Source organism: Opisthocomus hoazin, chromosome 8, assembly GCF_030867145.1.
Source record: "Opisthocomus hoazin isolate bOpiHoa1 chromosome 8, bOpiHoa1.hap1, whole genome shotgun sequence".
Classification (NCBI taxonomy): domain Eukaryota; kingdom Metazoa; phylum Chordata; class Aves; order Opisthocomiformes; family Opisthocomidae; genus Opisthocomus; species Opisthocomus hoazin.
The window spans coordinates 3,198,117-3,252,979 of NC_134421.1; the positions used below are offsets into that span (position 1 = coordinate 3,198,117).

General features: G+C 53.2%; 1 protein-coding gene across 4 annotated transcripts; it reads left to right on the forward strand.

Moving 5' to 3' along the window:
- Window positions 1–2,681: 2,681 nt before the first annotated feature.
- LOC104330263 (sodium- and chloride-dependent GABA transporter 1) lies at window positions 2,682–54,588 on the forward strand. Of its 4 annotated transcripts, none has more exons than XM_075429599.1 (17): window positions 2,682–2,955; window positions 6,751–6,900; window positions 9,582–9,679; window positions 22,960–23,309; window positions 29,271–29,402; window positions 30,081–30,181; window positions 33,492–33,601; window positions 34,169–34,301; window positions 35,508–35,642; window positions 37,195–37,298; window positions 38,149–38,273; window positions 39,103–39,215; window positions 45,399–45,530; window positions 46,270–46,372; window positions 46,786–46,886; window positions 47,667–47,834; window positions 50,619–54,588. In XM_075429599.1, exons 4-17 carry the CDS (start codon window positions 23,066–23,068, stop codon window positions 50,721–50,723), a joined length of 1,806 nt encoding a protein of 601 aa, XP_075285714.1. In that variant the 5' UTR covers window positions 2,682–2,955; window positions 6,751–6,900; window positions 9,582–9,679; window positions 22,960–23,065; the 3' UTR covers window positions 50,724–54,588. The 4 variants fall into 4 exon arrangements, with proteins under 4 accessions (XP_075285714.1, XP_075285715.1, XP_075285716.1 ...); XM_075429600.1 differs by having other exon boundaries at window positions 6,798–6,900; XM_075429601.1 differs by having other exon boundaries at window positions 6,803–6,900.
- The last annotated feature ends 275 nt before the right edge of the window (window positions 54,589–54,863 follow it).

A 54,863-nucleotide genomic window follows, 5' to 3' on the forward strand; every position in this document is an offset into this window, starting at 1 on the left:
ATAAAGATAAATGGCAAACAAGCCAAATAAGTTGTTAAGAGTTATTTGCTTGCCACGCTCCCCTCACCACTCATCCACCCTCCCAGCCAGAGAGGTTGTGTCCGTCCCTGCGTGCACTAAACAAGCCCCTTCCCGTGCCCTTCTGGCCAGTTTCTTTTTCCCAAAGAGAAATGCGTTGTTCTTGAGTCTCTTCCCATCGATCCTCATCGGAATGAAGATGGTTCCTGGTCTGACTGGACTGCTTCCCCCTGCACTTGGTCAGGTAGGGAGACATCGTGGGGCTGCAGCTGGCCGGGGACCGCTTTCCATCCTGGCCCTGGAGAGTGCATCCAGGCACTGCAGGACTCTTACAGCAATTCTTCCACTTCTACATTTGTCCAGCATGGAGTAATATGTATTTCTTCTCCTCGCCAGGGTATCTTCAATTTCCATGACCCCAACCCTCAACATAGGTTTCTGGGGGAGGAGAATCACAGTGGCATGTCATCTTGGTTGGAGCTTGGCCCTCAAACCTTCTCCTACCCCAGGTGACCATGGTAGCCCTCAGGCAAAGGACAGTGATCTGTTGTAGCTCCCGATGAGCTGGACATGCAGCTCCGCCCTCCCTCCAGCCCTCATCAGACCTTTTTGGGTGGAGAGAAGCTATACCCACAATAGCCCTAGCGCAGGGTTTGGCTACAAAGGCTTGGAGCTACAGCTCCGTCCTGAGCAAAGCTGTTGATTGTCCCTGGATCCTATGCATGTATTGCACCTTGCCAAGGGTCAGGAGAGGACAAAGGGCAGTAGGGACTCAGCGGGAGGCAACGGGGCATTTCTGTCTGTGAAAACCCTTAGAAGCGCAGGGGAGACTCGTTTCTCAGATCTTAGGTCATGTTTGCATTGTGCGAGTTACGGGTGCTCTGCAGTGGCTGTGTGGTTTGTGCTTGCATCTGGGGACTGTCCCAAGCTTAAGAAAGCCAATGGAATCCTGGGGTGCATTAGGAAGAGTGCGGCCAGCAGGTCGAGGGAGGTTCTCCTTCCCCTCTACACTGCCCTGGTGAGGCCTCATCTGGAGTACTGTGTCCAGTTCTGGGCTCCCCAGTTCAAGAAAGATGAAGAGCTACTGGAGAGAGTCCAGCGGAGGGCTACGAGGATGATGAGGGGACTGGAACATCTCTCCTATGAGGAGAGGCTGAGGGAGCTGGGCTTGTTCAGCCTGGAGAAGAGAAGGCTGCGAGGGGACCTTAGAAATGCTTACAAATATCTGAAGGGTGGGTGTCAGGAGGATGGGGCCAAGCTCTTTTCAGTGGTGCCCAGCGACAGGACAAGGGGCAACGGGCACAAACTGAAGCAGAGGAAGTTCCGTCTGAACATGAGGAAGAACTTCTTCCCTCTGAGGGTGACGGAGCCCTGGCCCAGGCTGCCCAGGGAGGCTGTGGAGTCTCCTTCTCTGGAGATATTCAAGACCCGCCCGGACAAGGTCCTGTGCAGCCTGCTCTGGGTGACCCTGCTTCAGCAGGGGGGTTGGACTGGGTGACCCACAGAGGTCCCTTCCAACCCCTACTATTCTGTGATTCTGAGCTTTCGCTTCCCTGGTGTGTGGCAGGAGGGGTTTGTCGAGGTGCTTTCCTGGTCTTGAAGGGAGGTGGGCCTTGCCCAGGTAGAAGTAAGGAACAGTAGCCAAGTGTCTTGGGTGCGCAGCCAGCAATGGCCAGGAAAGGGGCAGTCTGCAGTCATGAGGGTATAGAGAGCGTCGGGTAGTCTTGCTGATTTTTGCTTAATTAGGTTACTTGCTCTTACGTAGGGTAACCTCTTACTAAATAGCTAAGTCAGATTTGAACAGAGTAAGAGTGGAGCAATGTTCATCAAAGGAGAACAGTAAATAATATAAGCTTTCAAAAAGTAAGGATTAAAATTCAAGACCCGAGAGGCTGAGGAGATGTGTATATGCTGCCATCCAGATCTCTCTGCAGGGCTGCAGGGAAGGGCTGGCGTGTTAAACTCGAAGACTTTTTTTCCTGAGTCTCCTGCTGGGGCCGAGGGAAGAGCAGGACAGTGTCCAGCAGCGCTTGGGGGGGCTGTGGGGACTTTGTTTTGCTTCATTTTGTTTTTAAACCCAGAATAAGCCCTGCCCCCTCAGCTCTTCTTGGAGCACGATCCTGGCTCTGTTCTGAACCCCTGACCCATGACTGGCTCTGCAAAGGAGGACGTGTGTTTTCGGAGCTGTCTGTTCTGGTTTGTCAAGCTTGGGCTTGGAAAGCTGCGTGGAAAGGAAAGGGCTTCCCAGAGAGAAACGCTTTCAGTGACTGCGCAAAGCCAGTTGCGGGCAACTCTGTCCTGTCTTGCTTTTGGTGACGTGCCAGGACCGTGCTGTCAAATGGTCTCCTGATTATTTTCCTCCTTTTTTTCACAGGCTGCAGTACAGTTTCCTGCCCAGCCTGGGTTACAGCCAGGATGGGGAGCTTTACCCTGCTAGCTGTCTAGGATGGCTGCTCTGCAAGAGGCGTGCTCATGCTTGTTCGTTATTTGCCAATGGCCACGAGACTTTTCCAAAATACGCTTTATCGAGTGTGAGGATTTTGTTGTGCCATGATGTAGATAGTGGTCTCTGGAGAAGGATGAGTGATGACAGGCAGTCTGGTGCCTTTCTCAACCCCGTATTTCAACAGGAGATGAAATGAGCTTCTTTCTTTCTTGCAGGAATAAAGCCACCCCCAAACAAAAAGGCAACCTGCCAGTTTCCCATACCCTGGAGAAGGGCCATCGCCACGTCGTGCAACATGAACCTCCCTCCCCACGCACTACCTTGAAGCGGGGACAACCTGGGAGCTGGAGCCCGGTGTTTTTTGACCAGGGTCTCTGGGAGCAGAGGGCTTTGTGCTGGGATGCTGCAAGCAGCACGCAGGTGGGCCCAGGAGCCGCAGAAGAGAAATCCCACCAGTGGCAAGGCACAGCGTTGTAAACCAGAAACCCTGGGTAAGCCTCTTCGGGATCACAGAATCACAGAATCACAGAATGGTCGGGGTTGGAAGGGACCTCTGTGGGTCACCCTGTCCAACCCCCCTGCTGAAGCAGGGTCACCCAGAGCAGGCTGCACAGGACCTTGTCCAGGCGGGTCTGGAATATCTCCAGAGAAGGAGACTCCACAGCCTCCCTGGGCAGCCTGGGCCAGGGCTCCGTCACCCTCAGAGGGAAGAAGTTCTTCCTCATGTTCAGACGGATGGCGGGAGACAGCCTGGCAATGGGAACTGGCCCAGTGCTGGGCCTTCATCTCATGACTTTGGGGAAAACACGCCCAGGCAGTGTCAGTTTTCTGTGTTGTGATTTTGGATGAGGAGTGAATTCCCCAGACAGCCCAGGGGACTGTGGCTCCCATTGGCGTTGGTGTGATGTGTACATCAGCCACGTAACAGGGAGACGGCGGTGGAGTCCTCTGTCCCATGCAGGCTGTCCCATGGCTGTCTGTCCCACCACCAACACCGGGCTTTCCCACTCCCGGCTGCGTCGGTAGGGCTCAGCTTTACACCTGACGCTTGGCTAAAGCGTAAGCTGCCGGCTGTGTAAATCTGGAGCCCGGGGCAGCATCCGGTTGTCCTGTCCTGCAAACCTCCTCATCCAGGAGCCCAGGCGCAGGAGCGCGTGTCTCCACGGGGCCGAGCCGTGCGGTCAGTTTTTTTCAGAAGGATATTTAAATCCTTTGAGAATGTATTGATTTTACAGTGACAAGTTGGGAAAATGCCAGGAATTAATTTCATTTCTTTTTCTTTTCCTAACGAGTTACCTGCCCTAGCCAGCAGTTAAAAGATCCCACTTTTGAAAGTTATTTGGTGCCTAATATTTTACATAATGCAATTTTCAATATGACCCCTACCCCCGCCTTTCTTGCAGTTAAAGTCAAGGGTGGCACTCCCCTTGCATTTGGGGGTGGTGGAGCTCAGTCCCATTTCCCTGCTTCCCTGGCCTCCAGGCAGCTGGGGTTGGGCTGTACTGGGGAAGCGGGGTGCTGACCTGGGCATTTACTTCTGGGGGGTCTCTCCAAGCAGCTGTCACAGCCTGTGGCCAGGGGAGGTGGCAGCAAAACCTTTGCTGTTTGGTCCTGGGGCTCCCGCGAGGCTTCATGTGAAGAGGAGAAATGCAAAACTTTTCAGAAATTTAGAGACACTGATCCGAGACGTCGCGCATCCCCACGTGGGTGCACGTGCGTCAGGGCGTCTGGAGGACAATTATGTTTTGGTATATTTTATGTCCTTATCACTCCACCCATGTCCATGTTGTGACAGAAACTGGTGAGCAAATACATTGCTGCTGGTGTTTCGAGGTTGAGAGCCTCCGGACCTTGACTGTAAGTACAGGTGATTTGTAATCTTGGTAAAACTTTCCAAAATTTCTTCCCTCTCTGGAAGGAAGGGAAGGGTGTTTTACTGACCCTAGGCAGAGGTGTCAGCAGCACCTTCTGGTTGTTCTGGCCGAAGTCCCTCAGACAGGCTGACGTACAGCACATTGAACGACGGCAAAGCAATTTCCCACAGTCCGATTCTGTCGATAGAAGCAAATCCCCTTGGGGCTGAAACACGGTTGCTGCAAACAAGGGCTCGTTTTCGTTGTGTGCATCACATGGGCAAGCAGCAGCAAGGCTGCAGGATGGAGATGTATTCCCTCACGGTGCAGGCACCATCCCTTTCTACATGGTGATAAATGAGATTGGACCTGCGTGGCACTTCACAGAGGAGCTGGGCCTTTGCTCTTCCTCCTCCTCTTGTCCCCAAGGCCCCCCGTCCTTATCACGGTGCAGCACCTGTGGTGGGTAGTGCTTATATTGCCTTTGTCGTTAACTTGCCTTGGCTTGCATCTCATAGCCAAATCCATCCCATTTTTCCTGCATGCTGATCACATTTTTCCCCACACCTCTGTGCTTTTGAGATCAACCACAGCTGTGCAGTAAGGTGGTTTCTTCCTGTAGGAAAGCATTGCCATGCAGTTGTAGTGGGAAGTGGCATAAGCTCTATCGGTGTAAATGTACTTATGCTGATTTAAAGCCAACCTCAGAGCTTTTATGAGCATAAGCCTCTTAATAAAGAGGGAAAAAAAAATCACGTGCTCTCCTGGCAGAGCTATACCAACGATCTAACTAGACCTAAGGGCACATTTACTTCAAAGTTAGGTTGGTTTAACACAGTGTGTGATTTCAGTTAAATCTTCCAAAGTAGGTGAGGACACTTCTATTTATGTCTATTCATACTAATTTTAACTTATATTAAGTCCATCAGGATCAAGTTTGAGCAAAGTTGAACGCAGCGTTACTTTTCACACTGCTGTGGATGGATTAGAAGCAATAGAGCTCAATCATCACAGTCCTTTCTGAGAGCAGTTTCACTAATAGAAAGATGCTCAGGATTTTTAACTACATTTGCCAAAACAGCCTGCAGACACAGGCACACTTTCATCAACGTGACTATGTCCACCTATCACCCAAATAGTCTTTAGACCGTCATGCTTGCAAAGTGGGCTGCTCTGGTTTAGTTTAGCCCAGCTGGGTTCGGTTCAGAAAGCCAACAATGATTGCTTCTGCGTAGACAAGAACTAAGAGAGCTCCCTGTGGTGGGTAGGTACAGTAACCCTGCTGTTGTACAAGTCCCGCTAGAAGTCCTTCTCCCTGCAGAAATCCCGTGGCTGGTGTCTGTGATGGCTCTTGCTTCTGGTTCCTGGGGCCTCGTGCCCCTTGCTGGTGTGCTGGCCAGGAGGTGCACATCACAGGGATGTTGGACATCCAACTCGGATACCCTTGCGGCAGGGGAGACAGCCGGGAAGATGGGGGCAGGGGAGACTGCCGTGCTCAGAGTCTGCTCCCACATGGCACCATGGACACCAGGGGTACATGGCCTTCTGGGCCCTCGGGGGGCCACCTGGGGACACCAGTGTCCTGTATCACCCAGCCTCAGCCATGTTTCCACCCTGGGCACTCTGGCCTTTGGAGCATCGCTGGAGAAAGCCGAAAGCCCACAGGCAGGTGCCGTACCCTTGCCAGTGCTTAGAGACTGACCAGCAATCAGCTCAGAGTTTGCACCTGCTGGAAAGCAGCTCTGTGGAGAGGGACCTGGGAGTGCTGGTGGACGACAGGGTGACCATGAGCCAGCAGTGTGCCCTGGCTGCCAAGAAGGCCAATGGGATCCTGGGGTGCATTAGGAGGAGTGTGGCCAGCAGGGCGAGGGAGGTTCTCCTCCCCCTCTGCTCTGCCCAGGTGAGGCCCCATCTGGAGTACTGTGTCCAATTCTGGGCTCCCCAGTGCAAGAAAGATGAGGAGCTACTGGAGAGAGTCCAGCGGAGGGCTACGAGGATGATGAGGGGACTGGAGCATCTCTCCTATGAGGAGAGGCTGAGGGAGCTGGGCTTGTTCAGCCTGAAGAAGAGAAAGCTGCGAGGGGACCTTAGAAATGCTTACAAATATCTGCAGGGTGGGTGTCAGGAGGACGGGGCCAGACTCTTTCCAATGGTGTCCAGCAACAGGACAAGGGGCAATGGGCACAAACGGAAGCAGAGGAAGTTCCAGCTGGACAGGAGGAAGAACTTCTTCCCTCTGAGGGTGACGGAGCCCTGGAACAGGCTGCCCAGGGAGGCTGTGGAGTCTCCTTCTCTGGAGATATTCCAGCCCCGCCTGGACAAGATCCTGTGCAGCCTGCTCTGGGTGACCCTGCTTCGGCAGGGGGGTGGACTGGGTGACCCACAGAGGTCCCTTCCAACCCCGACCATTCTGTGATTCTGTGATTCTGGCAGCTCCTGGGAGAGGCAGGCACTGGTAATCAAACCTTGCACTTCGGAAGGGAAGCTCACTCCTGGCGTTGGGCGGCAGGAAGCTGAATCTGTGTCGCAGCGAGACGCTGCAGCTATCAGCACCACCAGACGAAGCGGTTGGGCTTCCCACAGGTACGCGCTATCCTCAGCTACCACCGCCAGCTTCGCTGGGGCCGGGGAAGGGGACGTGACGGTGCAGAGGCCTGAGCTTTTGCTGCGCTTTAGCTGTTAAGAAAAGCCGTAGGCATGCTACCCCGTGTGAAGCAGTGTGCTCCTCTGCTCTCAGGAACTTCCACGTATGCATCTTTATTTATTTAGATCAAATGGAAGAACTGGTCACACACCTAGAAATATTCTACCCGAACAAACCAGAGGTGAAGGCTCCTCACTGAAAGAAAGAGTAGGGAAAACGCCGTTGTGACGTCTTTGAATGCACGGATTTTATTTTAGTGGCCTCTTCTTTCTCTTCTACCCAATATCCCCTCTCCTCCCATAACACATCTCAGGACTTGTCAGATTGATCATCTTCATTCTGTGCAGGAGGACTTTCAGTCCTTCAGGTCTCACTTGCTGACCAAAAGCTCAGTGCTGATAAATCTTTAGCAGAGGACACTTTTCTCCCAGGTGTTTCTCAACCACATGAGTTACGGTGAAGTGCACAGGACAAGCAACAGAAAAAACACTGAGCTCAACACAACTTGGCTGTTTCACAGCTGATGAATTCTTGCTGCCGGTATCTCCAGTGACATTATCTCACTAGTTCTCCCTGTCTCCAGAGTATTCCAGAGGAGAAAAAAAAAAAATGCATAGGCAAGCCCTGAACAAAAGTGCTCCAACCCAACCTATTTTTCTTTTGCAGGTCACCTTTAATCTCCTGCAGGGTGGAAATTCCTTTTCTTTTCTTGTACTTTTCAGTTTTGTTCTTACTATATTTCTTTTACATTTTTTATTCCTCTACCGTGTACTGCTTTGTTTGCGCTGCCAGCAGTGGAAGTGATTTAAAAATGGCCAGTCTTTGAAACAAGTGATCTCCCGATGAAATTGCTCCCAGGGGCTCCTAGCAGCTGCAGGGGCAAGTGGCATAAATGTAGATTTAAGACCAGTGGGTGCAGGCAACTGTAAATAAAAGTGTGAGCTGTGGAAAATATTGGACAGGTTTCCGGGGGAAGGGTATTTCAAAGAAGCTGTGTGCCCCGGGAGCATGGCTGGCAGGCTGTGGAGAACTATAAATGTGTGGGGCAAGACCTCTCCTCGTGCTGTAGGACTGGCTCGTCCCACCTCGACTGGGAGCGACTGCACAAGGTGCCCAGGACTGGGAGAAGCCTAGGTTCTGGCAGCTTCCCTGGGGAGCAGAGGCCAGCGAGGCTGGCAGGTGATTTTGTTACTGGGTATGAACATCCCAGCCAGTGCTGATGAAGCAACCCTAGATCCCACCAGGGGAGTTTTCAACAGGACACCTGCGCTGGGAGTCCCGAAGAGCACCGGTGGGTGGAAGCTGGGAGGACTGAGCACAGAAATTGTCCTGCGTTACCTCCCCTGGTCTTACACATTTTCCCTGTCTATACCTTACTGACCACCATCTGGGGCAGGATGGCTTGGGTGGCAGGAGTCAGACCAGACTGACTTGCTCAGGGAGCGAGGAGGCAAGGCAGCTTGGCTCCCACCACAGGTTGGCAGGATCCTCGAGGCTGCGGAAGAGAAGGCCATGCCTTAGACTGGGCTCAAAAAACCAACGCCTGCCAGACCTGCTGTGCTGGCCAGCTTGGCTTCACTTTGGAGGTGGTGGTCTTGGTGGGCTTAGTCAGAGCCAGCCAGCCTCACAGCTAGTAGCAGCTCTTCTCAGTGAGTGCAGCCCTATTCCTCTTTGCAAATTATCCTCGAGTGATTATACTTCTGCTTATTTTACAATGATTGTGCTAATGATTTTTGCAAATGAATTTTAAACTAAGAAATGGCTAGCCTGATTATTTGGCTGCTTTCACTGCTATCATCACATCCAATTGCTGTTATTCAGAAAACACTCTTCGCACTTGTGTTTACTCACCCAGATTATATGGTGGGGTTGGGCTCTTTCGCTGGATATTTCCCAAGCCACCAAAAGCTTTGGAGGTGGCAGCCCAAACGTTTCAAACGCAATACTCAAGCCAGCAAGTATCTGTCTGAGCATCTGCCAAGCTCCCATTTTCTGGGAACACGCTGGTGAATCAAAATTTAGTCTCATGAATGTTTATGGACAACAACCAAGAGAACAGCTCCAAATCCCACCCTTCCAAACAAATTCTGCTGCTTTTCTAAGGCATGGTCCCAAATTCATTTGGGCTTACCAGCCCGTGTCTGGTTCTAGCCAAGTATGAAGTATCCATGTCCTCTCTTTTTTTCTTCGTCCCACTTTCCTTTCTTCTGGGAAAAGCAGGGATTGCTAAGACTGATGCTGAGAGAAATTCTCGTTCCCCAGTGCCTTTGATACTCACTGCCTGCTTCTGCCTCTAACTCTCGCAACAAATGTACAGAAAACACGTGTTGCTTTCAAGTTCAGTCTTCATCCCTGCAGTGGAAATGGCTGCTTTCTGGCCTGCTTTCTCTCCAGGCCAGCAGTGCCTGAGGTGGGGAGATGGTTTGCTGTGCTTCCAGTGGAAGGAGGGAATGTCTTTGCCTATGGCACCTGGTGCTTCCAGCCAACCCTCTGTGGTTCTCAGCCAGGACTGTGTGGGGAGCAGTGAAAATGCACATGGTGGGCTGGTTCCCTCAGGCCTCGGCTCTGCACCTGCCCTGCAAGCAAACCGCCACCGACTCTCTCCGTCTTCTTATTTTAGGAGGTGTCACATCAGCAACGGGGCTTGAGGAGACATTGAAGACCAGGAGGGAGCAGTGACGGACAGGCTAATGCCAGGCACGGCGTGCTCAGGAAGGGGTGAGTCACGATATCGCTGTAGCTGGGTTTTCATTCCGCTTGACAAAAGGAGGCTTTGCTGCTGGCTCCCCACTGAACCTACCATCTGCAGGCACCTGCTCTACGTTGGCTTGCTTGGCCGAAGCAAACCCGACCTGGTAACACGGCATTGCATTCAAGAAGCCCTTCTCCCATGCGGTCCAGCATGCCCAGGGCTGTGCCCACACGCTGCCCGGGAGGCGAGGGAAGCGCTCCTCCACCCACAGAATCACAGAATCACAGAATAGTAGGGGTTGGAAGGGACCTCTGTGGGTCATCTAGTCCAACCCTCCTGCCGAAGCAGGGTCACCTACAGCAGGCTGCACAGGACCTTGTCCAGGCGGGTCTGGAATATCTCCAGAGAAGGAGACTCCACGACCTCCCTGGGCAGCCTGTTCCAGGGCTCCATCACCCTCAGAGGGAAGAAGTTCTTCCTCATCTTCAGCTGGAGCTTCCTCTGCTTCAGTTTGTGCCCGTTGCCCCTTGTGCTGTCACTGGGCACCACCAAAAAGAGTCTGGCCCCGTCCTCCTGACACCCACCCTGCAGATATTTATAAGCATTTCTAAGGTCCCCTCGCAGCCTTCTCTTCTTCAGGCTGAACAAGCCCAGCTCCCCCTTTCACCCAGAGCCGTGAAGAACCTCCGCAAAGCACCGCGAGCCTTGGCTCACCGGGCAGGGACTTGATCTCCCTCCCGCGAGACTCGGCTGGCAGCCGTTTTCAGTGGCTGCTTTTTCATCCCAGACAAGAGTCTCAGGGACAGATTTCCGAGGCAGATGGAGCTCACCTCTCCTTTAACTTTCCCAGCTGTTAAAGAAGAGGCACTGAGGCTCACAGAGTGGCGTGGGGAACACAGGCTCCCCGGCAGCGAGGGACCGGGGTGCTCTGTCAAGGCCCTACAGCTCATTTTCGGAAGGGATTCCTGCTGACAGCCTTTGCCCCAGCTCAGAGAGGACGCCGTTTCGTTGGGCTGCCTCCAGCCTGCGTGCGATCCTCCCACTCAGCTTTCAAACCCTTCTGGGTTTACCCAGCAAAAATAATTTTTTCTCCATTTTTCCCTCTCGCCAGCCCTGCCAGCCCTCCGCACCACTGTCTTCCTCCTTTAATGGCCAAAATAACCTGGTGGGGGTCGTACTGCCTGCTCCATGCTCCTCTAGCACCCGCTTAGCCTTTAAACATAGCCTGTTGGCAGGGTATTAGCACAGGTGGAGATGGGACCCCAGCAAAGATGCATGCTGCCTTTGAGAGAGACATCTCCGTGCTCCCAGTGGATGCAAATCATTTTGGGCCCCAGAAAGAAAAAGAGAAAGGAAATAAAGGATCCACAAAACCCCTTTTAGAGCCAATGACAAGATTTACGTGATAAGCAACTGGTCACTCACAGGTGGCTCCTTTCCTTGGCTGGTGACCAGCAGCTGACACTTCAAACAAGAAATATCCCTCTTCCTCTGCCTTCCCCCTCCACCCCAAAAGCCTGACCCGCAGCCAGTAGTGCACCTGAGCGGTGACACCATGGTGTCCTTTGGGACGGTGTCTCCCGAGCCCTGCCTGCCCCGTCACCCCTTCGCAGGGCTGCGCTGTTGCCAGCCTGGCCCCGTGCAAGGGCTGTGTGAAAGCAGGAGAGGCCCATGGACAGACGCCCAACCTCCGCGCCGTGCATGGCGTGCCGGACCTCCGCATCCTCTGCGTGGCTGCAGCCAGCCCTGCTGATGGAGGAGATGGAGACCACTGCCTGACTGCGAACACGGAGGGCAGGGGGTGTGCACAATGCCTTTAGCATAGTCTCTTAGGTACTGCTACAGCAAGAACTGCTGCGGCAGCATGGGTGCAACCAACCCCATGCAACCCACTCACCTCCTGCCTCCCCCATTTTTGGGCACCAGGCCCTTTGCCCGTGCTCCTGCCCTCCCTCCTGCCCATGCCCTTGGAGCCTCTTCTCTCCCAGTGTGTTTTTCCAGTGGCTCTGGGTACCCCCCCGCCCCACACCCGCGACATGCAGGGTGTTGATTTGACTGGACGTGAGCTCAAAGCTCATTAAGGGCTCATCAATATGGGCAATGAGGAGCTGCGTGGGGTGAGGCAGGGGGAGAGGGGCCCCGCGGCGGGAGGGCCTCATAGCTCCCCTCCGCGCGCGGGAGCAGGTCAGTATGTGCCTCCCCAGCCTGGTGTCTCCGTGAGGAGCTCTGCGCACCCCGAGGACCCACAACCGGCCAGCACCGCGAGGTAGGTGTGTCCATGGGGACAGCAGTGTATGGTCTTGGGGACGTGAGCGCTGGGGTTGGAGCCTGAAGAAGAGAAGGCTGCAAGGGGACTTAATACATACTTACAAATATCTGCAGGGTGGGTGTCAGGAGGATGGGGCCAAGCTCTTTTCAGTAGTGCCCAGCGACAGGACAAGGGGCAACGGGCACAAACTGAAGCAGAGGAAGCTCCAGCTGAACAGGAGGAAGAACTTCTTCCCTCTGAGGGTGACGGAGACCTGGCACAGGCTGCCCAGGGAGGTTGTGGAGTCTCCTTCTCTGGAGATATTCAAGACCCGCCTGGACAAGGTCCTGTGCAGCCTGCTCTGGGTGACCCTGCTTCGGCAGGGGGGTTGGACTGGGTGACCCACAGAGGTCCCTTCCAACCCCTACCATGCTGTGATTCTGTGATTCTGAGAAAGGAGCATTGCAGTGGTTTTGGGAAGAGCCGCCTGCCTGCATGAGCATCATGGGGAAGGGCTGCTGCGGGTGCTGAGCTCTCTTCCATCCACGCTGGGTTGCATGCAGGGCTGAGGGGCTCAGCACCCCGAGGACAAGGCTGGATGAAGGACAGTTTCTGCCTCCCAAAAGGCGCTGCAGAGGTGAGCAAACAGGGCAGACCTGCCTGCCTGGCGCTCGGTTGGAACAGTGAAGCGGGCATGCTGCCCAAAGCAGGAGCAGATGTTGTCTATGCTTTACTGTCAGCTGCACCACTGAGACACCTAAATGTCTTCTGCCAGTTGCCGTTGCAATTCCCATTGCAATGTCCCCTTGGTCAAGTAGAGATGCCAAAACCCGTTTTAGAGCCAATGACAAGATTTACATGCTAAGCAACTGGTCATTCACACGTGGCTCCTTTCCTTGGCTGGTGGCCAGTAGCTGACACTTCAAACGAGAAATACCCCTCTTCCTCTGCTTTCCCCCTCCACCCCAAAAGCCTGAAGGACAGCAGTGTCCTTCCCAGCTGTCACCACCACGTGGATTCCTCTCGGTGTTAACGGGCAGCTGCAGCAACCAGCTTCCACTTCAAAACCCCCTCACTCCGAGCAAAAGCCCGGGCTGGGGAGGGTGTTTCTGCTGCAGCGGAGCAGCAGAGCATGAGCCCCTCACTCTGTTCCGGGCGAGGGCAAGGCGGAGGATGGTGGCTCTGGAACAGCACCCAGGAATGGTACTGGGGCCTCAAGTGTGGAAAGCTTCTCACAGTGCCTTTGGGCTGGTGTGAGATGTAGCAAGCTTACGTGATGGCTCAGTAAAGGCACTGTAACTAAGGCACTTAGGTGAAACCCTGGGCAGGTTTCCCTGGTCAGGGGTCTCCACTGAGGAGGACTCTGGGGACAGGCGAGGTGACATCCATAGGAGAGGAATCGGTGCAGCTGCCTCTGCCTGGAGCTCGGCCTGCCCTTCCCAGCGTTGTGTGCTGCAGTCCCAAGGATCAGCCTGAGACAAAGCACTTCAGGCTCTCAGCATCCCTTTGCAGAGGTCCTGCAAACTCCGGCAGTCTCTGTCAGTGGAGCTGAGCTTCCCTGCCTGTAAAACTGCCGGGGTGTTTCAGAGGGCTATATCTGTGCCCTTCCTTCCTATTTGTCTCCAAAAGACTCTGACTCCAAAGGAGGTGCCCTCACTCCCTAGGTGAAGCCCTCCCCATCCCTCCTCTGTCCCCAGGGCACTGGAGAACTGGCCAAACTCCTCTGCTCCCTCCCACCTTCTCCCTGCTCCCCAGCTCCCATCAGCACTGCTTGGAGGAAGAGACAGCCGCAGCCTGACCACAAAAGGCTCCCCAGTTCCATGCTTGCCTTGCTGTGGTTCTACCAGTTTCTGGTGGAGACCTCCAGCACATTCAGTATTGGTTCTCCTCCCTCCAAGAGAAGCTCTGCCACAGTCTGGGATTTTGTGCTGAGGCGACCAAAAATCAGGCTGAAGACATGCAGCTGCAAGGGTGTTTTCTTCTGGAGAAACTTGATGGGCCCAAGGAACAAACAGCTAATGTCCTTATACTGCGGGATGGACCTCCCCACAACGCTGGGTCGTGCTCGCCGGGGATACAGCACAAGTGAGAGCTGCATCTGGCCCCTGTGGAGAAGCTCACACAGTAAAGGCTGTGCCTGGCCCTGGAGAGTCAGGATCCACACCCTGGTACGAGCTGGCTGTGTGAGCTGCGGCTGAGGCACGGGGACAACAGCCTTTCCTTCACCTGCCTCATCTCCTGGTACCACAAGCCCTGGAGAAGAGCTGCTCATCTGCACCGCTGTGTAACACAGCACAAGAAGCAGGGAGAGGAGAAGGAAGCTCTGAGTGTTAAAGTGGTAGAAATAAAGATGCCGAGCTAGTTGCAGGCTGATCCTAGGCAGCAGGGGATGATGCCCTTACTGAAAAATGAGCACATTTTCTGGGCTGCTTCAAGGAAAACCTCAGCCAAGGGGCTGCTGGCTAACCATGCCCGTGCGTGGTTCCTGCAGAGGGAGCTGGATCTGCCGTTCTCTATTTTCCACCCCAAAAAAACGCACGAACAAGTGGAGCCTTGCGGCAGCCTCGGGGCTCTGGAGTATGATTTCCTCTCTGTTCTCATGGAGAACGAGAACAAAGAGTTTGGCATCCGAAAGTGGGACGCAGATTTCCTCTCCGGCTTGGCTGCGCCGCAGCAGGAAAACTACGTTGCCCTTTGCATGGTGAGGCTCTGGTCTTTCTCAGAGCTGAACACGCGTGCCGGAGCGGTGCCAGGCAGCTTCACACGTGCCGCGGTTTTTGATGAGCTCCTGGGGACCGATGCAGCGCTCGGTCGCTGCCGTGACCCTGCCCAGAAGGAGCAGGGGGGAGGTCTGCGTTTTGTGCCCTCCTTCTCCTATCTATCTTCCCCTTCGTGCTGCCAGCTGAACGTCGTAGCAGAGAATTCTCTGAGGCAGTGCAGGGTTTTTACCTGCTCGTCTTACTCCTGCAGCGGCGGGTGCTGGCCGGCATGGAGCAGGCTGGACTCGTCCAGGCCCCGCAGACAGGTCGTGTCCCCAGCTGTGAGCTTCCTGGCCACAGGGGACACGAAGTGGCCAGTCCTTTGCTCCTCTGCCACACAAGGTAAGGAGAGATTGCTCCCCTGCCATGCTGGACACTTCAGGGCAGTCTCTGCATCATTCTCATGCTTGTTTCTGCTCTTGCCTTTTCAAATTTTTTCTTTTTCTTTATTCATTTTTTCATTATTAAATGGCGGCAAGAAAGTCCAAGGTGACTTTCTCAGGTGAAGGTCATCGCTTTCCATTGCAAGACCAACATTTCCTAATTTGCTCTTCATAAAAAAAAGAAAGAACTCAAAAAACCCCAAAACATATCAAGCCCAACATAGCAGATAACCACTGACATTACTTGCAATGCCTCTGAAGGAGCATCAAATCCAGCTCTACGTGGATGACGATATTATTTCCCCCCCCCTTCATGCATAGCACAGCCATGTCTTTTGCACAGTCCTTGTGACTCCCATCGAGATGGGGAAATTTACCCCTGTGAAGGCCATGGTCCCGCTGAGGACGTTGCTGCAGCTCCGGGTTTGAGCTAAACTCTTCGCTCCGGGGCGCAGCTTGGGCGAGGCAGTGGCTGGTGGCAGCAGTCCGTCACGCCGCACCGGCCGAGCTGCGAGGCTGGGAGCCAGCGGGGATGCCTGCCCGCGCCGTAGTGCCAGTGCCTGGACACCACGCTGGGCTGTAATGAAAGAGAACGGGATGTATCAGGCAAATGAGGTTTTTTTTAGCTGGAAATGCCCTCTGTGCTCATTTTTAGGCACGTCTGTCCCAGCAATGTTCTTTCTGAAGTCAGTGGAGGATTTTTTTCCATTAGCCTCCGTGGAGAGAGCTACTGGAGAGAGTCCAGCAGAGGGCTACAAGGATGGTGAGGGGAGTGGAGCATCTCCCTCACGAGGAGAGATTGAGGGAGCTGGGCTTGTTCAGCCTGAAGAAGAGAAAGCTGCGAGGGGACCTTATAAATGCCTACAAATATCTGAAGGGTGGGTGTCAGGAGGATGGGGCCAAGCTCTTTTCAGTGGTGCCCAGTGACAGGACAAGGGGCAATGGGCACAAACTGAAGCAGAGGAAGTTCCAGCTGAACATGAGGAAGAACTTCTTCCCTCTGAGGGTGACGGAGCACTGGAACAGGCTGCCCAGGGAGGTTGTGGAGTCTCCTTCTCTGGAGATATTCAAGACCCGCCTGGACAAGATCCTGTGCAGCCTGCTGTAGGTGACCCTGCTTCAGCAGGAGGGTTGGACTAGATGACCCACAGAGGTCCCTTCCAACCCCTACTATTCTGTGATTCTGTGATTCTGTGATTCTGTGAGAGGGATTGCCCTTAGCAAGGAACAAGGCAGGCAGAGGAGGTCAATGAATGTTATGCCTGGGTTGTGCATACAAAAAACTGGAGAAATCTATGCAAAACAGCGGATTCTGTCCAAACTCAGGAATAATGAGTTGGTTTCATTGCTCAGCAGAACTAATGAAACCTGCTTTTCTGTTCATAATATCCTTTGTCCACTGACCTCTCGTGATGGGTCCCTTATGGCAGCGTTTGCTGCCTCTCTAGTGCCCCACACCAGCCCATCCCACGTCTCCAGGCTGCCCTCCTTGGAGTTGCCTGCCTCCTCCCTGGCCCCATGCACGCTGGCTGGTGCGTGGGGCACAGCGGGGCACTCCCGGGGTCACCCCGCTGCCCTTCCTTGGGATAAGAACTAACAGCAGCCTCTTCCCTCTCCCCATTCCCTACTTCTCACGGAACTGGACGTCTCTGAGGGCTGTTCTCCTTTTTCAAGTATGGGTGAAACTCGCCAGCGAGCTCCAAAGGTAACTGGGGTCGGGAACAGACAGATGGGTCTGGGCTAAAAATCTCTACGTTCCTTCAGGCAGGGCGAGACAATAATGTAACAAAACTGTGTAAACTACCAGAATCATTAAATTGGCATCCCAGCATGCCAGCTTGCGCTACATAAGAAAGGGAAAATGCTTCTTAATTTAATCAGCACATTTAAAATGGGGAGAAATAGGCCTTTAATCTTTTTAACGCGGTAGTTTTGTTGGGGAGGACGGAGACAGGGATGCCTTTAAGCCACTTGTCTGTCTTTCCCAACCTCGAAGCCATCGGGGGCTCGGGGAGCTGCCTGCGGTCTGCTCGGAGGCTGCCATGAGGGGAGCGGGACGTGGCCCGGCATCGAACCTCACGCTGCTGCGGTTCACAGAATCACAGAATGGTCGGGGTTGGAAGGGACCTCTGTGGGTCATCTGGTCCAACCCCCCTGCCGAAGCAGGGTCACCTAGAGCAGGCTGCACAGGACCTTGTCCAGGTGGGTCTGGAATATCTCCAGAGGAGGAGACTCCACAGCCTCCCTGGGCAGCCTGTTCCAGGGCTCCGTCACCCTCAGAGGGAAGAAGTTCTTCCTCGTGTTCAGCTGGAGCTTCCTCTGCTCCAGTTTGTGCCCAGGTTGCTGGGGCCGGGTCTGGATGGTCTGTGGGAACTGAGGAAGAGCTCTGCTGGCTCTCTGCTCCCCAGGGAAGCTTCTCAGGTGCCAGGATGAGCTTTAAACAAGAGTGCTAAAATGGCTCAGAGGCTGCACCATTGCATTATTCCAAAAAGGCACAAATGCCCTGCTTGCCTTAGAGGCAACGTGAGGCAGCCCCAGCCACTGACGTGAGAGCAGCAGTGGTGGGTGAAGCATGATCTGCAGCCAGCAGCAGGGTCTGACCCCACTTGTCCCTGGGATGAGGAGCCAGCCGAGGTTCAAGTGGGCATCAGGAGTCAGTGAGGGCATTGTGATAGCTGACCCAAGTCCTCCTGCTTGGGTAACGCAAAAATCAAGGTGCTGCTTGGCAAAGCGACCATGCGGTAGGCTGCAGGCAGTGCCAGCAGCTCAGGAGTTCTTCACTTGTTCTTTTCAGGGCTGGAGGGGCTGCCACAGGCCTCCCAGAACCACGGCCACGGGCTGAGAAATGTGTTCTGGACTTACACAGACATTCTATTCATCTAATGGTTTTCAAAACATGGCCGTGCGTGCCTTGCCTCCTCTGCGTAGCTGGATAGGGTTGTGGTGTGGTGCCAGCCTCACCTGCCACGTTATCAGGAGTGATGTGTGTTGCCCAGGGCTGCTGGCAGAGGAGGGAGGTTGGGCAACAGCTACAGGTCAGACCCGGACATCAAGAACCCAGATCTCACGCAGGAGGATGGAAAAGGGGGCTGGAGGTGGAGGCCACCCAGGAGAACTGATTCGTTTCATTCTCGTGTCCTCTGCGAGCACTGGTTTCTCCTGTAACCAAGAAACCACCTGTCTTCAGGGGAAGGGAGATGAAAGGCTGGTGGCCGCGGTGGCTGCCTCCTGGGCAGCCCGCGGGGAGGGCTGTGAAACACAAGCCCCTCTGTCCACCTGACCCAGCCGGGCAGGACACTGATGCTCCAGCCCAGAGCAGGTTCCACGTGGGGCCAGCACCCCACCAGCATCCTCAGGCCTCCATGGGGGGGCTTGTCCCAGCCCCTCCGGCTTTCACTGATGTGGGAAGCTCAAGCAGATGCCGCTGCTGCAGCATATCGGCCGAGAGTCTGCTGTGCCCCGATCCACTGGTCACAGCTCCAAACAAGATGCAAGAGCCTTGAGGCTACTTGGCTGTCATTAAAATGGTGTGGATGGAAGGAGAAGTCTAATTGACTGAACAACAGCCTGTGCTGTGTAATTAAACTAATTGTGGTTCTACCTGCGTGGGTCAGAAGTGATTTGGATGGCTGTTAGAGCACTGACAAAAGAAGAGGTGGGGAGGTGTGAAAGTATTTCTTACACGCGTTTCCGCAGGTAATTTTGCTGTTTCATTTCAGGCAATTTTACGCCCTTGAAATTTTTGGTTTCTGTCAAATTTGAGGAGACTGTTAATATTTCACACTGAAGCAGGGGAAAGCAAAAAGGTCACTGTTGTTAGCAGTTTCAGGTGGCAGCGTTTCAAGTGGAGGTAATACTTTTTCAGGGCTAATTTCTAACTTGAAGTGAAATTCCTCAAAAAAAAAGGAGGGGAAGGACTGTTTTGCAGAATGCATTTCAGCCTGGCGTTGCGCCCGCTGGGGACCACACAATTGTTTTTATTGGCTTGAGCAGGAGAAGACCAGCCCTTCTGCACGACTCGGTGAAACTCAGGTCACTACTGCACTGCCAGGGATTTATGACCCTATCTTTTAGTGCTTGTTTTGAAAGTCTTGGCTTCAGAATATGATGTGTTTAGAAGAAGCCGAATGAGAAACCTCCTACGGTGTCATGTTCAAACTCTTTGACCTTGTTTTCAAGTCCTCGCAAAGCAGAGCCCATCTCCAGCTTGTAGCTCAGCTCCTATTGATTATCATTTTGAGTCCTTCGGGCGTTTTGCCGTGCCCAAAGCGCCGTGTGCTTTTCAGAACAAATAATGTGACATGACAGAGAGCTGCTGAACTGACTCTGCTCTCCCTAGGCTGTCAGCACAGGGCAGAGCCCCACGCTCACGCTGGAGGAGACCCGTGCGGATGAGCGGAGGGGCTGGTGCATTTTGTCCCAGTAGGAGCACTTGTCCAGCGTGTGAGGTGATGTCTAAACATAGGAGTCAAACACTCAGCCTGGAGCAACCGATGCCTGTGTTTTTCCTGGTCAGAGCTACGCGTCCGAGGAAGGACATGGCGCGGCCAGGCTGCGGGACATGTGTGAGCCCTTCTGCCCTGATCATCCATCGCTGTAGGAGACAAGACAGTGGGTGGGATTAACCTTCAATGGGTTCTCTTGACTTCTTCTGTTTCTTGACTGTGGAGAAACCTCTATAAATCTAGTTTATTCTTTCTGAGCTGGAGATGGAGGACCTCACTTCTCTGGTGAGAAGAAACTGCCAATGTGGTCCTTTATCACTGCTGCTCCTCTATCATCCTACCCCAAGTTTATGAAATCTGAGGTGTGATCATCTAGCTGCAGTATGACTCCAGAACTGTGGCAGTAAGAACAGGGGAAAGAGCACAGGGAGAGCAGTGTATATTCGTACTTTTTTAAGATAGCAGCTTACATACTGTTTTTTGTCTCAGAAAAAAAGTGAATCAAAATGGCTTCTGCTGAGCCTAATTTGATATGTCTCCAGGCATAGCTAATTATCCTGACTTAGCCCAGCTCTGAATTCTTCCCAGGGGTTTTGGTGCTATTTCTTCTGTTTTGATTTATAAATTCTCTTTATTTTACTTTCCTCCTACACGTTCTGTACCATCTTTCTACTCCCTGCCTTACTGAGGTGCCAGGAGCTGGTATAGCAGTGCTATCACAAGGTGTAGGACAGAAAGCGGATTTGTTAATCAAAGCCTTTGCTTTAGGCGTCCAGCAATACTTTCTCCTGGCGTCTGCCTCATGGGCTATTTGAAACAGCCTCTTCTCCCCAGGAGGCTTTTTTTGTGCTGCCGCTTGGTTCTGGGCTTACCTGCAACCATCCCTGGGCTAGAGGAGTTGTGAGACTCGGGGCTGGCTCCATACCTCAGAGGACTTTGGTTACAGCCGTCATCCCGCAGCAAGGAGTTTTCTGGCTTCTCCACTGATGTACCAGAAAGAATCCTGGAACTTTTCAGGTTCAGCCTTTCCTTTCACAGTTGACACCATTTTTCTAACCTCAGTGACAAATTCTGTGGGGGAAGGAATCCATCTGTTGTAATCATGGGGTGTCAATGGTAGCAAGCAGGATATGATGCTGCCATTGAACCTGGGCTTGGGAGACCATCTCTGTGCGGGAGGTTTTAGAAATGCTAGTCCCCCAGGCATCCCATGGGGAAAATGGGCACTGTTTGCTCAGGAGACAAGACTGCCAAGAGTAAGCAGCTCAAGCAAGGCCAGCTTTAACTTCTGAAGTGTGCCACCTTTTCATAGCATTGCTTTTTTTTTTTAACGTGTGCATCTAGGAATGTTATTGTCAGCAGACTTCTTAGGCAGACTGTAGCACTGGTCACCCTTATGGCCCCTAGTAGAGGCTTAAATTCGACTCTGTGTAAAACGGGCTGAGAAATGGGTGAGAGCCAACGCCGTGCCAGTCCCAGACTTTGTCTTCTGCGCTGGCTGAGGACAGATGCTGAGGGGAGAGGATAAAACCAGGAAAATTAGGGAGATTCTTCTTTGGAAGAGCCTCTCAACCTCCAACAACTTGCAGCTCAGGGATTTCCTGAACCACAGTGGCAGCTCCTGGCGGATTTTCCTTCCATTATTTTTCCTCTTTCTTTGCTTTTTGAAGTCATATAAACTCTTCACATCCAGCATGCTCTGGAGTGGGGAGTCTCACTCTGTAGCTGTGCATTCTGTGGAGTATCACCATTTGCTCTCTTTGAACTTACCACCTGCTGTCTTGATGTAATGCCCCGTAGTTCCTGTGTCAGAAATGGTCAATACTCATATTCTATGACACTGATATGTTTATGGGCCCCTGTCAGTCTCCTCTTCCACAGGATGATGGATCCCACTTCACTTAGCCTTTTCTCATATGGAAGATGTTCCACACTTTTGAGCGTCCTTTTGGTCTCCTCCACAGCTTTTTCTGACTTTGCAATAGCTTTGGTAGGGGGAAGCGAGAAATGCACTTAGTTTTCAAGACAAGAGTGCAACACAGGTTTAGACACTGGTGTAATAAAGTAGCATGCTCTCACTTTTTTTCTGATTTGTTTTGGTGTGCTGGTTATATACTTCTTAGGGCCTAAAATCATCGGAAATATTAATTAAATTTTTAGTCAGACTCGTCCAATTTATCCTCAGGACTTTGGAGTCCTGACTTCGTGGGATTTCAGTGGTTCACAGGCTGGCTATAGTCACTAGCGAGCATCATCTGAACACACCTGGCAATTAGGATACCCCACGCGACGCGGCGTACAAGGAAGCGCTGAGCCGATCGGCCATTTCCTTGCCAGGCATTCACAGAATCACAGAATCACAGAATAGTAGGGGTTGGAAGGGACCTCTGTGGGTCACCCAGTCCAACCCTCCCGCCGAAGCACGGTCACCTACAGCAGGCTGCACAGGACCTTGTCCAGGTGGGTCTTGAATATCTCCAGAGAAGGAGACTCCACAGCCTCCCTGGGCAGCCTGGGCCAGGGCTCCGTCACCCTCAGAGGGAAGAAGTTCTTCCTCATGTTCAGCTGGAACTTCCTGTGCCTCAGTTTGTGCCCATTGCCCCTTGTCCTGTCACTGGGCACCACTGAAAACAGCTTGGCCCCATCCTCCTGACACCCACCCTTCAGATATTTGTAAGCATTTATAAGGTCCCCTCGCAGCCTTCTCTTCTTCAGGCTGAACAAGCCCAGTTCCCTCAACCTCTCCTCATAGGGGAGATGCTCCAGTCCCCTCATCATCCTCGTAGCCCTCCGCTGGACTCTCTCCAGTAGCTCTTCATCTTTCTTGAACTGGGGAGCCCAGCACTGGACAGGTGCACAGCTGTGATCACGGCCGTGTCGCTGCCATGACAGGGTGTTAGGGCACGGGATTGCAACGCGGGCCATGTCCGTAGCGGAGGTGCCATTGCGAAGCCACGCTGTCACAGCCACGCACGGCTGGCTGGGCCACACGATCGTTCAGATGGCTCTGGGGCTAGTGCACTCGGTTTTGGGCCCCAGACCTGGGGGATACGGCACCTCCGTTCTGCCCTTCTCCACCGTACGCTAGATGTATTTCTCTGCCTGGACCGCTCTGTGGTGGGTCAGCCACAGGTTGTGACTTACCTGCATGCATACTGGTCCCGGAGCTTTTCTTGCAGAGCAGTTGTTGGGATGAAGAAGAGATGAGAGTTGAGGGGTTTGCTATGTGCTGGTAACAATCAAGTCTGAGCCTGTTGTTAGCAGTCTGTGCGGCCATGACTCCTCAGAAGGGTGGCTGTGGAGCAAGGCAAGATTTTGCTCCTTGTTCTCTCTGGGCGAAGCAGGGAGGCATGGATAGGCTGCCCTGATGTGCACCAGTCTATCCAGTGAGTCTACCTCAGACCCAGCAAGGCCCTCCCCTAAGCCCACTACACTAACACAGGATACCTTCTCTCTCTGCTTTCTCATCAGGAGCTTTTCCCAGTGCTTCCCATCTCATCTGTGCTCAGCCAGCGTGGAGGTTGCCCTTCCTGCTTCTCCAGCCCCTGAGCAAGAGCGGCCGTACGTCTCGGTGGCGATGGGCAAGATGGACAACACCTCCGTGGATCTGAACTCTCCCTCCGAGGTGAAGCAGGCAGCCCTCGAGGAGTCGGAGCCCATCGCCCTTGAAGCTGTGAGCACCAAGAAGAAGAAGAAGAAGGAGATCCCAGACAGAGGCTCCTGGAAGGGGAGATTCGACTTCTTGCTGTCCTGTGTGGGCTATGCTATCGGGCTGGGCAACGTCTGGCGCTTCCCGTATCTCTGCGGCAAAAATGGAGGAGGTGAGAGAAACACTCCACGCTTGCACTCATCCCTGAGCAGCCTTCTTCCCTGAAGGGTCTTTGGTTTGGTGTGGGTCTGGGCAAGCAGCTGCTCCCCTGGCTGAGAGCTCTCCCTCATTAAGTGCGTTATTAAGCTGTCAGGAGATTAGTTCTCACGGTCTGTGGGCTTTACGAGCAAGTGAGGTTGGGAAGAAGCAGACCAAAGAAATATGAGAAGTTTCAGTTTTGTCAAACTTCTGCAGGGCTACAGCAAAGAGCACCTGGGACCTCATTTATTCCCAAGGAGGGCTCTGCACGTGGGCTCCCAGCTGGATGCTGGGGCATTGCCGGGGGAATCGGTTTGTATCTGCTAATGGTGGGCTTCTTCTCAGTCTAGTGTACTCTCAAGGGGTAACTGTTTTGCATCGGACTTTAGGTCACAGGTCTGAGGAAGGAAATGAGCTCTGACTTACTACAGTGCTGTGAGCAGGGTCATGGTTATCACCTCCATCCTAATGTCTGGAAAACAGAGGCCACGAGGGAAGGTGGCAGCAGGCGAAGGACTTACAGTAACTGCGATGCAGCTGGTAGCAGGGTCCTTCTCTGCCGACAGCCAGCACCAGCCTTTTTTATTCTTTTTATTCTCGCCCTGCTGCATTCTTTCCTTACCAGTCCTCAGCTGAGACTTTACCAAACCGTTGCAAGGCTAGAGAAAGGCAGGCAAATGGGGAAACAGCGCTGGGCTAGAAATCAAGAAATCTGGGAGATCAGCTCCCTGCCCAGTTACAGGCTTTCTGCATGTCTTGGATCAAGTCAGAAAATACGCTCCTGTGCCTCCGCTCCCCTCTAAAATGATGCTATTTGTTTAGCCTTGGCAGGGAGATGTTTTTGCAGGGTGGATTATGGGCTGCTTTGGTGTCAGTAGAGCAGAGGCTCTTTCCTCTTCTCCCCCATGCCCAGCTCTCCCAGTGTTTGTACCTGTTCCTGAAATAACCTTCCCTCCCTGCTGAAGTGCTGCTCACCTCCTCGAACCATTTCTCAGGCTTCTCACGCAAGTCCAGACCCCTTCACCTCACCTTTAAGACTGTATATATAATTTTAGTGTCCCTTACTACTCTTCCCGTATTGCTCTTTGCTTCCCTCTTAGCTCTTCACTGCCCAGAGTCCTTGTCCCCAGTGCCACACTCATTCATGCTGCTCTGAGGTCCTCTTCTCATGCTCGTTTTCCAAGTCTGTTTTCTTTTCCTTTTGCTTTGAATTCTCTTTCTGAAAACCTGCTTTGCCTTTGGTTCTCACCACTTCTCCTGAATATTTCCAGCTTGCTTCTGTCCATGTCATAGGTGGTGTAGGATGCTCTTCTCCTCCCGCCCTGGGAAAGCAGAGCGGGTTCTAGCTACCTGCGGTGGTCTGTCCACTTAGCTCCATGGCATTTAGGGGGATCTTGACCCTTTCTCTGAAGCACATGGGGCAAGTCCCAGTGAGAGACCAGACAATTATCCATTTTAACAAGAAGATCTCTAATCCAGTATGTCATTTTGTGCAGAGGTGTGAGTATGCACCTGAGCCAGGTGGGGTTTATGGGAACGAGCCAGGCCTACCTAGGGGAGCCTGTGCTATCATCATCGGAGCCGTGGTGCGGGTCTGCCGTTTTGATCTAGCCACACTCTGGCACCTGAAAGTGCTAGCCCTCCTCATACAACATTAGCCCAGTGGCTAAGTCCCAGCACTGCTTTTTAGCCCAGTCTCTGCCCTGTGGTTGCCGCGCCATCTCCAACACACCGGGTCCACGCTGTCCACGGCTCTGTCTCCTCACACCTGAATGCAGGGATGACAATGTCTATAATTAGATGAGGGGTGTTTTGAAGCAAAAATTAATCCTATTTATAAAGGCAGCTGAGATCCTGGGACGGAGGGTGCTGTGGAGGTGTGGAGTGCTATTATCATAGAATCATAGAATCATAGAAGGTTTTGGGTTGGAAGGGACCCCTAGAGGTCATCTAGTCCAACCCCCCCGCAGCGAGCAGGGACACCACTAACTAGATCAGGTTGCTCAGAGCCCTGTCCAACCTGGTCTTGAATGTTTCCAGGGATGGGGCCTTCACCACCTCTCTGGGCAACCCGTTCCAGTGTTTCACCACCCTCATTGTAAAGAATTTCTTCCTTATATCCAGCCTAAACCTACCCTGTTTTTGTTTAAAACCATTACCCCTCGTCCTGTCACTGCTGTCTCTACTAAACAGATTGTCCCCATCTTTCCTACAGGCTCCCTTTAAGCACTGAAAGGCTGCAATCAGGTCTCCCCGCAGCCTTCTCTTCTCCAGGCTGAACAAGCCCAACTCTCTCAGCCTGTCCTCATAGCAGAGGTGCTCCAGCCCTCGGATCATTTTTGTAGCCCTCCTTTGGCCCCGCTCCAACAGTTCCACGTCCTTCTTGTGCTGAGGGCTCCAGAGCTGAACGCAGGACTCCATTGTTAGCACCAGCAACGGCACACGGGGCGATCTGCGCCCCAGCAGCTGCAAGGCACGCGCGGGGATCAGCCAGCTGCGAGCAAAAACGCCGGAGGGATGAAAGGTGGGAATCAGTGCCTGCCTCCCCTCCAATGCCCTGCCTCGCCCGCCGGTTCGTGCCGTTCGTGGCAACCCGCATCGCTCGTTCCTCTCACCCCTACCCGCTCTGGCTGCTCGCAATAACAAGCAGCAAGCGGAGGCTGCTGATGCCGGAGACCGGCTGACGCGTGGAAGCATCGCTGGGAGCCACAGCGAGGAAGGGCCGCACGGCATCTGATTCGCGATCGGGGGGCACCGTCTTGGCTCTGCCCCGACGGAGGTGCCTCCGGAGCGGAGCGGAGCAGACCGTGGGTGGGAGTCTAATTTTGGCGTCCTGCATGCGCGCCGCTCGGAGCGCGGTCGTGTGGGCTGATTCCATTACGCACAGGCAAATTGAACTGAGTGGAAATATTGTCGTCTCGCTTACCCCCGTCGCATTGTATCAGCTCACGGCTGATTTGCTCGGCATTGTAATCGGGCACATAATTAGGGGGTATTCACCCAGGGTACGGCAGCCCGGCGCAAGGCGCATCCGCGGCGGGGAGCAGGCTTTACCCGAAGTGACGCCTGGGCTCCCTGCTGGCTCTGCAGGCAGCTGAATGTGCCCGGCTGTGACTAACGCTCCAGCCTCTACGCTGATTTCTAACCTCATGCAGTCCTTCTGATGTCAACACGATTCTACCGGGCTCTAAAATGTCTCTAAATGTGGCTTGGTAGGTGCTAAAAATTGCCTGTGAGATCCTTGAGCTTGAATAACTTCAGAGAAGAACATTTCTTTAAATAAGCATCATGCATTTCTCATACAGACGCTGAGACTCCAAGCAACGGCGTGTAATAGTCTGCAATGCTCAACTATTGGTTCATGTGCAGTGTTTGCCATTTTAAGGATTAATTATTATTCCTTGCTGTACAGCATGAGGAGCGGGAAACCGCAGGCGGGTTTGGGGCTGCACGGTGAGTGCCAGCCCCTGCGTGATTCTTCCCTGCCTCCAAGGGCTGGTACCCTGAGCAGGCAGGACAGGACCAGCGCCATCACCCCTTTGACCCGTGGACTTTGGAGACAGGTTTGGACTCTCCCAAGGTCATAGACAATCTCCTGTAGCAGGTCCAGGGAACTGAACCAGACCTTTCAGCAGCCCACCCAGGGCCAGAGGTTAAAGACTATCTCTTTCTCTCTGTGCCAAGGATTTAGGCACAGGTATGCAAATTTTACCTACAAGTTTCCAAACTGATTTCACCTCTGGCTGTACAGCACCCGGGGATGACGTCTGTGTCTGCCTGGGGACCTGACCCTCCAGAGCAGCAGTGTCATTGCCAACAGACCTCACTTCACGGCTGTGGTCTGGTCTGTAGCTTCTCCCCTGTGCTAGAGGACCTTTGTCAAGCCAGGATAAATGACCTGGGTCCAAAAGTTTGTCTGTTTTTTGTTTTTCTCAGTAGGCTAACAAAATGTTTCACCAGCAAACCTTCCTGGCCTGCTGTAGGTGAAAAACGCAGGATGGTCAGGGCTGCGGCCAGCATTCATCAGCTGCTCGCCGAGAAGCGAGCCAGGCGCTGCGACTGCTGACGAGCTCCATCTCCAAACTCTTCAGTGAAGAAGAACGGGCTGGACCCATCCCAGCCTCGCAGGCTGCGGCGGCGGTGAGAGGGCAGGGGACGATGCCCAGAGCTGTTGGCTCCTCCGCGCCAGGCTGCTGGTGAAGCCGAGAGCCTGCGCTTCCGTGCCAACTTGCGATTTAGGCTCACGGTCATCGAGCTGCTGGCCTGGAGCGCGTTTTCTCCCCACCACCCGCTGCCAGCCCCGCTTGCAGGCTGCCCGCCGCGGTCGGACGTGCCGGTTGCCGGCGTCTGCCGCTCCCCGCCGGGCTCAGCTCCCGCTTGGCAGGCAGGCGGGCGTCCCAGCTGCGTGCCCCCCACGCCAGCAGCCTGGGCTGCTCCTTGCTGCTTCCCTGCCCTTGGAGAGCAGCTGCCGGAGCCTGGCTCTGCCGGGTGCTAGCTGGGCTGCAGGTCTCCAGAGCGGCTTGGCTCGCTGGCTCCGTGGTTGCCTTCCCATTAATAGCTGGAGAAGGCAACTCAGGCTGACAGCTCAGCCCTCCGGCTAGTGCGGAAACCACTGCTGTCCCGGACACGGCCAGCTGCTTCTGAGCAAGCCAAGTGTCTCCTCTCTCTCCCCAGCCATCATCTTCTGCAAGACTTTGTCTTCCTCAGGGATGATGGCATGCTCCAGCACGTGCAGGAGAAGCCTTGAAAATGAGCTTTGCCCCTAGTCCTAGAAGTCAGGATGACCTGAACATGTACAGCCTTCAAATCGCACAGCGAGGCTCTCCCACTGTGTTTGCTCTTCTGATAATGAGGTGCAATTAATCTCTGCTGAATGGCTGCACTACCTCATTGCTAGTGATGACACGATTGCCATGGGGTCCATAGAGAGGAATAATGTTTTCACCAGGAATGTTAAAGGTAAAACCTAGAGCAAGCATGGGGAGATGTACCAGGCTGTTACCAGAGCAAATACAACCTTAGCCATAGTTTCCTTCATGGACTGAAATAGCTAGAAACAAAGCAGCAGTGGCCAATGCCAGAAATTCCTCTGACATTTCCCCTCAAGGTGAAGAAGGGTTACGAGGATGATGAGGGGACTGGAGCATCTCTCCTAAGAGGAAAGGCTGAGGGAGCTGGGCTTGTTCAGCCTGGAGAAGAGAAGGCTGAGAGGGGACCTTATAAATGCTTCTAAATATCTGAAGGGTGGGTGTCAGGAGGACGGGGCCAAGCTCTTTTCAGTCGTGCCCAGCGACAGGACAAGGGGCAACAGGCACAAACTGAAGCAGAGGAAGTTCCAGCTGAACATGAGGAAGAACTTCTTCCCTCTGAGGGTGATGGAGCCCTGGAACAGGCTGCCCAGGGAGGCTGTGGAGTCTCCTTCTCTGGAGATATTCCAGCCCTGCCTGGACAAGGTCCTGTGCAGCCTGCTCTGGGTGACCCTGCTTCGGCAGGGGGGTTGGGCTGGGTGACCCACAGAGGTGCCTTCCAACCCCGAACATTCTGTGATTCTGTGAATTAGGAGCTGCTGCATGTAAGACAGGAAATATCAACAAGAACAAGTTACCGGTGTCAGTGTCCGGGCTTTTGTGTTCATTGTCAGGCTGGGCTCAGCATTGCCCACATATTTAACAACTCACTGAGACTGGCACCACGTAGCTAGTGATGCCAGTACGTATGATACCTATATGTTCATAATGATAGGAAGATACAAGGGGAAGTCAGTGGTGATGTCAACGGTAGACCTACCAAACACACCAACTCCAGCTGCAAACCACTGCCCCCGAGCAAGTCTGCTCCTCATCTCGTGGGTGCTGCAGAGCAAGAAACTGCAGCCGGAGGCATTTACTTCTTGGTAAAAGGGGGAGATGTCTGATAACATTGCTCCTTCTTTCAGGGGCCTTTCTCATCCCCTATTTCCTGACCCTGGTATTTGCTGGGATTCCTCTCTTCCTGCTGGAAACTGCTCTGGGCCAGTACACCTCTGTCGGCGGACTGGGAGTCTGGAGATTAGCACCCATGTTTAAAGGTACTGGACTGTAAGTTTGTGAAGGCCATGGCACACAACTACAGACAAAAACCTTTAGCGGTTTGGGAAACAAATCAGCAAACCCCTGGGGGACAGGGATGGGGTGGTGGGTGAGGGGAGGTCTTCCCTCTGTCTTTATCAAGCTGTCCTTGACCCTGACAGCCGCAGTCGCTAACATCGCTGTGCTCTGTTCGAGCAGTCTGGCGTGGTGACAAGGCACTTTCCGAGGAGCAGGGACCTCGACGGGGGTGCTCTGGTTGCAGAAGACCTGCCCCAAGCGTCCCTGTGTAGACTTTAATTGCATGGGAAAGCTGTAGATAGGAGATTTGAACCTGTTGCTGTTGCTACTGCATTCTGGAAACCAGTGGTGATTTAGAAACGCTTTGGATGTGGGAAAGAGCAATTCTGCCAGGGGAGTGACAGGATCCTGTTCTCATGGAGCTCTGTCCCTGTACCGTGCTGAAAGGCAGCACCGCTCACCCAGCGGAAACGGGAGGGTGCGAGGTGCGAGGGAGTGAGCCTCCCTTGCTGACCAGCTCACGGTGCAACTGCGGCACGCGCTGCGTTGATGAGCTGATTCGCTTTTTCTGGCTCTGCCACGAAACTGGCTGTGGTGCCTGTGAGCTCAGCTGGCTGCTGGAGACCTGGACTGACGCCGCTCTCCGTCTTTCTCTGCAGGAGTGGGACTGGCAGCTGTGGTTCTCTCCTTCTGGCTGAACATCTACTACATTGTCATCATTGCCTGGGCTCTCTACTACCTCTTCAACTCTTTCACCGTGGTGAGTCACAGACATGTCTACAGCGTGGCATTGGCTGTGTTCTGGATCCTCACTCCTTGCTTTATGGGGGGCGAGTCGTTTATGCCACAAAACACTTACTAACTGCTTGCAATTTGTGCAAAGAGCCTTTGTCAGCGCCCTGCTGGACCCTTCCCAAAGAGGCTCATCAGCCCTGGAGGCAGTCACATAGTGTTGATGGGTACTGATGCTTGTCCTCTGGAGAGGGTGGTCCTCTGGAGGGGCTGGTCCCATCCCCTCTCTGGGAACTGTTCCTCACTCACATCAGTCTTTAAAACCCACCCTGTGTCTCCGTTGTATTTCTAGAGCTTTGTGAATCTCAGAGCTGCACATTTCCACCACTGGGTTTGTCACAACATGTTCATATCACCCAGGACTTAGTCCTGACCTTAATTAGTCCTCATTTACGCTTCTCTTGATAAAAGAAATCCCGGGGTTTTTTTCTGCTGGGAAAATGATTCAGAAAGCATTTAGACATCTGCTTATGACTGTCCTCTTAGTATGTGCTTTGGTGCTGTGGTTTATAGTGTATTCCTCTCCCACAGCAGGGTCTTCTACCACACAAGGTTAGAATCACGCCCCACATTACCTTCTTGGTAGCTGAATGATTTATTTCAGCCCAGCAGCTGGGAAGAGCTCCCTTGAGTCTTTGAGCAACCGGCAGCCTTAAAGACATCAGCCCCATGGTTCAAATGAGATCTGTTTTCTTTTCATTTAGCTATAACCCTGAAATGCTGTTACGAATGCTGTACATCCAGTTTCACTTTTTGATTTGATCAAAAATTTTAAGTGTCTATCAAGACTTTTGCTAAAATATTCTGTTTGGCATTCCCAGCTGTGCTACTACTGCCAGTACCCACTGTAGGCTCCTGGGTCCAGAATAAAATTGTTGGTTATGGATGATAAGGTGCACCCTTGGGGGATTCCCAAATGGAGAAAAGGAACCCATCCCAGATACACCCTGGGCAGGATGTGTCTTAGGATGAGGCTTTGGTACATTCAGGTGTCACAGACCTGACTGGTGACAGTGCTCCTATCTACACAGGCAGCTCCAGGCATTTGGCTCAAGGCCTTTTCTTTTACCAGAGATACTTCAAGATTCCCCAGAGGAGCCAAGGTGCAAATCACAAAGCTAGGCTGATGCCTTCCCCTGTACCTGGTAAATGTGACTAGGAATGTGCCCGTTGCCCCTTGCCCTGTCGCTGGGCACCACTGGAAAGAGTCTGGCCCCATCCTCCTGACACCCACCCTGCAGATATTTATAAGCATTTCTAAGGTCCCCTCTCAGCCTTCTCTTCTCCAGGCGGAACAAGCCCAGTTCCCTCAACCTCTCCTCGTAGGAGAGATGTTCCAGTCCCCTCACCATCCTCGTAGCCCTCCGCTGGACTCTCTCCAGTAGCTCCTCATCTTTCTTGAACTGGGCAGCCCAGAACTGGACACAGTACTCCAGATGGGGCCTCACTAGGGCAGAGGGGAAGGAGAACGTCCCTCGACCTGCTGGCCACACTCTTTTTGATGCACCCCAAGATCCCATTGCCCTTCACAGAGGTCCCTTCCAACCCGTAACGTTCTGTGACTCCGTGAATACTTTGAATCTTCACAGCAATGCAGTTTGCCTTCCGCAGTTTCTGTCCTCTGAAATTCAGAGGAAATGGAGCAGCAACAAACGGCCCCCCTGACTGCCTCTCCTTGCAAGAGCTGCGCAGCCTCTCTGACGTGCAAACCGTGTGGTCGCGGGGCTGCTGCGCTGCGCCGCTCGAGCCCTTGCGTTGGCTTCACTGCAACCAGCAGGTCCGCAATGAAGTCACTGGGTGTGTGCAAACAGTCTGGGCAGCCACCCGGGTGTCCCTGCCTGGCCCTGCATAGTCCTTCTGCCAAGCCAGCGTGCACATGAGGGGTTGTCATCTGCTGGAGTGAACCGAGTTAGGCAGGGGGTGAAGGCACTGACGCCACAAAGCACTTGAAACACAGATGATATTTCTAAAGGGTTTCTGTGTTCGTAGACGAATAGGAATGGATACAAACAGCCTCTTAAAGCTTTGTTGAGCTGGAGCCTGAGGTCTTATCTGCGGAGGGAAATCATGCAGAATAGCCATTCTGCATCTATCTGCGTACTCTGCACTCGGGAAGTGAGATTGCTGCACACAGAGAGGTACCCGAGCTGCTCTTGTTGGGCTCCCTCGGCACACAGAGAGGTACCCGAGCTGCTCTTGTTGGGCTCCCTCGGCACACAGAGAGGTACCCGAGCTGCTCCTGTTGGGCTGCCTCGGCACACAGAGAGGTATCCGAGCTGCTCCTGTTGGGCTCCCTCGGCACACAGAGAGGTACCCGAGCTGCTCCTGTTGGGCTCCCTCGGCACACAGAGAGGTACCCGAGCTGCTCCTGTTGGGCTCCCTTGGCACACAGAGAGGTACCCGAGCTGCTCTTGTTGGGCTCCCTCGGCACACAGAGAGGTACCCGAGCTGCTCCTGTTGGGCTCCCTTGGCACACAGAGAGGTACCCGAGCTGCTCCTGTTGGGCTGCCTCGGCCGTGGCACTGCACACCACGGGCAAGTCGCCCGGCGCGCTTGCGCAGCCCCCGACGCTGTGATTTCACTGCTTGTAGCCCCAGAGCTGATTCTATTAAATCTGTAGCAGTGTGCTGCCGTCACATTGCCCCCCAAGGTGCAAATATCTCCCAGGAATCCCTTCGTGCTGCTTATAATCAGGGCAGAGGACAGCACAAAATAGCTACCACACTTTAAATTCAGTCCTGGGCTCATGCTAGAGTAGCTTATTGGGACAGACAAACCAATACCCACCATGCTCAGTGCCGTGTTGTCTTCTAAGCATTGAAGCTTGGTATAAACGAGAGAGAAGTAACAAATCCATGTTTATTCTTTGTGTGGTAAATTCCAACCACTTGTTGAGTGAAGCTAGCCAAAAGCCGCAATGATTATAAACACAACATCCCCTGGTAGCTGCTTTAATTAGTAACTATTAATTACCAACAGTTAATTGGAAGTGGCTTTCTATCTGGGGAAATGTTAACTTTTTATTAGAGCTACAGCACTGCCCTAATCACGTCGTGATATTGTTTCCTGGAAAATCCATGTCACAGTTTATGACTGTTTTGGAAAACCGTTTCACACTTTTGGCTGGGAGGTTCCTGCCCATCCAAACGAGTCGTCAATTCTCTTTGCAAAAATAAACAAATGCATTTCAGTTCAAAAGAACCCAAATTTCTCTTCTCACCGCTGTCCTTCAGAGATGTCACATTAATGCTAACCCTGCTGTCCTTGTGCCGGCACAGGACCTGCCGTGGCAGAGCTGTGGGAACACCTGGAACACCGACCACTGCTTCTCCAACTACTCCCTGAGCGACACCACCAACCTCACCAGCGCCGTCACCGAGTTCTGGGAGTACGTCCACAGCCTGCCTACACCAGGTTTCTCCCCCTCGCCGGGGCTGCCGTGCCTGCTCGCCGGGGCTGCGGCCGTGCCTGCCGGCACCTGTCCTTGGACAGCCTTGGCAGGAGGGGGTCAGAGCCAGCCACCGGCCGGGGTGGGCATGGATGTGGGGAACGGAGCCCTGGAACAGGCTGCCCAGAGAGGTTGTGGAGTCTCCTTCTCTGGAGATATTCAAGACCCGCCTGGACAAGGTCCTGTGCAGCCTGCTCTGGGCGACCCTGCTTCAGCAGGGGGGTTGGACTGGGTGACCCCCAGAGGTCCCTGCCAACCCCAACCATTCTGTGATTCTGTGATTCTGTGAACGCTGCGCAGGTCAGATGGACAGAGGGGATAACAGCCTCTCTGCCTCTCTTCTCCTTCCTTTGTCCCATCGCGATGAGCCTCAGGTCCCTTTAGGTCTTTGCAGGCTCTCATGCTTGTCTGCATCTGGCCCTTCACCCTCCAGCCGCCTCCGGGATCTCCGGTCCCTCTGCCCCCAAAGGTTGATTTTCCCCTTAACGCAACATCTCCTGCCCCTAGGAGGAACATGCACCAGATGTCCGGGGGCCTCGGGGAGCCCGGCACCGTCCGCTGGCCCCTGGCCGGCACGCTGGCCCTGGCCTGGCTGCTGGTCTACTTCTCCATCTGGAAGGGCGTGGAGTGGACAGGCAAGGTACGGTGCAAGGACCGGGTGTTTCGGTGCTGCCTCTCATTGCCGCGCTCGGGTCTCGGCTGGTGAAATGTCCTGCGGATTCCATTCTTTTTGAGTGCCTATAACTAAGGTTACGGTGTTTCCAGGCAGAATTTCAGGAGCTGTTACTAAAGTTCTGGCATTTACCTTTCACGGTCGTAAAAGTTGCCTCCACGTTTATGGTAATTTTCATTCTAAGTGTAGAGAATAACTCTTCCCTGTAATGTCAGGGGTCTGAGCACTCAGTTCCTCTGAAGAACCTGGGAAGAGATTTTCAGAGATTCCTTAGGTTTCCCATCTTGGGACAGCCCTTTGACAGAGCGAGGCGTCTTCTGGGCTCCCCCTCCTCTTGAAAATCATGGTCTGTTCAAATGCTGCTGGTGGCATCATCATCTCTTTCGAAAATTTTCCTGCTGCCCTTTAGGTACTGGTGTGAGACCTCCAGATCAGAAGCACGTTGTTACTCGTTGCGCAGCGTTTCAGGCTAGCTCAGCGGAAAGGTAATTGCTTCGTTTAGCGAAGCTGCAACGCTGAGCTGCTGAGATGTGTTATTTACACACAGCGTGGTGTCGCGGGACAATATTATGAAAGGAATAATCTCACGGAGGGATCAGAAGGAAGCGCTTCAGGCATAGGTCACCTAAGCTGTTCGCTTCCCCGGTGGCTCTCAAACAGGTTTTAGCTACGCAGCCGCAGCAAAGCCGCGGTGATTGCCCGCACGGGCCCCGTGAGGAGGGGTGCCACGTACCTGCGAGTCCCTGAAACGGGGCTGAAAAGCAAGCAGTGGAGTGAAGACGGCTCATGTTGCCTGTCGCGTTGGACTAGAGAAACACCAGCTTTAGCTCTGCAAAATAAGGATGTGGTGACTTAAAAGGATTACGTCCGCAGACTACATTTATCCCCGTTGCAATTCCCTTGTCTTTGGGCAATTCACCCAGACTTTAGCCTGCTACTTTTGCCATTAGCGTGTCCTTGCGTGTCACTGGCAGAGAAACCTCAAGCAGCCAGAAACATTCCCAGCACGGGAAAGGAAAACAGAAAACATGAGGAAACGCTGCCAAAAGCGGTGGTGCATGGGGACCCTGTTCCCCCTCACAGGGACACTCGCTGGACCCAAGCCCACCGCGGGCAGGAAAGCTCCTGGGCACTGGCAGGCTGAGGGCTTCTCTCCCGTGGTGTCTTTCGCAGGTGGTGTATTTCTCGGCCACCTACCCCTACTTCATGCTCTTCATCCTCTTCTTCCGGGGAGTCACACTGCCGGGAGCCAAGGAGGGGATCCTCTTCTACCTCACGCCCGACTTCAGAAAGCTCTCCAACTCTGAGGTTTGTACCCCGGTGTGGAAAGCTCGTGCCTCCCGGTTACTGCCACATTCGTCTTCCCCGGGCACTTTCCTTGAGTATTTTAGGTATTAAAAAGAAAATGGAGTGTTTGCCCGCTCAAGCAGTCATGACCCTCACAGAGGAGTCATGAGAAAAAGCTGAAGAGCAAGCCCTTCGTGGGTGGAAATCCGTGCAGCAGCTCTGCTGTTCTCGAGCAGTATTATCCACGGGGTGGGGGGTTTGAGAAATTTCCCCAGAAAAAGGAACGTCTCCTGTGGGCTGGGAAAGCCTCATTTCACTGACTGTCCCAGGGCTGGTGATTAGGTCTTGATCTGGTGGTCCCACAGAAAGGACAAAGAGCTGCTGCCAGCGTGGAGAGCTCAGAAGCGGCACAAGTGCGACAGTGCACACAGAAGCGGTTTCTGGAAGTGCTGAAATGATGAGTGGTGGCCGGTAACATTGCCTTGGTCAGTGGAAGCACAGAGGGGACCCAGGACGAGCACGGAGGCTTGCAAAGGCAAAGTTTTCCAGGCAGCACAGACTCTGCCTTTTGCAGCAACGATGCTTCCACGGCTCCAGAGGTCACCAGTCACTTGTGAGCAAGGACAACTGGAGACCCATGATTCCCCGGGGGGTCACAACGATCCCTCCTGCAGGAAACTCACTGTGACTGTGCTGCCAGCTGCCTTGGCTCCAGCACTGGAAACAGGGATCTCGAGACCACAAGGGTTGTTTCAATGAACATTCTGCCCCCTTTTCAGGTGCCTTCTAGGCTTTAAGCCCTTAAGGCACCAGGACCAGCTGTGCAAGCTGCCCTCTGCAGTTGTTTGCACAAGAAACTCCATGTTGGAAAATCAAAGACACACAAGTGGAAGAGAAATGGAGGGGGTGAGCATGGGACGTGGGGGCCCGAGGGAAGCAGCAGCCCTCGGGGGGCAGCTGTGAGGGCGTGAGCGCACACACACATGAATCCAGATGATGCACAAGTCCTTTCTGACCTGCACCAGGGGCTGAGGGACAAGGTTCAGAAAATGGGATGCACAACCCTTCCTCCATCCCTGGTTGTCCCTGGAAGCAGCTTTGAGCCATGGGTTTTACAGGGCTGGGGATGCACTTCTGGTGCTGGGCCAGGCTGCACTCTCGATGCGCTTGCGGCGCGGGAAGGATGCAGACGCCCTGCTCCTCCTCCTCCTCCTCCTCTTCAGGGAGGCATTGCTCTCTAGCCCTGGAGACAGATGTTCAGAAAGGCACAGAAAAAAGTCTGTTCTTCAGACAAGTTCAGCCCAGTTGGCAGTGACACAGCTACAGGTTCCAAGGTGGCTTCTGTGAAATTTCCAGCCACGGTCCAAAATGTTTCCTTGGAGCCTGGGTCAGCAACCAGCTACAGGGGCACCCGTGGCCCTAGAGACAGGGTGCCCGCATGTCCTGACCACCCCAGCGGGCTGGATGGCCGAGCCCCCAGCCCTCCCTTGCCCTGCACTGCGCTGCTGCAGGAGATGTGTCTGCAGCGTGGAGTCCCTCCCGCCGTGTTCCTCTCCTGGCTCCTTCTCCACAGGTCTGGATGGATGCAGCCACGCAGATCTTCTTCTCTTACGGCCTGGGGCTGGGGTCCCTGATCGCGCTGGGGAGCTACAACACTTTCCACAACAATGTCTACAGGTCTGTTGGGTTTTTTCCAGCCTCCTGTGTGGCAGGGAGTGCTCACGGGTGAGGGAGGGGGTCATGGTGAGTCTGAGGTGCCTGATCCTGGAGTACTGCATCCAGTTCTGGGCTCCCCACTTCAAGAAAGATGAGGAGCTACTGGAGAGAGTCCAGCAGAGGGCTACGAGGATGAGGAGGGGACTGGAACATCTCCCCTACGAGGAGAGGCTGAGGGAGCTGGGCTTGTTCAGCCTGGAGAAGAGAAGGCTGAGAGGGGACCTTAGAAACGCTTCTAAATGTCTGAAGGGTGGGTGTCAGGAGGATGGGGCCAAGCTCTTTTCAGTGGTGCCCAGTGACAGGACAAGGGGCAATGGGCACAAACTGAAGCAGAGGAAGCTCCAGCTGAACATGAGGAAGAACTTCTTCCCTCTGAGGGTGACGGAGCCCTGGAACAGGCTGCCCAGGGAGGCTGTGGAGTCTCCTTCTCTGGAGATATTCAAGACCCGCCTGGACAAGGTCCTGTGCAGCCTGCTCTGGGTGACCCTGCTTTGGCAGGGGGGTTGGACTAGATTACCCACAGAGGTCCCTTCCAACCCCTGACATTCTGTCATTCTGTGATTCTGTGATCCCCAATGTCCCCTTGCTGACAACTTGCAGCCCAGAGGCCATGGTGTGATCATTGTACCAGGGTCCCTGGGGCTCCCTGGGGCTCCCCGCCTACAGGACACTGAACTTGTCACCCGTGCTACCTCTCCATGGCACAGGAACTGCTTTTGCAGGGCTTGGACTTTTGTTCACCCCACCTTCTGCTCCTGGCCTCTTGGTAGGGACCTGCAGGTGGTTTCTTTTCTTTCTTTCTCTCTTCCAGAGACTCCATCATTGTCTGCTGTATAAACTCCACCACAAGCATATTTGCTGGATTTGTTATTTTCTCTATTGTCGGCTTCATGTCACACATCACGAAGAAGTCAATCTCAGAGCTGGCCTCCTCAGGTAAGGAGAAACACAGGTCCAAATGCGACAGCAACCTTTGAGAGCAATTTGTCAGTGAGCACGGGATGCTCCTGGGCCTTTCCTGAGTGGGACCCAAGTGTGCAACCCTCTTTGCACGCCCTCCCACCAAAATGGGTCTCAGGCACCTGTGGCTGATGTTCATCGCACTCTGGCCACTGCCCATCTCCCCCCGCTTTTAATGTCCACCTTCTTTTAGTGCTGAAGTTCTACGTGCTTTTGCTGCAGTGAAATATTTAGGCCATTTGCATTCTGAGGCTTTCCTGTGGAGAACAGATACTGCCTATGTTTGCAGTAGAGGTGATCAAAATTTGGAGTCCCTTTCCCATGTGAAATTTTGAAATTATAATCTCAGAACAATTTTTTTAACCAAGATGGGACTGTGTCTTTTTGCACAAAGGGTATTTTGAAATTGCTGTCTTTCCAGAGAAAGCTTTTGTCTCAAGAAACAGCGTTTTGTAGTGGAAGAAAAAAGACAGCAGAAAAGGTATAACGAGCTCTGAATACCAGCTTATTTTTCTCGCAAAGCGCTACAGCTCCATTTGGTAGCTGTGATTTGATGAGTTGCTTGCTTGCAGTAAGTGAAAAGGCAAAGCATTTCTCCAGTCATTCCTGCCTCCCCACCCTATCCCTGTGCACCCCACTGGGTTAGAGTGCCATGGGCGAAGGCTCTGGTGTTTCTAGCTCCTATATTAAATTCCTGCAATTCTGGATTGTGATCGTCATCTCTCTGTGGAACTGTTGCCCTTACCTCAGAGTTCCCATCAAATGCTTTATAAACGTGGGCTCATTCCTCTTTTCATTCCCGCAGGCCCCGGACTGGCTTTCCTCGCTTACCCACAGGTTGTCACACAGCTGCCCCTGTCCCCGCTCTGGTCGATCCTCTTCTTCTCCATGCTGATGATGCTGGGTCTGGATAGTCAGGTGAGATGACCCTGGGACAAAGTGGGGTAAGAATAGAAGATATCTTCAGATGCAATGGTGGTGTCCCCTTCTGCACCCTGGGACAGCGCTGAGCAGGGTCTTTTCTTACTCTTCATGGTGAGGTGCAACTGCATGAAACCAAACCTCCCACGTGGTCATCGATCCTGTGCTATTCCCTTATGCAGGCATATACTGAAAGTGTGGTGGTATCAGACCACTACCCAACGCACCAGTCCTTGTCCTGCTGCCAATTAAAAAGAAAAGTAATGACCAGCTTCTGGCAGCCCAGCAGAACCAGTCCGCCTTGTGAGACGATCACTAATTCCCCACAGGAAGAGAGGAAAGCTTTGGAAAGCTTTTCTTTGTTCAGATCAATTTTTGGCCCCACCGGAGTGGCGGTGCTGCTGCGTGTGAGCACAGCATGTCCCCATCTTGCCGGGTGACCCTGGCAGCTGAGCTTGCAGGCTTGAAGCAGAGCTAGCGGGAAGCTAAGCCTGCCAAAATACTTTGGGGCAAGGGAAAAAGGAAAAAGTTTTCTTTCAAGTGATAACTGCTTTGTTCTCGTAAGATGTGACTATTTTTTCTCACCAAAATAGGTATGTGAAAGAAGGGAAATCAGTATTAACTGTTTCATTTCGTGTCTGCATGATAGTAGTCTGTGGTCATCACAGCTCTCTTGGTATTTTGTGAGAAGCTCAGTTTGGATGCTTTGGATTTCCTTACTGTGTTGTGAACCGCCTTGACCACACCGCATCTGCTGTGAGATGTGGTCAAGGCAATGTCATTACTTCAGCTTACTTTCATGGGTTAGGGTTGAAAGTCTCCATCTCCCGCACTCCCAGCAGCTGGGAGGAGCACCTCGGCACGAGGAACCCGTCTCCAGCCGGACCCAGCGCTCGAATCGGGGCTCTGCCGTGGCGTGGGGATGGCGGTTTGACGCAGCGTTTCGGCACTGCTGTCGGTAGCAGGAGTGGCCCTGAGCAGGGCTGAAGCACCCTGGCCTGGTCTGTAGGTGAGCGGGGACAGATCCTGGCAGAAGGCAGGAGCCGTGCCTCGGGGAAGGCTGGTGCCTTGGTACCCTGGCTGCTTTGCCGTTAGATAGGTCTTACAAGGTATTTGTGGGGGAAGCAGCTGGATGTAGCAAAAGCTCTCTACCCTGCCCCCCCCGTCAGAGCTGTCACAAGACCAAAAAAAAATCACGGTCTCCATATTTTTACAAGTGGTGATACTTTTATTCTGATAAAGCAGCACGAAAGTAGCCACCCAGTGAAGCAGTCAGTTGCAGCGTGCCCCCCTATTGAGTGCATCAAAACCAAAGGCTCCTTCAGAAGCCTGGGCTTGGTCTGTCACATCTTCCCCCGTGCCCACGTGCTCTTCCTCTGCAGTGCAAAGCACCGGCACAAAATGGATGCTTTCTTGGATTACAGGTGGCGTTCACACAGCCAAGTGCAGTTCAGAATCAGACTCCGACCTATTCCTGAAATGTCACGCCTTGTTTCCAGGAAAATCTCATCAACCAAATCCGGTTTTCAATTACGGCACACTCCCATAAACACATCATAAAGCTCACGTCTGCATTACCGCATACGTTATTTGGCAGATAATTTCAAATAATGACTAAATGTTCCAAAAGAAGCCACATTTACAGAAAAAAAGAAAAAAATTACTCTCCATGGATTGTTCACTCAGCACTGGTAAATAGTTAGAGACCCGACAATAAGCCCTCTAAGCGCTGTGTGGAATTTATTTGCTGCATTTGCTTCTGGAACACCACTTGAAATTCTCCAAGTCCCTCTGACAGGCAGTCTCAGAGGGCAGGCAGTCCGTGGGGGGCTATCGTTGCCTGGAGGAGGAGGAAGAAGCAGGGTGGGGGGGGGAGACGAAGCATCAAAAGGAAAACAAGCTTTTAAAAAAGCAGAGATAAACACATGTGAAGAAGCTTTCTGTCTGCGTGCTGGAGCTCTGATTCAATCAAACGCCCCGTTAACAGCATGGCAGCTTATGAGTAGAAAACAAATAACGCAGGCTGCAGCAATTGCACACGCATTTTGAAGTGTCCAGTTAAAAAAAGGAAAAGGGATGGTTTTGCTGTCCGCTGACTAAATATCCTTTGTGGTGTTTGCAGACGGGGAGCAGCCATTTTTCCTTTGGGTCAGCAGCCCAGTCCATGCGGCACGGCAGGGCCACAGGGCATTGCTTGCACCCTGCACCCCCAGCGCTGCTGGGCTGGGGCTGCCCCTGGTCACCAGCTGGCCACGGGGCTGTGGGCACAGCAGAGACGCTCAGGAACCCGGCTGCTGAAGGAAGGTAGGGCTGAGATCCACATTTGCAACACAGCAACAAGCCCCAGCCACTTAGCAATGGTGGGAGTGGGTCCACCCGTGCCCATCAGCTGCAGACGCAGCACAGGAACATCTCCCTCCCTCTGCCAGGGTGCTCGTCTCGTCTGCAGTTACTTGAACGGCACGAATGACCTATTTTGATAGCCACGCACCTCCCTCCTGTGCCCCCCTTGCCGCTCGTGTGCCTTAATGTTCATTCTGCTGCTGATCCACCCGGGTTTTAGCTCTCTTGTGCCTGGACCCTCTTGCATAATATGCTAACGCTTTCTTTTAACCTACCAGTTTCCAGGTCAGGCGTTTTCCCCCCCCCGGCGAGCTAGCAAGCCTTGCGATTGCAAGCCTGCGTCCGTCCCATGTGAGGCCGCCTCGCACAGGTTATTCACGAGGAGCTCCAGCTGCGAGCAGGGAGACCCTCTTTCACTGCTCTGTGCTGCACATCTGGCAGCTGTGGGTGCCGGTCTGGTCCTGGTCAGGGTGCTCTGCGTGGCTGAGGAGGGGACAGCAAGCCCCTGACACTGGGAGTAGGTGGGAGACAGACTGTCATTCAGACCAGGGTTCTGCCTATGTTGACTCCCGAGCCCAGACTGTTGGACCCAGCAGCTTGTGTAACGATTAAGCCCCTGGAGGGGAAAAAGAGTGAAAGAGAAAAGTGAACAGAAATCAGATCTTTAGGAGAGAAACAATATCACGGGGTGAGGCATGAGGAAGAACAGAATATATGCTAAAAACTGCGGCTGGAGACAGTAGGTGAGAAAAATGAAACTTTTTGGGAAGCGGACTGCCCGTGTGTATGTGCCCACCCACATGCACAAGTGCTCACACTTGGGTGAGACCAGGAGACACGGCAATGACCGGGTCCTCCTCACTCCTGAAGGCTGCGTGCTTTCACTCAGGTGCCCACTTCCTTCGTGCGCTTGCCTGGGGTTGGGTATGGGGGTTGGGAAATGTGGACCCCAGGCCAGCCGGGGAGCCACAGTCCCCAGGGTTGGAAAGGTGAGCCTCCTCCAGGCTGCATCACCTCTGAAGCCCGAGGCTGGCACGTTTCAGTAAACAATATAGAGACCTTGCCTCTTTTATGGCTAGAAAAAGCAGCGTACCACCATTTGGTTCCCCACCTCACGCACCAGCTTGATTTTGATAGGAGGCTAAGAGATTTCAACTCACTTTGTAGCCCTGTTCCCCATCACCCATCTCCCTGTCTTTCCCTGACTTTGATGCCTCTTCCTGCACCAAAGGGCTGTCAGTTTTAATCCCTCCTGTTTTGTGAGGCATCTTTTTAATTCGCTGCTTCTCCTCTGGACGCTCCTCACATCCACCTTCTGCCCCTGACCACCCCTGTTTCCCCTCTGAACCTTCTTCCCTCTCTGCCTTACCCATGCCGGACCACCCAGCCCTGCCCATGGCTCTGGTAGCGCCTGTCCATGCATCCACGTGGAAGGAATTGCTTTTGACAGGTTTTTGTTTCTTTTTTTTTTGTCACCTTGGCTCTTCACACTGTGGTGCCAGCTCAGTTCTGACTCTTCCAGCCAACGAGCCGGGTGGGATGGGGTGAAGAGCTTGATGTCAACGAGTACCAAGGCAGCTTAACCCATGCCCGAACGGCAAAAGATGCTTTAATAGCACTTGTGTCCGACATAAAAGGCTTAGCTCATTAAAAAATTGAGTTGAAGCAGCTGAGATTTGGCTCTGTGGGAATACCAGCTTTCTGTGCTGCACCATGCAGATGTAAAACCCTGGGCAGAAACATGGCCCTTTGCCTCACCCTGTGCCCAGGTGGAAGCCAACCTTGGCAGCCTGCGGTGTGCCAGCTCTTCTGCTGTCCCTGCCCAGCTGCAGGCATGGCTCAGGCTCCCCACGTCTTCTCAGTGCTCTGCTGCTCATTTTGGTCTGCGTACCTCTACCTCCACCTCCATCGATGACTGACAGGTTATTTTTCTTCTTGTCTCCCTGTTCAAAGCTGAATCTAAAAATGTCAGCGCTTTCTAGAGCGCTCTCTCAGGGACAGGGAGGGCCTTGACATCCAAGAGCAATGAAACCTCTTTCATTTTCATGGCATTGGCTTTTACTTTTACGGAGGGTGACCAGGGAAACTAGGAGCTTGCTGCCCTCGAAAACCTCCCTGTATTTTTGCTAGAGGCATGATGCATGTTACCAGTGGTTTCTGGGAGTGAGATACGAAAGTGAATCTCACAATTTAACACGAAATGGGAGGGCAGGATGCACTTCACACATACACAGTCACACTGTCCTCATGCCATAGGGCAGAACTGGTAGGAAAACTGATCTGAAGGTAACACACATGGGGACTTCTTTACATGATATGGTGCAGACGACAGGGTGACCATGAGCCAGCAGTGTGCCCTGGCTGCCAAGAAGGCCAATGGGATCCTGGGGTGCATCAAGAGGAGTGTGGCCAGCAGGGCGAGGGAGGTTCTCCTTCCCCTCTGCTCTGCCCTGGTGAGGCCCCATCTGCAGTGCTGTGTCCAGTGCTGGGCTCCCCAGTTCAAGAAAGATGAGGAGCTACTGGAGAGAGTCCAGCACGGGGCTACGAGGATGAGAAGGGGACTGGAGCATCTCTCCCACGAGGAGAGGCTGAGGGAGCTGGGCTTGTTCAGCCTGAAGAAGAGAAGGCTGAGAGGGGACCTTATAAATGCTTATAGATATCTGCAGGGTGGGGGTCAGGAGGATGGGGCCAGACTCTTTTCAGTGGTGCCCAGTGACAGGACAAGGGGCAACGGGCACAAACTGAAGCACAGGAAGTTCCAGCTGAACATGAGGAAGAACTTCTTCCCTCTGAGGGTGATGGAGCCCTGGCCCAGGCTGCCCAGGGAGGCTGTGGAGTCTCCTTCTCTGGAGATATTCAAGCCCCGCCTGGACAAGGTCCTGTGCAGCCTGCTCTGGGTGACCCTGCTTGGGCAGGGGGGTTGGACTGGGTGACCCACAGAGGTCCCTTCCAACCCTGACCATGCTGTCATTCTGTGATGCTGTGACAGCATTAAAATACTGTGCCTGGTACAGCACCACACAAGCCAGACAGGTGTTTTCAGCTCTAGAAAGACCATGTGTGAGGATGGACTGCCTGCACTTAACGCAGTGTGTTCGAAAAATCAAAATAAAGTGAAGGACTGGGCAGTCATCGATGTCCTTGTTACGCACATGCGTGTGAGACTGAGCAGTGGCTGATGCAGCTCCTTAATGAGTGTTTTAGTTCACCGATCAGCACGAGCGCTGCTGTAATAGGCTGAGAAGAGCACAGATGGGAAAGGAAGAGCAAGCAAGGTCCTGCACGTCTTCCAGCAGCACACAGACTCACAGCTGTGACAGAAAGCCTGGCAGTGCGGGGCCCGAGGCAGTGGTTGGGAGGCCCTGAAGAGTTTGGGGGAAGAAAGGGAAGGCTTTCCATGGGAGGCAGAAAGCAGAGATTTATCTCAGCTAATTTAACCCTGGTGCTTTTAAGCTCCCTGTGTGTTCAGTGGAGGGAGAGAGGCATTTTCCCAAGCTGGTTTTGACCAACTTTGTGCGGAGGTGCATCGTTCAGGTGGCTTCGGGGAGGTTGTGGAGTCTCCTTCTCTGGAGATATTCCAGACCCGCCTGGACAAGGTCCTATGCAGCCTGCTCTGGGTGACCCTGCTTCAGCAGGAGGGTTGGACTAGATGACCCACAGAGGTCCCTTCCAACCCCTACTATTCTGTGACTCTGTGATTCTGTGATTCATTTCTAGTGTCTGCAGAAAGCACTTCAAGCAATGAGGATCTCAACATTGTAGCTGAATGTTGGAGGTGACGATGTCAGGCTACGATACTCATATATATATATCATTGATGTATACCTTTTCCCATAGTTCTGCACCGTGGAAGGCTTCATTACAGCCCTGATGGATGAGTATCCTCATCTCCTGAGAGCCAGGAAAAAGGTCTTCATTGCAGTGGTCTGTTTCATCTCTTATCTCATTGGATTCTCCAACATCACCCAGGTACAGATAGCAGTGCTCATACTTCCATTCGCGACAGCTCTCCGGTCACTCTGGCATAGCACAGCAACAAGCAACACCAAAAGCTTTGAGAGCAGTGACAGCATCTCTAGGAGCCATCCCAACGCTGGATAAATGGGCTTGCTAATGACTGCCACATCTCAAGTGACTTAGGATGCCTCCATAATTTTTACCACCATCCTGTTGTTAGCCTGGCTTGTTCTTTTGCTATTTGCAACAAGGGCTAAAGCCAACAAAGCCCAAACTAAGGGAATGCTTACTGCAAGCGGTTAAGATAACATGAAGACCAGTCTGTGGGGCCCTGAACCTCTGGGGTTGAAGCCAAGGTTCACACGTATGGAGGTCAGGGCTGAACGGCCTGGAGACTGTTTGTGGAGCACTGTAGGTTCATGAGGAGGCAAGGCAGCAAAACTCCTGGGAGGTGCAAAGCAGACTAAATTAAGTGACTCCATCTAAAACAGATAAAAGTAAGAAATCCTAGTGAATCCCCACTATTCTGCTCACCCTTGGCCATGCCTGTTCAGGCTAATTGTCTGCAAAAGCACATCAGCTTTGTTGCTGGGAAGCAGACTTCAGTGGAAACATTGCAATGCCGACTCTACTGTTCAAGGCAATTAACATTAAAGCCAGCAGACGCAGACAGTAGCAGTCCAAGCAGCCAGCTGATGTTCTCAACCATAGTCTGTGACTAAATTCCTTGACCCTGGTCTTGTCTCCTCAGGGTGGCATTTATGTCTTCAAGCTGTTTGATTACTACTCAGCCAGTGGCATGTGTCTTCTCTTTCTTGTCTTCTTTGAGACCATCTCAATTTCTTGGTGTTACGGTAAGCACAAAAGACTTTGTTCGTTTGTTTTCTCCATGGGCACAGTGAGTTATTTCAGAAGCCTCCCACAGTGAAGCCAATGAAAACTTTGCAACTGAAAATAACTTAGGCTGATAACTCCAGAAAATCAGGAGTGGGAGGCTGTCATCTCACTTCTCCAGGCCACCACAAAGGCCTCTGCACAAACTGGCAGATGCCCAGGGTCCTGCCCTCTGGACCTTCAAGATGATGCCAGGAACATGGAAGCTGCTAGCACAAATCCGTCCCTGTGCCCTGACCCCTCCAGATAATGCTTCTCATGCCACAGCACTGTCACCTTCTTGCTGTGGCTGGCTTGTGCTGTGTAATGAGAAGAAGTGATAACCGTGGTGCTGAGATGGGATGTTTTTTTCAACGGTCATTTCTTCTTGTAGGTGTGAACAGGTTTTACAGGAACATCGAAGAAATGATTGGCTACAAACCCTGCATTTGGTGGAAGATCTGCTGGGCCTTCTTCACTCCTCTTGTCTGCCTGGTAAGACCTGGGGCATCCTATCTGCAGGAGTTGATCCAGAAGGACCTCTTAGTTTGGACGGGCTGAAGGGAACCACTACATTCTCAACCCAGTATAGGTCTGATGCAAGGTGGCCCTAGGCAGACTTGAGATGGGTAAAGTAGTACAGGAGCCTTTTTCACTCTGCCTCCTGTAAATCACCCGTAAGAAAAGCTCTAGATTCTTAATCTAAATGAGGCCATCAGTTCTTCATTCTTCTTTCCCAGATGCCAAAAGATAAGCAAATAATTTGCTGTTTTAAAAATCTGTTATTGGTTCTGAGAAGGCTCTCAGCTACTCCAGCTCCAGCCTCAGCCCCTGACAGGCTTGTCAGAGCAAAAGCTATCAGCAAATGCAATATAACTGACTGCAGAGCAATTTTGCCTTTGCTGGTTCCTGCACTTTCAGCAGGAGTTGTACAGGGAATGGTGTGAGAAGGCCAATGACAGGAAGATGAAGGCTCCTGAGGCCAGCTGTGAGGATGTTGTCAACTTGCTTAGGAGCTGGTGTGGGGGCACTGCTTGTCTGAGTAGTCTAGTGATGAAGGAAATCAAGGGTATTCCAGTTCCAGCTTTTTACAGAGGATAATAAGAAATCATATGAAATTACCAGTTGGTGGGCTGAGAGCATCTAGACTTGTTTAAGGAGCTGTTGGGTTGCTGTGAGACTGTTGGGAGCTAAGAGGATAGCGAAGGAAAGAATGGATGGACAGACGCTGATTTTGCACGCCTTCACCTGCCATGGCTGGTGCCCTTTTCCCAGGGTGTGTTCTTCTTCAGCGTGGTGGAAATGACCCCTCTGACACTGGGAAAATACGTCTATCCCGCATGGGGACAAGGCATTGGTTGGCTTATGGCTCTGTCCTCCATGGTACTGATTCCAGGATACATGCTGTACTGCTTCTTCACCTCAACGGGGACTCTACGGCAGGTATGAACAGCTTCACCACTCCTCTTCTGCTCACTGCTTAGAGTAAGCCCCCCACTGAACTAAACCTAAGGTGAACCAAGAAGCTTCTGCTCCGACAAAGTTGTCAGAGTACTTCAGGTAGGTGCTGCTGGAGCTCTGCGCACCCTCTCCTCCAGGAGGTCCCAAATCAGCCTAAGTGCACAGAACGGCCTCCGGCAACATGGGCTCACTGGAGAGGACCTACTAGCACAAATGAGCACGAAGATGTCTAAAAGCTGGGAGCACTGCTGGGCAGCACGTGACTGGCAGCGTCTGGCCAAGCGGGTAGACCTTCAGGTAGTCTCTCCTTAGGTCAGTCCACTGTTCCTCATTGACCTTTGTGTTGTCACCATCACAAAAAGGGAGCCCTCTTTCCCTGGATACCTCTTTGGTGCAGGGAACTGGAGCCCTGGAAGAGACCGGGAAGAAATCTTTATGAGGGTTCTTAACCCAAAGAAATCCCAATTCCCAGCAGTCCCTGGCTATGAGCATGGTTACCTGGCATGTCTCCGCAGAGAGATCAGTGTCCTCCAAGCATGAAGCTTGAAATATCTCAGGGCTAGGACCTGTTGGTGACAAACACGCACAGCAGTAGTTTGTCACACGCTTTGGAAAGGGTACCAATCAGGGGTTAAGCAATGGAGACTTTTATGCAGGACCCACAACTCCGATCTTGTTTAAAAGCTTTTCTTAACTAATTTGAGCAGGGTTTTATGTAGCAGCGAATCATGAGTCTCTGCATGTCATACCTAGTAATTACTGTGAAGATATTATTTACAGTGTTGATGTCCAGCCTTGAGAGGACTGTGCAAAAAGTCCCTGGCCCGATGCCGGCTGCGGCAAGCTACAGGTGTAAGAACTCACTGCAGGGATGTTGATTTATGGCTTTCCCAGCCCAACCGCAACAGCAACCAGATGCCATCTAAATCCCACGAGTTTACTTTCTGGATGCTGTATTTTGAATAATATTCAATTCAGAAATATTTTGGCTGGAATTGCTGGGCTGAGGTCAGCTTCAGGCTCCTCACCTCTAAGTTCAAGCTGCGGGTGGATTTGAGTTTCCTTCCTCCCAGCTCTCCATTTGGATGGGCTCTGATGTGGGGACTGGGCAAGCCTGGTGTCTCAGATCTGCTTTCAGTTTCTGGTCTCTCATCTGAGGCTTGGATTAGGTTCTTGCTATTGGTGTTGAGATCCGCATTGGTGTTCCTGCGGGACTCAAGCCAGGGTGTTACATCAAGTCACTTTGGTGATTTGGGGATGAAGGCCAGTAGCAATTCCGATAGTAGGTCCTTTCTCTGATGTTTAGAGGGTTTGTTATTCCCTCGTAATATGAGCTGGAAAAGGGGAGGAAGGGAAGTCTGCAAATACAGATATGGGTTCAACGCTTCGCTTAGTCTCAATCCTGTTTTTACTGGAGAAGGTGAAAGCACATCGGGCATCTGGGGGAGCCCAAGCTGGCCTGCAGCCCCCCAGGAGTAGCTCCACTCCTTCTGACCAAGGCCTTGTGCTAACCACACACATAGCAAGCGTGGCAACACCAGCACTTGCACAGGGCACGGAGGGCAGCTCATGAGCAGGCTTCCACCCACCGCCTCAGCACCTCCTGCAACCCAGCAGCACCAGTCAGCAGCGCCAGCGGCTTGCGTGCACCCTCCCTGTCCTGCTCTCCCTCTAACGGCACCCACACACATCAGGAGACCCAGACCCCCTCCCCATCGTTCACAGACCCAGGAGTGAGCGGCAGATGGCAGCAGGAAGAAAGCAGGTTTGTGTGTGTGCGTGCGTGTATCAGAGAGACAGAGAGAATTTTTGGCCTCTTACAGGCACAGATCCTGGATTAGTTTGTAATAGAGCTGGAGGAAAATTAGATGCCAATGCTGAATAAAGTGGTTTTGACAGACAGGAAAGATTACAAGTCATTTTGATCCTACTGAGCACAAATGCGAGGGGGGAAAAAAAAGACCGTGAACGGCAGAAGCATCTCAGTGAATATTTCAGGGACTTCACCCAGCAACAGCCACTTCAGCAGCGCTGGAGAGTAGGAGCTTGTTTCCCTTTGCTGGAAAGAGCTTCTTCCTGGCTTAGTGATGTCTGTTCAGGTCAGGCTCAATCCTCCTCTGCCTTCTCTCTTGCAGCTTACAGCATCAGTCCCTCCCCGACAGGCAAAAGTGACTCATTCCTCTTCATCACTCCTGACGCTCAGTCCCCACGCCTCCAGTAATGACTTGCCCTCCATCTTTTCCCGGGTTCTTGCTTCACTTTCCTTGGCTCTGCGCTTTTCCTTTGATCAGCCCAGGGTGACAGGAGCTGCTGCTGGTGCAAAGGTTTGTGCAGGTGGACTGGTCTGATCTGCATGACCAGCGCAGACCTTGTTAGCCCACTGCAGCTAGTTAGCAATGCCTTATAACAAACCCCAGCTGAAAAATCATGGCAACTGGGAAAACGGGTCTGCTCTGAAGCCTGTGACACTGCAGCTCTCTCTTGCTCCTGCTTGGCAGCCGGTTAGAAGGGTGATCCCTGCCTTTTGGGTAAAAGGAGGAGCTGCTGCAGCACCAAAGCAAAGCTGACTTGCAGAGGGTTTCGGTGGATTGCTGGATGGTGCTGGAGGAATAACTCCTGCCGCGTGCACCATCCCCTTGCCCCTGTAACCAGGGCCACCTCTGAGGCTTGGGGCGAGGGTCCCCAACCCTCAGCCGCTGCCGTGCCCCGGCTGTCCCACCACTGCTGCCCCTGGCTGACACGCTCTCTCCCTTTACTCCCGGGCAGCGTTTGCAGCAGATGACACAGCCCAAGCCAGAGACGCACGCTCAGAACAACGGCCTCCAGCCGAAGACGTCCTTGAACGGGAGGGTCTCAGATGCTGCCGTCTAAGAGGAGAGCCTGGACCTCCTCACCCTGCCCCATAGCTGCTCGCGCCACGTTGTCCCTCGAGCTCCTTCGGCACAGCTCACTGTCCCTGGCTCCACGGTGGCTTTCGCTTGTCAAAGAGAGGACCTGGTGGAGGAACCCTCTCGTGCGTCTTCCTCCTGGCCCACCTTACCAAGGCCCTGCATGAGCTGCCACCAGGGCGCTGTGCAGTGACCGCCTTCATTCTGCAACATCCTGGTCCAGACTTTCAGGGAGGAGCGGTTGGTGCCTAGGTCTTCCTCCTCGTGACAAGAGGTGATGTTTCTAGAGAGCTTAGACTGATCGCTGACGGCTTCTCTGTTATTCTTCTTGCCTTGCCACATGAATCTCCGCAGAGCACCTGTAGCCCACAGCCATGCTCTCACCCCAGAGAGCCAGGTGACACCAGGTTGGAAGCCCAGACAGCTGTCGATGGATCTAGCATAAACCAACACTGACCAGCAAATGCATAACTGGAGGAGATGTGGTGGAACGAGGGATTCCAGTGAGGAGTCCAGCGTCCTGGTAGCTGTAGGACATCACCCCAAAACTGGAGAAGGGCATCAGGACAGTGCGTGCTGCTCTCAGGTGCCGTGTTCCAGCCCTGCGCAGCCTCCAGCCGTCTTCACTGCATCCATCGGGGCTGGCACCGAGCACCAGAGCCTGGCAGCGTGGGCAGCCTTTTTCTTCTGGAGCGTCCTGCCCTCTGCAGCTGTGTGCAGCAGCCACTCTTTGACCCTAAAATGCAGTCTTAAGGGTAAGAGGAGAGGTCTTTGCCAGAGGCTGTCCAAGTCCCCCGCACTGACCACTCTCTGCTGCAGTCAGCTTTGCGCAGAGGGAAGAGGTCTGCTGTGTGATGGGGGGACTTCCCAGCACTGTGCAGTTCTCCCCCCCGGCTGGAACAGGGCAGTTCCCACCAAACACCCTTCCTGGCTGTGTCCCCGGGCGGGAAGCAGCAAGGTGCAGCACAGTGCCCACGAGTGATTTAGCTCATACCTTTTTTTGGGAAGTGGCAACACCTAAACCCCAGCCAGTGGAAGACAGGAGCTCCTGGGGCAGCTGGTAGGACATGGCCACCATGCTTCAACCCAGCCCCATGAACCAGTGCTGACTGCCCTTGGGAAGTGTCTGTACAGCCAGCTGCCAGCGCTGGCACATCCCAGCTCCCAGCACACACGTGGCAGGGGGCCGTGGGCTGTCGTCGACGACGCCGGAGGAACGTGTAACACCTCGGAGAAGGCTGGGAAGTGTTTCCGAGCAGTCCTAAAGCAGCAGCATATTGGTTGGTGGTAAAGCCTGGAGAAAGGAGGTTTCTCACCACAGCACCACGTGCAGGTGTGACAGCAGCGCTCCCGGTTGCGGCCACCTCCCAGTGACCCCGTGCACGGGGCCATCCTGCCCTTCCGCTGGTCTCCCGGCCCGAGGATCGGGAATGTGAAGAGGAAGGAAGCTGTCTGGTTAAAGATGAAGTCAGTCACCTTTGGGGTCGGGTCCCCTGCCAACTCACCAACGCGTCGTGGTTGGCATCGCATTAGAGGTGTAACCGATTTGCACGTGTAGACACAGCCCGTGCTGGGTCCTGGCTCTCAGCAGCCCGGCCTCGAGTGCGTGATTTGCAGTCTCCAACACCACGAGCTGAGATCATGCCCTGTCCTCCAGCTGGTCGTTGGGGTGTTTGCATTAAAAAGATTGCAGCTGTTAAACAGACGTGAGGAAACACTGGATTTACAGGCTGGATCTTGTAGAGCCAAAAGCCAGACACTGAAAGCTGCAATCATAGCACATCACAATTAATCTCAGCCAACCACAGACAAGTCTTCTTTCTTTCTCCCATAATCACCAGTGCTAGTACAGCTGAAATTTTCTGTTCCACTTTCACCTCTTTTTATAAACCAGGGGAAAAAGGAAGCCACTTTTTCTACACCTGTCTGTCCTCTGGGAGGGACATCTGCGTTGCAAACAGATCTCAACCCCTGATCTTTGCAGTGATGAGCTGTACTAAAAACCTGCTTTTGCCTGTGCGTCCAGGTCATGTAACCTCCTTCCCCTTAAATGCAGACTGAGATTTGCGCAGGCAGGTGATGGGCTAAGGAGCCAGTTCTTGATTGAAGCCTTAAAACCGTGAAAGACCCTGATTTTTCCAACTTTACTGGAGCGGCTCAGGTCTGAGGTAGGACAAACCAGTGCCAGCGGTCATTTTTGAAATTCTTGGTCAAAGGGCTTGGTGGCTGGGCAAGCAGTGCAAAGGGTAGTACCGTTCACGTTGTTCCTCCAGGGGAGTGGAGAAGGAAGGGTCCAGAAAACGAAGTCCCTTCCCCGGAGGCTAAGGAAATCCCTAGATCTCCAATTCCTTTTTGCTGGGATTTTAGTCCCAGAGTCTCTCTGACTTGTGGCTTTGCATGTGGCAGGGGTAGAACATCACTCCAGGGGCAGCAGCACGGGCTACCCCACACAAGGGCTGCTCATAATAAAAATATTTGATGAAATTTAACCATTTGCCCAGTTTCCTGCCTGTGACCTTCTTCTTTGCTCTCCCTCTTGCCCTGCTTCATTTCATCCTCTTGCCTCACTTCTTCCCCACTACCATCCACAGAGTGGAAATCATCTACCTCAGCTTGTTTTTCTGGGATTTTTTTGCTTCCGCTACTGTCAAATTACATCTCTCTCTCCTTTCTCTTCTCCTTTCTAGTCTTTCTCCACTTCTATCTCTTTACATGATTACCAGCCTCACTTCCCTGCTCCTCTCCTGCGCTCTCCTTCCAGCCTTACTCCTGCATGCGTGTGGCTCAGCCGCCCGCTGTGTGCATTCTCGACCTTTCTGCCTGCTGAAAGCTGGAGCTCAGGACCCCATGGAGGAGCTCACCTTTTCAAAGGATCCACTCCCTAAGAGCCAGTTTCCATCCCAATACCAAAATGGTAATGAAGTCCCAGCTATCTTCTCTTCCTCTTTGCACCAGAAAGTGCTGTGCCAAGAAACGCTCTCTCTTGATATTACTAGAAGAGGTATTTCAGCCCATGTTCCACCAGTCTCTGCAGAGCTGTGCCTGTTCTGAAAGGTTTTGTGGCCTTTTCTGGTTTTGCACTGTTTTGTTTCCACCATGAGTGTTTGGATCTGCCAAGTCTGGCATTTGTAGCCTTGCAGGGAGGAATTCGCCATTAGTCAAGCTCTGGTTGACTGATCCCCTTCTCCAGCACTTCAAATTCCTCCTATCCTTAGTGCTAGAAGAGCCTTCCCAGCTCCATCGCACGCAGATTTCCCGTCTAGTGAGAAGACAGGGATGGGGACGGCCGCTTGAGCTCATCCCACACCTCAGAAATGCCACTCTGGCTTCCAGGGAAGCAGCCGTAGCTGCGTGTTGACTTCTCGAAGCCAGGCTTCGGATACCAGCTGAAGGGCACGTGCCGTGCTCGGTGCCGGTGATTCCTGTCTGACAACTGCCTTTGTGCGTCGCTTCTGCTGACCACCACTCTGCTCCTCACTCCTTTTGGCCCACGCAGCAGAGAGGACGCGTGGACGGCCAAGGGCGTTGGGATGCTCCCTTCTCCCCCTGCGAATGCTGCGGTTTGGAAGGGGATGCCGCTCCCCTGCGCTCATCTGCAGCACCCCTGCCTTTCCCCTGCCCCCTCGCCTCCCCAGCAAGCGCCGGTCTCTCCCTCCCACCATGGGCAGCTGCTTGAGATAATCCTCCGTGAAACCTCTTAATTCTAAGGAGCTATTTAGGGAGCTGTGCTCAAATCCCTCTGAAATCCTCTTTTTCCTGAGGGCTGTGAAAAAGAAAAAAAATAAACGCCATTGCCCCCACCCTCTGCTGCAGCAGCGGGGGCTGACGGGGGGCGATGGGAAAGACAAGATTGCTTCGTTGCTGCTCAAGGGCTGCTTCCCCCGGGGACACGGGTGTGATCCTCTCCCCCGGGAGTGGGGATGGTGAGGGGACTGGAACATCTCTCCTATGAGGGGAGGCTGAGGGAGCTGGGCTTGTTCAGCCTGGAGAAGAGAAGGCTGAGAGGGGACCTAATATATACTTATAAATATCTGCAGGGTGGGTGTCAGGAGGATGGGGCCAGACTCTTTTCAGTGGTGCCCAGCGATAGGACAAGGGGCAACGGGCACAAACTGAAGCAGAG

What these genes read in the sequence shown, in the direction of transcription:
- LOC104330263 (XM_075429599.1), top strand. Translation starts at nt 23,066, where the DNA reads ATGGGCAAGATGGACAACACCTCCGTGGATCTGAACTCTCCCTCCGAG. An exon ending in ATTAGCACCCATGTTTAAAG is followed by an intron (nt 29,403 to 30,080) that starts GTACTGGACTGT and finishes CTTTCTCTGCAG; the next exon opens with GAGTGGGACTGGCAGCTGTG. An exon ending in TGCTGGGTCTGGATAGTCAG is followed by an intron (nt 39,216 to 45,398) that starts GTGAGATGACCC and finishes CTTTTCCCATAG; the next exon opens with TTCTGCACCGTGGAAGGCTT.